The 59,945-nt window shown below is 33.7% G+C and overlaps 5 protein-coding genes, 1 non-coding gene and 1 pseudogene across 7 annotated transcripts; 3 read left to right on the top strand and 4 right to left on the bottom strand.

Annotated features, from left to right (window-relative positions):
* Positions 1–237: 237 nt before the first annotated feature.
* Positions 238–9,004, bottom strand: LOC128186801 (E3 ubiquitin-protein ligase MIB1-like). The gene is made up of 6 exons (XM_052856700.1): positions 8,892–9,004; positions 8,243–8,391; positions 7,611–8,074; positions 7,204–7,324; positions 6,359–6,439; positions 238–706 (listed from the first exon to the last, which is right to left on the bottom strand). The coding sequence occupies exons 3-6, from the start codon at positions 8,049–8,051 to the stop codon at positions 549–551; spliced, it is 801 nt and encodes a 266-aa protein (XP_052712660.1). The 5' UTR covers positions 8,052–8,074; positions 8,243–8,391; positions 8,892–9,004; the 3' UTR covers positions 238–548.
* Trnat-agu (transfer RNA threonine (anticodon AGU)) lies at positions 6,207–6,279 on the bottom strand. The gene has a single exon. It is a non-coding gene; the product is annotated as a tRNA-Thr (tRNA).
* Positions 9,005–15,598: 6,594 nt separating the features above from the next.
* On the bottom strand, positions 15,599–17,529 carry LOC128190658 (uncharacterized). The gene has a single exon (XM_052862774.1). It carries the CDS (start codon positions 17,384–17,386, stop codon positions 15,599–15,601), a length of 1,788 nt encoding a protein of 595 aa, XP_052718734.1. The 5' UTR covers positions 17,387–17,529.
* A 6,323-nt stretch (positions 17,530–23,852) lies between these two features.
* On the top strand, positions 23,853–31,828 carry LOC128190136 (uncharacterized). The gene is made up of 7 exons (XM_052862053.1): positions 23,853–23,971; positions 24,211–24,688; positions 28,245–28,254; positions 29,332–29,956; positions 30,208–30,358; positions 30,427–30,504; positions 30,797–31,828. Exons 2-7 carry the CDS (start codon positions 24,232–24,234, stop codon positions 30,955–30,957), a joined length of 1,482 nt encoding a protein of 493 aa, XP_052718013.1. The 5' UTR covers positions 23,853–23,971; positions 24,211–24,231; the 3' UTR covers positions 30,958–31,828.
* Positions 31,829–33,145: 1,317 nt separating this feature from the next.
* LOC128190028 (cytochrome P450 2B4-like) lies at positions 33,146–41,309 on the top strand. Its single transcript, XM_052861898.1, has 8 exons — positions 33,146–33,551; positions 34,081–34,315; positions 34,413–34,524; positions 35,137–35,299; positions 35,512–35,648; positions 35,884–35,980; positions 40,510–40,716; positions 40,829–41,309. Exons 1-8 carry the CDS (start codon positions 33,176–33,178, stop codon positions 41,008–41,010), a joined length of 1,509 nt encoding a protein of 502 aa, XP_052717858.1. The 5' UTR covers positions 33,146–33,175; the 3' UTR covers positions 41,011–41,309.
* Positions 41,310–43,077: 1,768 nt separating this feature from the next.
* LOC128190076 (cytochrome P450 2B4-like) lies at positions 43,078–47,511 on the top strand (annotated as a pseudogene).
* Positions 47,512–48,646: 1,135 nt separating this feature from the next.
* On the bottom strand, positions 48,647–57,630 carry LOC128188957 (carbonic anhydrase-like). Of its 2 annotated transcripts, none has more exons than XM_052860296.1 (7): positions 54,796–55,029; positions 53,452–53,481; positions 52,702–52,872; positions 50,877–51,025; positions 50,574–50,666; positions 50,227–50,290; positions 48,647–49,539 (listed from the first exon to the last, which is right to left on the bottom strand). In XM_052860296.1, the coding sequence occupies exons 1-7, from the start codon at positions 54,869–54,871 to the stop codon at positions 49,163–49,165; spliced, it is 960 nt and encodes a 319-aa protein (XP_052716256.1). In that variant the 5' UTR covers positions 54,872–55,029; the 3' UTR covers positions 48,647–49,162. The 2 variants fall into 2 exon arrangements, with proteins under 2 accessions (XP_052716256.1, XP_052716257.1); XM_052860297.1 differs by lacking the exon at positions 54,796–55,029 and adding an exon at positions 57,159–57,630 and having other exon boundaries at positions 48,648–49,539.
* Positions 57,631–59,945: the final 2,315 nt, after the last annotated feature.

Below are 59,945 nucleotides of genomic sequence, written 5' to 3'. Positions count from 1 at the left end.
CATTATTTCATCTAAGCTTTCCGAGTATATAAAAGGAACAAAAAATTTGCCCATGTACAGGTTTAGCCATAACTGACTTGTATATGAGATGTGTCTATGTTTTCTGACAAACATTACACTTTATATTTTTTTCATTGCATTGTTGGGATATGTCTGGACTCCAAACATCTAAAACAGAATGCACAAATGTGTAAGAATAATTTATTACCAACAATAGTATACATATAAAATAATGTAAAAATAAATATTGCATCACAATAGCTGTCTTTGGCCTGCTGTAACAATGAGAATGGTCCCTATCTGGAAAAAATAAATAAAGGACGATGGGCGGAATAAAGTGTTTAAAGCTCGTTTTTTTCCTACATACTGATTCTTAGAGCTCTGCACCAGCACGCTGCCCTTGGTATAAAGGTAAAATTAAGAGATGCAACTCACAATATTCAGTTCAAATTGTGGGCATGCCTCTCATAAAATGTAATCTATGCAACATTATCAAATTGAAACCAAATGTAAAGTCATGGTTTCTTTCCTGGTGCTGTTTCTATACGCTATGGAATGTATATTTTCTTCTTGGCTTTGATGTGGCAGTGACAATATGAGCACAAGTAACAACTCTCCCCACAGCTCTGGCAACAACAGATATGACAACAAGGTAGGAACAGAATGTTTGGGTCCTCAAGATGACACACCATACAGGGCTCCATCTCTACAAGAAAAACACTCAAATTTAGCATATCAAGAACAAGTGAAAAGCTGTCAATGTGACAGCAAACCGGGTTTTCTTTTATGTAAACTGTATCCATAATCCATGTCAACCCTTATCCAGTGAAATGGAGTACCCTACATGTATATGCAACATTTTGCCAAAAAATGACTAAGTTCAAAAGCTAGTATTTTTTTCATAAATTATCGGAAATCAAAATCCTAGCAATATGCACACCTCTGATATATGTACAATTGATCTGCAAAAGAACAACTTCCTATCTTGAGAACTGTAGGAGGAGTTATCCGTACAATGAGGGTACCCTATATGCAATATTTTGCCAAAAAATGACTAAGTTCAAAAGCTGGTATTTTTTCGATAAATTATCAGAAATCAAAATCCTAGCAATATGCACACCTCTGATATATGTACATTTGATCTGCAAAAGAACAACTTCCTATCTTGAGAACTGTAGGAGGAGTTATCCGTACAATGAGGGTACCCTATATGCAATATTTTGCCAAAAAATGACTAAGTTCAAAAGCTGGTATTTTTTCGATAAATTATCAGAAATCAAAATCCTAGCAATATGCACACCTCTGATATATGTACAATTAATCTGCAAAAGAACAACTTCCTATCTTGAAAACTGTAGGAGGAGTTATCCGTACAATGAGGGTACCCTATATGCAATATTTTGCCAAAAAATGACTAAGTTCAAAAGCTGGTATTTTTTCGATAAATTATCGGAAATCAAAATCCTAGCAATATGCACACCTCTGATATATGTACAATTGATCTGCAAAAGAACAACTTCCTATCTTGAAAACTGTAGGAGGAGTTATCCGTACAATGAGGGTACCCTTTTGGCAGCCGCCCGCCCGCCCGCCATTTTCACCATTTTAATAACCGGATTTTTCCGTTGGAAAACCCGGTTAAAAATGCAGTTATGAATTTACATACAATCATAATTCAAAATCGTCAAGCACGTCGCATTACCCGTTTTTAAGTACATGTAGTTACTATTGCAGAAATATATACTGTATACATGTCAAGGTTATTATCGCCATGTGTTATTTCGCCTTTCTACACTTGCAATTTAAACGATTTTGCCCTGTCTTGAATTTGCCCAGACACAGTTGTACTAAAACAGAAATAATTTATAAAATTTGAATCTGCTCAGTTTTAAATTTGCCCAGTGACAACGAGAGCAAAAGGGGCGAAATAAAACAGGGGCGAATATTTCCCTGTTTGCATAAAACTGCATCAGATGAATAGGTAATTTACTTCTATAACAAAGGTTATCTTCATTTGTTTTCAGCCCAAATGAACCACAAAGGAAGGAATTTCACTGTTCATATTAACATCTTTTTCAATGTGCAGGCACGTAGCATCGTTTTTGAAAGTGGGGGGGGGGGGGGCCAGACTCATCCAAAAAATCTTGACAAGCAAAACAAAAAAAAAGGAAAATTGGGAAATTTAATCTTTTCCAAAATCTTCAAAATCCTAATCCGTAAATTTCACTCTTTATTTCCTTATTTTCATATCAATTTTTTACATACTCCCAAAAAATTGGGGGACCAACTCCATGATAATTCAATTTTTTATATGTAAATTTTAAAAAAAGTGGGGGGGGGGGGGGGGCAGGCATCGTTTTTGAAAGTGGGGGGGGGGGGGGGCCAGACTCATCCAAAAAATCTTGACAAGCAAAACAAAAAAAAAGGAAAATTGCGTAATAAATCACAAAATTGCAACATATTATATTGAATGATACAATATGATGCTATTATGACATATGCTACATTATATGATTTTATATCATAAGATCTAATATAATATGATCCAATGTCTTTATCAATAATGTTATACAATACAAAATTATATTATACAATATTATATTATACAATATCATATCAATGATACAATATTACATAAAACAATATCATATGATACAATTTCATGTGATATAATAATATATTATATAATACAATATCATATTTACCAGTAAAGTATCATATGATACAATTTTATATATTATACAATATCATATCATATGATTCAACATGAAATATTACAACATTTTTATGAAACAATATCATGTGATACAATATATATTATAGAATATCATATGAAACAATATTGTATCATAATGTACAATACTAAACATAACAATATCATGATACAATATCATATCATAATATACAAAAAATTTGATACAATATTATAATGTATCATATAATTTTCTACAATATATGATGTCATATTGAATCATATAAAACAATAGTGTTTCATATCGTACAATACTGCATCATAGGAATCATGTGATATCATTTAGAACAAACACATATATCAAATAAGTTTGAATGAGATTTTTTTAGCATCCGTTATAGCTCTACATCTGAAGATACATCTCCAATTCATTTATACTATAGTAAAATCAACTATGCAAGATTGAAATAGTACTATTATCTATTAAATATGTACCTTGTTTCAAAAAACTAAATATCATTCAGCATCCAAAACCTATGGCTCAGATTCAGCATTCAAGCATGTCAGGTGCATCAGTATCATAAGATGTATCATTCATGTAAGTTTGGTGAAGTTAGGACCAGTAAAAACTAAGATATAATCAGCAGAGGGCACCTGCTCTATAAACAGGAGCATCAAAATCATAAAACCCACCATCCATGCAAGTTTGATGAAGTCAGGACCATTAGTAACTTAGAAATGGCTATCAAAGGGCACCTACACCAAAAACTTTAACCTGCTCAAAACACCATAACCTCCTCCATCATCTGAAATTCAGGGCCCAGATTGAGCATCCAAGTGTTTCAAGTCCATAAGTAGGTCCAGATGCATCATCCGTGCAAGTTTGGTGAAGATAAGACAAGTAATATCTTAGATACAGGACCTGCAAAAAAATTTTAACCAGGTCTGGATGCCAGTGCCAACAACGGGGGTATAGCATACTATAAATAGTAAGCTCCCCTAACTCCGTCTCGGTGAGCTAAAAATTAAATATGAGGAACATAGCTCACATGAGCAACATTAGCCATAACTCTTATCAAACTCTGATTACAGGCAACTTTATGAAGTCAATTACTTAAAATATCTAACAACTAGTAAATTCAAGAGGGAGACTTTTTCTGATATATACCTATGTTATTATTCCATCTCTTATTCAGGCCCTAGACTACTCTTCAGAACTATGATTTGTAAATAGTAAAAATGTTCACTCAAAACTACACTTCCTGAGGGTGCATTCTCAACAGTTGAAACTTTTCAGGCCAAATGAATTCATAGGAGAGGATTTTAAAAAGAAACCAATGTAAATTTTTATTTCAGAATTCATATTGTGACTTCTCCTTACCAGATCATGTTTTTTTTTTCTACAAACCAACACTACTTGGGGATGCTTTAAAATAAGTTTTAGCTTTTCTGGCCATTTTTTTTTCAGTTCAAATAATGCTAAGATTTCTCCGACATGTTTCTAATATATAAAGACTCTATCCTCAAGTTTAGTTCCAGGTTGACCATGATTCCAAAAGCCTAAATGTACACTACCTAAGAGATGCTTTAACATAATTTTTAACTTTTCTGACCAAACGAATTAATAGAAGTGAACAGGATATAAAAATATTCCTATACATTCAAGCATGAACTTATCCTACTAAAAGGGGATAATGAACAAACATGAAGCTTCACTAACTGAGGACTCTTCCACACAGTTTTCAGTTTTTCTGAACAAAAAAAAAGTCTGAAAAAAAGTTCCCCTAACAAGATATCTGTGAGCCAATGCTCACTAGTGATACCCCCGCTCTGATGTGAATATGCAAAATAAGCAAAGTCTACATTTAACAGAAAGCTGGCATCCGATTGGTACAGAAATATATCCCACAATATGGCATGCCTAAACAAATAGTGTGTTAAAATTTCAAGCATCTGCGATTAATAGCTGCTGAGAAATCTTTGAGGAAAATTTGTTTGAAAATTTTGGCTAAAATAAACAAAGTACTCATTTAACAGGAAGTTGACGTCCGATTGATACAAAAATATATCCCACAATATGGCATGCCAAAACAAATAGTGTGTTGAAATTTCAAGCATTTGCGATAAATAGTTGCTGAGAAATCTTTAAAGGAAATTTGTTTAAAAATTTTGGCTAAAAATAAACAAAGTACTCATTAAACAGGAAGTTGACGTCCGATAGGTACAAAAATACATCCCACAATATAGAATGCCAATACATCTACTGTGTAAAAATTTCAAGCATCTGCAATAAACAGTTGCTGAGAATTCTTTGACAAAAATTTGTTTGAAAATTTTGGCTAAAAATAAACAAAGTCGTCATTTAACAGGAAGTTGACGTCTGTTTAGTACAAAAATAGATCCCACGATATGGCATGCCTATACAAATACTTTGTAAAAATTTCAAACATCTGTGATAAACAGTTGCTGAGAATTCTTTGACGAAAATTTGTTTGGTTAAAAAATAAGCAAAGTCATCATTTAACAGGAAGTTGACGTCCGATTGGTACAAAAATATATCCCATGATATGGCATGCCTTAACAAACACTGTGTAAAAATTTCAGGCATCTGCGATAAATAGTTGCTGAAATAAATGCGACAGAAATTTTTGTTACGGACGGACAGACAGACACACAAGGGTAAAACAGTATACCCCCTCTCCTTCGGAGCGGGGGTATAAAAATTGCTTGATCTTACCAAAACAATACTTGACCTTGATATTCTTATAAATCGGGAATTTCATTTCAGTATGTGCAACCTCGCCAAAAAAAATAAAATAAACAGAAACTGCAAATAATTGGAATTTTTCTCTGTCCGAGGAGCATAACTCTGTCAAAAATTGCTTGATCGTAGCCAAAACAGACCTAGATATTTTTATAATAAATCTGTTTTAGTAATTGTACAAAGAAAATGAACAGAAACTTGGTGGACCAACCAACTGACAGACAGACAGCAGCAAAGCAATATGCCCTAACTTCTTTGCATGAGGTTGGAATAAATTTATTTTAAAAACAAGAGACAGATTTCTTCTACATATATTTAACTTGTCAGGACCCCCTCTACTTTCACAAGTTAACCCACTTGAGAGAACAAATACTGAAGAATCAATATCAGAATAGAAGTAAGCAGATATACTTGTAAGCTTTAGTTTACATTTGTATAGTATGTCTCACAAGTTCAGTATAGAAACTTAACAAGAATGTCAAATGTAACAGGTGGCGAAAAGTCATGTCTCAACCGGGACTCAAACCAAGGGTCTCTGGCGTACCGTGCCAGCACTCTAACTGCTGAGATATTGAGACCCGATATATTGACTGACAGTCACACACCTATTAACCCAGTGACATACTCCCCCTCGTCCTTGAATTTAGGAGTAGAATTCTACGAGTTAAGGAAATGTTGTGAAACATGTTCCTGGGGAGTGACCATAAGATTTGTACTTTGGGCGCCAAATGAAGGGGTGGTGAAAAGTCAAGTCTCAACTGCGACTTGAACCCAGGGCCTCTGACGTACTATGCCAGTGCTCTAACCACTGAGCTACTGAGACCCAATACTTTAACTGACAGTCACACACCTGTTAATCCGGTGACATAAGATTTTAAGTATAACCTTAAATAAAAACTTACTTGGAACATGCTGAATCTCAGTTTCTTTTTCATTCTGGAAAAGGTATTTCAGAATCTCTATGACAGCTATTTCATCTGCACCTGAAAATTCATTTGAAATACATTGAATCTCAGCACTTTTTTCATTAAGATGGTAAAGAGAAATCTAAAGGCCTAAGCACAGTGGCATCTTATCCTCTCTGCTCTCTATGAAATATATATAAATAATTTATATATATGCCAAAGAGAGCTGAGTGGATTAGATGCCCCAGTAACCTAAGGAGATGTTTCATATATATATATAATTCATGTTTGAAGGAAAAGATGACTTTTTGTGCTAATACCACATAGTTTTAAAGGGAAAATAGCATTTACTCCATGTTTACTTTTTCTCTGAAGTTCAAATTATGGTAACCATTATGCATTGTACAAAACATAAAAAAATGATACCGAACAGCTATCATGGGGGGGGGGGGGGGGGGGGGCGGGGGCGGGGGTGTCAGATAAAAATATCTGAGCGGGCAACATGTTTGCAACTTGGGTGATGAAGGATTAGTACATTGGCACAAGAATAGGGGTTATGGTCACAAATATGAGGATTATAACAAAAATTAACAGGTTATTGGTGGGATGCAAAAAGTTTTCAACAATAATACAGAGACAAATTCAAAACAAATGTGCTATTGGAGGAAAATCACAACTAAAGGAAAAGATGTGTTAATAATATTAATATATTCATTATCTTACCAATATGCCCTGCCTGCTGTTGCATGCTATAAAATTGTTATAAAATTGTAACATATAAAATTAAAAATGTTCGGTTTAGATTCTTGAAACAGATCTGTTTCTATGGTGCATATACTCACATCTACAGGACAGCAGTCTGGCAACAGCCACTTCTACATCGTTCCACTGGAATCCACATGCCAGTACTTCCTCTACCACTTCTTCATCAATCAAACTTGTCATATTCGTTCGACAGGTTGGCTATGTATGAATTAAATCACATGGATCAACATAAATTGTTTTTATCAATTACACCAAAAAAAGACAGTCAGTCAGTTGGATAATTATAGTGAATTGTGATTTTGTTTTTCATGAACATTCTTGAATAGCTCAAGAAACTGCTTTGTTTAAATTCTTTATTTAATAAGTAAGAAAAATAATGAAACATAAAAATATTTTACCCTACTATAAAAATGATTATTTACTCTTGGGGGAAATACATGTACATTGGTTAAACAGTACTAAAGCTTAAAACTGCATAAAATACCATTGCCATCGCCATATCTGCTCTATGTTGTGGAGAAGGACAGCATGAAAATGTGTCAAATCTTTCAGACATGCTGTCATCACGGATTGATTGGCTAAGGTGGAATGCCTGTACGAATGGGTTTGAGGCTCTGCTTGCTTGAGCTGAATTTTCCTCTAAGTTTACAGACTCAGAATTCTGTGGAACTTCTTCAATAATCAATCCTATCAGAGGCTGTGCCATCTCCTGGGGTGGTTCACTACATTCGATTGGCATCTTGTCAGTACATTCAACTAACACACTGTCAGTACATTCGATTGCCACACTGTCACTACATTCGATTGACACATTGTCACTACTTTCAACTGACACATTTATGGATTCAGCTGCTGCCACCCTTTGATTAGAGGAAGATCGTTCATCAAATGAACTAGGATTGTTTTGCATGTCTTCTGATGACATTATATTCTCAGTTGTTTTTCACCCTGTTTAATGTAATGAGGTATAACGGGGCTGTTTCTTTATGGGATACAATTACAAAAGTAAAAAACTGCTGCCCTGTGTCTTAATTGACCTCCTTTAGCCCCAGATAATATTCACAAATCACCAATTGTAAGCATTTGATGCATAGTATCTATTGAGCTTAAGCTTACTGAATCTGCTGAAGTTAAGGACTCAATAATACTTTGACAAATCCCTGCAGATAGGACTGGAAATCCTTGGACAGCAACTTGTTGAGAAACACTTATCAAAGAATGGTCTACACAGACTTTAAAATAGTGCTCTGGCCTTTATTCAGTATCTGTCAAAATAAAAAAAAATACAATTCTGTAGTTCATTGTTCATGCTCCTATATTTTGTTTTAACATAGATCTAAATTACTAAGGTGGCATAACTAGATCTGCCACCACTTGTAAGATAATTATGTCGACTTGTAAGATGAATATGTCCACCTGTCAGATACATGTACTCATGTCAACTTGTGAGATCTTTATGATGACTTGTCAGAAAATATGTCAACTGGATGCCACAAGGTTTAAGTGTTAAATTTTTAAACACATGCATGAATAAGTGACAAGTCGACGTATAGATCTGACAAGTCGACATAAAGATATGAAAAATGTTCGCTATTTGTTAATCGGACTTAATCCCGGATAACCCCGGGAAAACAACTTGTACATTTGCAATACTCACCCGGACAGGTAAACCAGGTAAAGAACAGGTCAAGGATAGTAAGAGAGGTATTTTCCCCCCAATTTTGATTTCAAAATCTAAAGACCACTGTGTGTAAACACTTCTTACCTAACCCATGCACATGTAGCAATGAAAACCGAGACATGTCACAGGCACTACAGATGCTGAATGAAAATGAATAGCCTCCCTATCTAGTGTAGCACCGCCATATTAAAACTGTTCATGAACCATTCGGATCATGCTCGTACTTTTCCGTAACTGTTATTAAAGCGCTGAGGGAAATGACCGAGTGGTAACGAATGTTTATAAGCAATGACGTAGCGCGGGCAAACCAAAAGGAAAAATAGGCGCGCTTGGTTTTACCAAAAGATGTACACCGTGTATACTTTTGTAGGTGTACACCGGGTATACACTTTGCTACACCGAGTCTGGGCATGTGTTGTTGGGTGTAGCACTGAAACCAATACGGCGGACGAATGTAAATTACATGTATGACGGAAACTTGAAAAATAATTTTAAGTAATATATAACGGATAAGAAGTCGCATATAAATTGTCTGTTGTATGAAAACCATTAAATATAAAATGTGTATTTATTTGTTTTTGCATTTATATTTTTTAATATCACAAAAAACCATCAACAACAAAAAAACTAGAATTGTCGCGGAACATTGAACACATTCTTTATTAAAACTACACCCCTTTCATATATATATTATTACTTATTAGGTTTGTTACTGACTGTTTAAAGAAATTTGTGGGGTCGGTAAAGTCCATAGAAGGCGAGGCGAAGCCGAGCCTTCTATGGACTTTACCGACCCCACAAACCTACCGACCCCACAAACCTAATAAGTGTTTTGTTTTGTCGAGGACCTAAAGTTTGATATGTAAACAAACGTTTGTGTAGAAAATCAGTTCAAATAACGTTACGTCCGCCATGTTGCCCTATAAATTTTGACAAATATATATATATATATATATATATATATATATATATATATATATATATATATATATATATATATATATATATATATATATATATATATATATTTGTTTTGCCTCGGACTAGAATGTCGCGACGTCATTGGATGAAACGCGTCACGTGGCTGCCTTACAAATTTCTTTAAAAGGCAAGCGTCAAAATTTATAGGGCAACATGGCGGACGTAACGTTATTTGAACTGATTTTCTACACAAACGTTTGTTTACATATCAAACTTTAGGTCCTCGACAAAACAAAACACTTATTAGGTTTGTTACTGACTGTTTAAAGAAATTTGCGGGGTCGGTAAAGTCCATAGAAGGCTCGGCTCCGCCTCTATGGACTTTACCGACCCCACAAATTTCTTTAAACAGTCAGTAACAAACCTAATAAGTAATAATATATATATATATATATATATATATATATATACAGTACAGGCAACGCGGATCCCGTATTGGCCCGCGTTACCGTCACGGTATTTTTATCGTTCCCGCGATACACCATCGCGGTTTTTGATCGCGGTATGGATTGCGACCGTGATGACACCGCGACGGTGTGATTTACCGTTATTCCTGCTGCTGCTTGTTGTTGTTACTTTACCTGTACTGTACATTACAGGCAATGCAGGTCGCGTAAATCCACGTCAAATATGCGACTTCAGATTTAAGCATTACAGCTGCATTGTAAATAAATTGTGGTCCATATTATTATAAAATTAATAAATTATATTTATGAAATAGAATTTCATGACATCGGAAACTACATTCGAATTACAACATAAAATGATTATTATGCTGTTTAATTTTGTGATGTGTAAATAAGAACACATATCTTTGTATTTGACGTGCTTATTTCAATTATTATTTCTATTAGTTGATAATCCTGTTTTTATAACAATCTTAAAATTAAATATTTTCATAAGATGAACTCGTATCAATGCAGAGCAATTTCATCTTCTCATTTTATTAGTTTACACGCATAGCGCCGTAAACTGTCAATACATGACTTGTGTATGTTTTAAATTGAGAAATGAACAAATTTTGGGAATCAACTAAGAGATCTATTTTTCCATTCAATAATAATTCAATCATTCATATATAAAGTTGGTGCTGCGTTAAAGCACATTGAATCATAACGTGTATCAGTATACGTTTCCTGTGTATACATATAAAGTTTAAGTCACGATCATTTTCTGTGTATACATGTAGTGATTAACAAACTCAGGGTAGAAAACGACATGCCCTTGAGGGTTTTCACACCTATTCACGACAAAAGAAAAAGTCTATATCGCGTACGGCTTCGTCTAATCGCACAACACCTTACAAGAGAGAGTGAGAGAATGAGAGAGAGAGAGAGAGAGAGAGAGAGAGAGAGAGAGAGAGAGAGAGACGTTTAGGCGTAATTTAACGTACACTTATGTGAAATATACTAATATCCAATACTAAATATTCATAAAATTAGTATTCATAAAAGAATATGGTACACTGTGATTGAATCCATCATGCAATTTCAGATTTGAGTCCACGTGCTGCACCTGTCAATCAAATCAACCCGCTAGCTCTACCACGTGTTTCCTCCATGATAAAGTTTCGTTCTATTAGTTTTATTTTTAATAAAGAAAAAAAAAGAAGTATGTTTAACAGTTAAGTTTTTTTTACAATGTTCGTGATGCATGATATACTGTGTTTGGAAAGTTTAATTCGTTGTGTTTTTTCTCTATCTCTCGTTTAATTTATAATGGAGGTTTTTTGCGGGAAGGAACATCTTCAACACGTTTAGCGGTTAAAGAACGCAGTAAAATAAATCAATTAATTGATATAACTATTAGTAAAATTGTTTGATATGCATGTAGAATTCTTCTTGGTCAATCGTTACACTGATTATCTACCTGCCTCATTCCTGTGTATTCTGTGCGTTCAAGCGTAGAGTGATTTCCTGTCAGTGCGACGGTTTCACACCTTTGTGTAAAACAATTGGGACTGAAGTCAAATAATGTTAACTTCGACAGTCTTAAAGCGGTTGGGGGGGGGGAGGATAAGGTTACGATAACGGGATACGGATTTACATATTTGTAGTAGCTTTATATTCAATAAGATTACATGTACATGCCCACATAAAATGATATCAATACATTTACTGAAATGTTTAAATGTTTTTTTATCGGCATGAAATGCAGAACTTTCAAAACATGTTCTTAATTTCTTTGAAATGTGTAAGAACATAAGAACAGTTTAACAACATTTCCTTCTCAAAATTTTTTATCTAGTTATTCTGTTTAGAGAGAGAGGGGGGGGGGGGGGGGGGGCTCGGTCGCGAGCGAACGCTAACTTCCGTCACGGCGGGTAGCTGGTACACCATCACGACACCATGACATGGGATACCCACAATATCTTTCGATTACATAATTTTATGCAACTCTGGGTATCTCTAAGGCTCCTTACTCTCTCAGTCAGACTGAGTCTTGAAGAACACACGGCTTCGCACTTAAAGATTGTCGTCGCAAACGTAACGCACTTGAAAGTGGGAATCCTTGCGCAGTGACAAACGATGAGCCATACATGTACCTAAAGAAACGCAACACAAATTCAATAAAACGTGAATTCACAAAAAATGTTCTTTACACGTAAAAGACCTTGTAAGAAATGAACGGAACATGCTAAAAATACTGGGTTGGTAATTTTATAGGAAGCCCTAATTTTTAAACATTTGCTCATCATTAGTTGACACGCATGGACTTCAAAACAAACAATACAAATGTAGGCGGACCAATTAATTGTTAAGAAAACACAATCACACTGCGTACACATTTATAATTTTATTGGCAATTAAAATCATTTCATGATAATTTTTAATTTAACGACCTTCTTAAAATATGATAATGGATTCGAAAATATTTTATTTGCAATTGCTGCACAAGTATTAAATTAAATACTTTTATAATTTATTTAATAGCTACGAAATAAGAAAAATAGTAAAAAAGACTCCAAGTATTTCGATTATAATCACTGTCAAAATCGGGTTAAATATCGTCATTAAATATAAAGAAACATTCAATTTATTTGTCATTCGGGGAGATAACTCCCGCTTGTATACGATACTTTTCCATCGATAATTTTACCGTGGCGGGGACAGGTAGATGATGAGTTTACCGTGATGGGAACGCGGTATACCTGTCTCACCTGGCCGATCACCTCGATGTGTTTATACCGTGACGGGGCGCGGGAAACACGGGATCCGCGTTGCCTGTACTGTATATATATATATATATATATATATATATATATATATATATATATATATATATATATATATATAAAGCACAGAGAAATTCACTTTTTGTTGGAGCTCCACCATCCGCCCCGACCGAGGCTTGAACTCACGACCTCTGGAACCCATTCTCCTAGCAGTGATATATATATATATATTCTTTTTAACTTCCCTACACCACGTACACTACACCACTGAAGTGCACTTGATAAATTATACTATTTGATGATAATAATAAAAATGAATATGTTTCTGTACAAATCATTGCTGTTTTTCCATTGCCATAGTAACGGTAAATATTAATCCTTCATATTTGTAAACAGTAGACCTAATTTCATGGTCTTTAAAAGTAATTCTATATAATCTTGTAAACAACATATAAAGAGGACACACACTTTTATAATGCTAACAGTTGCTGGTTTTGAATGTTAATAAAAATTCATTCTGGTAACTAAGAAAATGCTTTTCCTTAGATAGTCATACCACAAATTGATTAATTGTGGTTTAAATCTACATTTTGTATTTTCTTGTTATTGTTGAAGTAAATGAAATCTGTTGAAGTCTGTTCTCAAAAGAAATCATTTTATTTTACTTTTCATAATATGCTCAAAGCCATGTAACCTTCTCTTTTTAATATGAAAATATAGCTGAATATGGTGAAAAATGGGATTTTTCGTCAGGCCAGGTAAAAAAAAAAGGAAAGTTGTTTAACTGATTTTATTTTTTGAAACAAAAGTCTTAAATGTGTTTTTTCTTCCTATATGAACGGTTGTACCATATCAAGTTGTGCCACTGAAATATCGTAGCTTAAAAATTGGTTGTTTTATTGAATTTTCAGTTGTAAAAAATGTCAGGTTATTTTGGTTTCCATGACAGCCAAGTTTGGAAAATTATTTAAATTATTTTTTAATAAAATTTTATAATGAGTTCTGTTCATTTACCTTAAACCTATAAAAAATGGAATTTACAATTCCAACTATAAATAATTTGGCATTTAATATGGCATAGTTGACGGTTTTTCCAAGAGTCTGGAGACGTTACCATGGTAACAACAAAACGATACATAAAATTGTAAGGAACGCATTCAGATGTCTCACACTTGTGTTTATATTGAATTTATCAATAATGCTATAGGTAATCATAGGATTTTTTGATAAAAATTTTTTTGCACTTTCTAAAAATTTCTTGATGATTACAGACAGCCTCTCTTAATGACCTGTAAATTGATAGGTGATGACTTATGATGCGTGAAAGCTTACTGGTGATGAAATTTCGAGTAGCTCTTTTTAATTCCGTTGTCATAATCAAAAAGGAAAAGTAGAGGCTTAAATCGGTTTTTTTCCAGAGCACTGTGGTGCGTGTGTTTCTGAGGGTGGGGAGGGGTGGAAACTACTATTAAAAATAAATGTTAAGTGTAATATAAGTTTCCTAGCTGCAATAATGTAACCCTCTCCGATTTTTTTTATATCTGATGTTTACTGGATAGGGCTACAATTCCACAGATGCTTGAGGACAGGACCGTCCCCTTATTCCCTACCCCAGGCATCTAGACCCCAAGGACTTTAATAATTTTTTTCTGGGGGAGGGGGGTTCCTGCCCTTAAGCACCCGTGTACAATTCCATAGGATTTTTTAATTAATTTTTTAATGCGGCTGACTTCGGTCCGAAAACCGTATATATATATATATATATATATATATATATATATATATATATATATGTATATATATATATATATATATATATATATATATATGTATATATATATATATATATATATATATATATATATATATATATATATATAAAAACCCCAAATTCGGATAAAACACACTAGTAAGTTTAAAATTCATTTCTTTCAGCAGTCATGACAGTTCTCGCGTAATTTTATTGGATTGACGCTTGGAGTATTGATAGGCTTGATAACGTAAATGTCAATGTAAATAAGCGATCTTACCTCGTTCTATCACTAAATCATCATTTAAGGAAAGCGTATACGATGGAACATTCATATTTACCGCGTTAATTTTGTTTAAAATTGGGGAATTCCTATATTCTGTTCAAAATCCGCTCTTGAATTCTCATTGGTTCAATAAAACCGATCAAGGTAAGTAGACATGGCGGTCAAATTCAACTTGCGTTGTTAACATGCACAAAAATAACAGATATATGGACTATACTTGATATTTTTAAATTATCTTATGCCATACAGAACTAAAATGTTTGAGTTCACGTAAGAAATGTAATTGTTATTGTCATTTATATATACGATTTAAGCCGAAATTGTTGCGGGAGTGAATCACTCCCGCTTTAGCACCATTATGGAGTTCCAATGGAGCTGTAGCCCCCCCCCCCCTCAAAATAAAAAGAGAGAGAGAGTGTGTGTGAGAGAGAGAGAGAGAGAGAGAGAGAGAGAGGACTTGGTCTACATGTACATCATTGCAGGTTTATGTTTCCGTAATATTTCATGTGTAAAAACAGCTGCAATCATCAAGACAGCGTTCTTTAATACTTCAAGTTTGAATCTTACACACAACTACTGACTAATTTTATCATTGGATTCTAATTGTTTGCACAATAACAATACTTCTTCAGCTCAGAGTTTTGTATACAGTATGAACCATCACGATATTTATTGAGTCTGCTGATGTCACTCACTAAATCCAGGGCCATGTATTCCTCGTTGTGCCGGAATGTCCCTTCGAACACCCCTCCCCCTGGCCGTGTCCGAATAGTGACCTGGTAATCCACGACAGGGTTCACGGGGTCCCCGTAACGTATCTTCTGATTAAGAACCTCGTTTTCACTACTTTCAAACTTCAGCAAGCTGTCCAAGGGCTTTATTAGGTAGGAAGATTCGATATTATCCAAATTTAGAGTTGCACATTGATCACTTATGTTTATGAATTTAGCATTAATTATTCGTACAAACAAATTTGAAATCATGTTTACAATGGAACTGTTATTTTGTACAATGATCATTTCAGTGCACGTGCACCAGTGAGATGAGATCATGGCGCTTGGGCATGTCCTGTTTAAAGGTATTGTATTCATTAAACTGACTCCATAAGTGGATGATGGTTTGTAGTCATCAAAGTATAACAGATGATTCAGAAATTCGTAAATATCAAACGGGGTAGTAAGTCGGTTTGTGTTAGTCATCAAGTTGTGCAATTCTTTAATGCGACCCTTTGCAAAACGTGTGGGAATGATGACATTCAGTAATGGTAAGCGTTCCTCCAATTTTCCAATGTAAGTATTTCTTATTTCTCCGAATCGCATACCGTGGTCACTGAACAATACAACAACGGTATTTTCTAGAAGTCTGCTAGCACGAAGGTCGTCAAAAAACCTATAGATGGAGCCGTCTATGGTGCCTGCATCCTCTATATAATCGTGGGTCATCCTTGAGAGATACACCAAAGCAAAGTATGGATGCTTGGATATCATTCTGATCACACTATAAACGTAATCTAGTAATATATCCGTCTCCAATCTATCTAGAACACAAAAGTGATTTTCAAACCATATCTCGCTTGTTTCCTCCATGGCAACAGCCATGGGTCGGTTATAGAAATCAGTCGGGTTTTTCCTAAAACCCGCTTTTGCATTGTCAAACATGGCCGTCAAAGGTGAGTCCTCTACAAATAAAGTCTTGAAACCCCTGTCTCTGTAACCATTCCAAAGGAATCTAAACGGGTCGAAAGTTTGATGGCGAATTTTTTCATTCCATGGCAATTCTTCAGCAAATTTACCTGCTAGTAAAGGAACAAGATTAACAAATGTGTTGTCGGCGACTTTGTTATATCCTACAAACTCCAGTGCACCCAATTTTAACATAACCTGCTGTGTTTTTTTCATATACCGAATATAATTCATCCTTGACACAGAATCAACTCCAACTAATAACACGTTTGGTGTTCTTGTTTCTCGGGGAACCTCAACGTCAGATTTACTATAGAGAGGATTCATAACATAATGGAAATTTGTGTAAATGACATTGTTAGATGCATTGTAACACTGAGTACGTATAAATTCTTTGCTTACGTTCACCCACTCCCTGAATTTATCGCTTTCCACAGAGTAAGAATAGTCGTTGTGTTTTCCGTTTTCAGGGTGCTGTATTGACTGATATCTACAATATGCCACCATTTTCCCTTCCTTCAAGTATGATATGTTTACTGCTGTCCAATTTACAAATAGTTTACCGCCAAAAACGTAAGTCAGGGACATGTCACGCGGGCACGCCACCCTCATTGGCTGACGCACCCAGTGTTTGACGCTGATATCCAGTGGGTCCAGATTCGGGATCTTGCAGTATGGGGTATCGACTAAGAACGGCCCGGCCATCTTTGTTAAATTCATGACGTCTTCGCCGTAGCTGAAGTCACTGAGGTGATGAAAACTTCGAGGAAGAATAAATTCCTGCAGGTGGTGTGAAAGAACATAAAGTACATAAACAAAGCAAACAATGCAGCAAAACAACACGTGTTTTCTCGTGAAAAAACATTTCGATTTCATTCTTTTGTAAAGAAAAAAAAGCATAAGAAAGAGTTCAATAGAAATTTCCTTATAACGTTTTGCATTATTATTCCTTATACATTAGATTAGGCCCAAACAGAACAGAAATGGTGATAAAGTAACATGACGACTTTTAGTGCAAGTCTAGATAACAAAGCCACACAGGTCGCAATGTGTGCATGCATTTGTAGATAGATTAAAAGTATTTGCAACCTCTGAATATTTTCTCTTCTTATTCTAAAGAAATTAAAGTTTAGTCACAATACTACAGGGAATAAAGGAATAAATCATATATAACTGTAAAGTCATTACACTTCAATATACTGTTCACTCGATAAGAAATGTATATATAACCTTATTTCCATGCGATTGAGTGTTTATTTTGTATATTTCATGCATTAAGGAAAATTAATAATAAAAATCTAAAGTATTTTACTTATTCATCGCCATATCATTGTTTTGTGAAAAGAAAAGAATGTCTTAGAAATGTGTTTCCTTTTGATAGAATTTATATGAAATTGCTATGTTTTATGTTTGACGGCAATACTTAGACCTTTTTCTTTTGACAAACGGTTACAACGGAAAAAAGCACAATGTTAATTAACTGATTCATCAATAATTATATATATCAATCAGAAGAATTTATGCTGTTCCTGTCCTAACACACGTATATAAAGAATACAGATTTACCAAATAAATGTGCACTCTCTTTTGAATGCAGCATTTTTCCTGAAAAACGTTAAATTTGCACGAATATATATGCTATATTCATAGTATTACTATACGTGTGATGATATACCTTTTAAACATACAACTATACCTTGCAATTTCAGATACTATTTTTGTATGAATCTATATAATGTTATTTGACATATGTAGATTGTCCATTATTAATGGCGTTATAAATGTTAATATAACATAATGTAAACATCGGTAAAATACGAAGGGATTTTTTCACGTTATGTCTTATAGTTTATTTCTTTGGATGATTTGCAACAAATAAAAAAAATAAATAAAAAAAACATATATTAAGTCAAGGTCGAACGGTACGTATCACGAATTGTGCAATATATTTTACCTAAAGAAATTGTACGGAATACTTGTAATCAAAATATAAAATACAAACTTAATCTATTCAATGCAAAATGTTTTAGTCGCAATACAATAAGTTTTAGTCAGTTTTAGAGGGGGTGAATATAACATTTGAGTAAATATTGTTAAAGTTCTGGTTCTTGCTAGCGTAGATGTTGCACATAACTATATCTCTTAACAGATCCCCGGCTAAACACGGTAAGAAAGATGCGCAAATTAACTCTGTTGACTGGAGATTTGAGTGTTACCGACTGCAATCGTTTTCTAATGTAGAAGGCAACGAGTCAGTCAGCTTTGTTTGCTTGGCAAAAGATATGGGTTTATCAAACTGGTTTTTTTTAAGTTACTATAATTATTAATGTGAATGGGATAAATGACGAATGTTTACCTGACTACTGTGTTGAAAAATAACAAATTATTCCAACACAAACAGATAGGACGCAAAGTGTACTGGTGCCAAGTGGACATCCTTTATCACCGCATCCAGCAACAAATTACAAATAGGATCGCGAGAAACTTGTCTCCAATCTTAAACGGGCATGATCATGACTTTCGTGAAAAAATTTTTTATCTTTATTGTGAACAATGATCTAGTAATGCATTTCTAATGATCAATCAAAATTTGAGGACAGTCGCAGAGTTATAAGCAAGATACAAAGCGTACAATTCTATAATTCTTTGTTATTAAAACAAGGTTCGTGCTATGATTTTGTTTACATTGTTTTTATGTACCCGTAAAAGGTTTTTTTTAGATTTAGAAACAGATATTTTTATTTACAAATTTGTTTTGAAAATAAATAAACAAATCCTAACGTGTTTTACATTCATATTAGTACTGGGTCTTGATTTTTCTCGTCAACACTCAAAATTGAAACAAAACATGGCTTGAGCTTTGTTTACATACAATGTAATAAATAGACGTGAGCTCTGTATCTTGCTTGTAACACGAAGACTGACCCTCAAATGTTGGTTCAATGTTAGAAATGCTTTACCGCAGCATTGTACACATTAAAAACAAATTAAATTTAAAAAAACGTGGCCATTCCTATTTAACGGGTCGAAAAAGTTTGTTTGTAAATGTTTTCAATCAAAGCAACTCTTTTGAAAATCCAATTTGTATAGAAACAAGATTAAAAAATATGTTAGAGGTGACTCTGTTCTATTTTAAAAATGTCAATGCCATGGGAACTTCAACGTCTAAATTTGCAATTAAAAGTACATGATTTCTTTGAATTCATTTTTTCGAAGAAAAAAAACTAAGATTACAAGAATCACTTTCTTTGATATTTGATACTCCCCCCTAGATAGGACAAGGTCACGATCAACAGCACTGATATTAGGTAACACTCCATACAACATCACACAGAACATAATGTAAATAATTACATTCTTTAATTATTATGAGGTGATCAAATACGGTCGGGTTGATCAAATCAAATTAAGTCCGAAGGGCTTTATAATAAGTGATCACCCCCCCCCCCCCCAACACACACACACAAAATCGTATTTGATGATCTCATAATATTCAAGCAATAATTCCTTATTATTCATTTTCATATGAGATTAAGCAATTGTACGATTTAAATATTAGAATAGTTATTGGTGACGTGTATTGGACTATACATTACAGCAATTATTTTATAATGTTATCACAGAAGAACAACAACACTTGAACATGAACATATTCACAATTAACATTTAATTTTTGTCTTTTCAAAAATTTCACATCACATTTCGGTCATGTTGAGGAACTTTGTGTGTAAAACACATCTTGCTAGGGCCCTATATGTGGTGTAAAAGTCATAATACTGATCACATAGTCCGTCCGTAAATTATGAAACGGTTTTATATCGTTATCATAAATCTCTCACTGAAAACGTATATTTTTTATACAAGTTCCCACTTGTAATTTGTAAAAAAAATATTCGAATGAATCATTTTCGCAAACATGTTTAAAAATAGCTCTCTCTCTCTCTCTCTCTCTCTCTCTCTCTCTCTCTCTCTCTCTCTCTCTTTAAATCATTTTGGTCCTTTTGGTTTACCATAGGATATTATCAACAACGGTTCTTGTAAATTTGTTTGCATAAGCCGATCGTAGTTACAACATTTTATCAATTCTGAAAGTAAACGACTAAAAAAACTACATTCAGCAGAAACGATTCTGATTTTCAGAAAATTAAAAAAAAGAGTTAGCTTAAAAAACAGTTTGTTGCATCAGCCAATACGGTCTCTGATATGAATATGCCCCAAGTGATTTCGCCCCCATATGTTGTTAACGTGTCAAGTTATTTGAGTCATGTTATCATTACAACGTCTTTTGTATACATACAGTTTAATCATTTATAATTCAAGTTAAGATATAAAACTACAAACTTCCAAAATTAAGTACATGTATTATATATATATATATATATATATATATATATATATATATATATATATATATATATATATATATATATATATATATATATATATATATATATATATATATATAAATACTCATTTTAGGAGAAAAAAACCGTTGGTTTTGTAATGATTATTATAACTGTACAAGGAAATTACTCGTTAACTAAATTATTTTGTGTTCTAAATATTATTTACATCGAATATAACCTTTTTTTTGTCTTTCTTAACATAATTTTCATTTAAATTTCTTATTCATTGCATAATGTTTAACTTTATGTTCTTTGTTTACTAAAATTGGATAATGCTAGTTACTAACGGATGCAATGGCACCCAGGTTTTTTTTTCTTTTCGTAAAGGTGAGGCTATCGAGGGTCACCCGTTTCTACATTACCATGGCAACGATATTTATGCAATTATCAATGACAACTTATGCTATTTATTTGAATCTTCCCCTTTTGATTTTTACACAATATTTAACAGACAAAATATACAATTATGCTCTTTTTTGTAAACATAAATAATAGATTTGTATTCACCCGATGCAAAGTATCTGTTTAACTCTTCATAGATCAAAACAATTATATAAGTAAAGGTATTTCAGTTAAACCCTTTGTCTTATTCCTCACTATATAGCAATTAAATCTTTAAATCATTTTATTGTATTAATATTTATACACAAACTAATAATATTGTGAATTAACTTTTAATTTGTATATATATATATATATATATATATATATATATATATATATATATATATATATATATATATATTTTTTTTTAATTTATTTCTTTTTCAAGGAACAAACATACAGAAAAGACATTCAGTCACACACACATATGAACAAATACCTAAATGTATTATTTAGTGGTTACTTGCCTACAAAAAGAAAAAAATAGAAAGTTTAAGTTCAAAATATTGTATTTTACAAGTTTATATTGCAGCATATCATTCAATATTGTATTTTAGTTTTAAATGACAAAGGAAACCAATTAAGCATGGAATCTTATTTGACATAAGACAACAAAATATATATTGTTTCATATAAAGAATTATAAAATTAATGACTTTGTTATGAAACGACAATGGAAGTTGGCCAAGTATAATATTAGACATATTAAATCCGACTCTTTCAGAGGTCTTTCTGTAAATGTATAAACTAAGTTCACTCCACAGGGTATGTATTTTCTCACAAGAAATAAAAACATGTATAATAGTTTCAACATTACTTTTACAGAACCCACATCTGTCAGTAGTTTTGACATTAATTTTTTTTAAGGTAGAAGCCAACTGGAAGAATTTTGTGTAAATTTCTAAATTGAAGCCATTGTACAGAAGAATCTTTGGTAGCATTAAAACAAATCTTAAAAATGTCACATACAGTAAGATCTTCAACATTATAATCCGTTAGATCTGTTTTCCATTTGGTTACAGCAATTGGAACAACTACATTTTCATTCAAAACATTATAAATAATTTTTGTACACTTTTCATGGGGTATAATTGTTTGGAATAAAAATGGTATACATGGATTAGGATTTCTTTGAACAGAAGTCCTGTCAATATTATACATTTTGAAAAACTTAAAAATTGCTGTTTTAACACTATTATATTGCATTGTACATATAACCTTGAGACTGTATTTACATTTAAATTCCTCAATATCTAAAAAATTACAATTTTCATCATACAAATCTTGTATAACCTTTACACCGGTCTTGTACCAGGCTTTAATAAAAACATATTTATTTGCTATGTGTATATTCGAGTTATACCACACCGGAGTATTTAAAAAATTATATTTTACCTTTGGGTGATTCTTATAGGTAGTAATAAAACATAACCATGAATTTAACACATCTTTCCAAAAATCATTGTTTAACTTGTGTAAGCATTCAATTACAAAACTATCACCAAAATCAAACAATTTCTGTAAAAAAAACATTTCCATAAATGAAAAAATAAAAAATCCATCCAATGTTTGTGTGCTTTTGTAAGCCTTTTAATCCAAGAACACTTAAGAGATGTAATAAAATTGTTAATGTCAACCATTTTCAACCCTCCTGACGAATAGTCCTGAGTAATGACTGACCTCTTAACTTTATCAATCTTAGATTTCCACAAAAATTCAAAAATAGTTTTGTTAAGGTATGAAATTGTTTCTTTCTTTGGATTTGATAGTGATATGAATAAATGATTTAGTTTTGGAATGAGCAAACTTTTAATAACAGTAATTCTACCAATGGGAGTAAGAACTCGTCGTTTCCATTGCTGGACCATAGCTATAATTTTTGGAATTAGTAAATTATAATTCATATCGACAATATTATGAAGATCTACCGAGAACTGAATTCCTAAAGCGTTAAATGTTGTTGACCCCCAATCCAATTTCCATCTTGTGTGATGTTAACCTGATCTGAAATTTTTTTGATCCAATCCAAATAATCTTTGTCTTAGATGTATTTATTTTAAGTCCAGAAAAACTAGAAAAAAAATCTATGGTTTCTAGAGATGCAAAAAGAGATTTGGGTGAACCATCAAGGGCTAGTGAAGTGTCATCTGCATATCTTTTAATTTGTATTTAACAAAATGAGGCAAATGTTTACAAATATGGTGATAAAATAGTGAAGAACTTACTTATTTATGGGTTTTTTAATTTGGAAAAATTGAATCTCCGAAATGGACCTTTATGTAAAGAAAGATAGACTTCATTTACCTGTATTAGTCATTGCAACCACATACTTTAAAATGGGCCGAATCGACTCAGGACGGGATAAGCTGTGACCTACACTTAGTAAACTGGTTCTCTGTCCCAACAGTAGAGACAGAGAAAGCCTGGCGATCTGCCATAGAAAAATATTGTGTACACTGGTATTCTGTGATAATTGGCCTGAACAGAGAATATGTAATAGGTAATGTAATTATTTCAGTGCTTAGAATTTGTAAATATTTTATTTACAAATTTATTTCACTACATGAATTTCTTATTAATACCCTACTACATGTTCGCCATTTTGTTTTCTGTTGTTGTTAAATCGAAAATGAATTTCACAAAGTATGTATCCTTTAGATAGAAAATACTGGTAAAAACGGTATGTAAGCAAGGTTGGCACATAACAAACTTACCACTAAGCAATATATTACTTTACAGATCCTAAACTGAACACGAATTATGGGAGATGGGCAAATTAACACTGATTATTTGAGATATGAGTGGTACCGACTCCAATCATTTTCTAATGTGGAAGCCAACCAATCGGTAAGCTTATTACGCTTGGCAAGGGATGGATTTTATCATACTGGTCAAACAAACATTGTGAAATGTTGCTTTTGTGGATTTGAATGGCCTGATTGGTCTGATGGAAAAATACCTGATCACTGTGTTGAACGAAATCAGAATATCCCCATACATGCAGATAGGAGTATATTGGTGCCAAGTGGACAGTGTTTATCAGGGCCCACACCAACTCATTTCCATTACATAATACGGCCTCAAAACGTCGTCCATGAACGAAGTCTTCGTGCAACAGATTACTACAGGCAGAATCTTTCAGAAAGGTTAAATACAGATAGTAATGGGCATAATGAAAACCCATCTTCATGTGAAAGTTTACGTAAAAAGTCTAGTAGTTGTAATGTCCATTAGAAACAGTTTATCTTAATTCTTCAGCCAGCTAGCCATTAGCGCTTGCTGTGTGTTTATGTGAGACCAACAATTGTTTACATTATAAATGTTAGAATGCATGGGAAAGCATTAATCTGTGTGAAAGTTTAGTTAGAATAAATGTAGCATCCGAACCCACCACAAGTGTTATCTTTCTACTAAGCAATTTTACAATGGCGACGAGGATTTTTATTCAACTTTGAAGGAAAACACAATGGCAGAATCTGGATTACCGGTTTTTCCTAAATTTCCTGTCCATGCTGAGGGAGCAATAGGTACCCGATGGAGGAAATGGGTACAGAGACTGGAAAACTTATTCGTTGGAATGAAAATCACAGATAACAAGAGGAAACGTGCGCTACTCCTTCATTACGCTGGCGAGGAAGTCTATGACATTTTCGACACTTTTGCCGATACAGGGAATGACGAGAATTATGACCAAGCCAAAGATGCGTTGAAAAATTACTTTGAACCAAAAGTAAACAAGGAATACGAGCGGTACGTTTTCCGACAAACGAAACAATCGGAAGGGGAAACGGTGGACACATACCACACCCGATTGAGACAACTCGTTACAAAATGTGAATTTGCAGACAATGATAGTGAGATCAAGTCTCAGATCATACAGAGCTGCACATCATCAAAATTAAGAAGAAAAGCACTTAGTGAGGAGATGACACTCAACAAGCTATTAGAAACGGCAAGAACATTAGAACTGGCGGAGAAGCAGGCATCGGGAATCGAAAATAACAATTCCAGTGTAAACAAAATACACCAAAAGGAATCAGGACAAAGAACTCATCATTGGAAACCAAGGCGAAATCCAGAGCCGAGAACAAAAGGTACATATAGACAGAGTTCTAAATGTTATAACTGTGGCGGCCATTACCCCCACAAGACAAAGTGTCCAGCATTCAAACAAATCTGTAGTAACTGTGGACGAGAAAATCATTTCGCTGCTTATTGTAAATCAAAACCCCAGTTTAAGAAAAAACATGTTAAACAAATCCAGGACTGTGATGAAGATGATGGATACGTATTCAGCGTCAGGAACAACTCTACAACAAAACAACCAAAGTTTAATATTACGCTTAATGGGCAACGCTTTCACATGTTGATTGACACAGGCTCCAGTGTTAATATTTTGGACGAGGTCACATTTTCCAAACTGCATCCAAAACCTAAACTGAGCAAATCAAGTACAAGAATTTTCGCATATGGTTGTAAAAACGACATAAAAACGTTTGGATATTTCACTGCGACCATTGAAACAAAGTCCAAAATAGCTGTTGGAAAATTCTATGTAGTCGAAGGAAATTGTGGTACACTCCTAGGATACCAAAGTGCCGTAGATCTTGGTATCATACCAGTGATCAATCGTTTGTCAACAGATGTGAATGAAATATGTGAAGAGTTTGCTGACTTGTTTCAAGGAATTGGAAAAATAAAAGATGTAAAAGTGAAAATTCACGTCGATAAAAGCATCAAACCTACTGTTCAGCCTCACCGACGGATACCTTTCCATTTACGAAAGAAAGTAGAAGCAGAGTTAAGAAGGCTTGAGGATCTTGACATCATCGAGAAAGTAGAAGGCCCTACACCTTGGGTTTCACCAATTGTCGTTGCACCCAAACCGAAAAAACCAGATGAAATTAGGATGTGCGTGGATATGCGTTTACCTAATAAGGCAATTCAAAGAACAAGACATATCACACCTACAGTTGATGACATAATTCATGATTTAAATGGAGCCAAAATCTTCTCAAAATTGGATATGAATGCAGGGTATCACCAAATTGAATTGGAAGAGCAATCAAGATACATAACGACGTTCACAACTCACGTAGGATTGCGCCGATATAAACGTCTCAACTTTGGCATTTCATCAGCTGCTGAAATTTTTCAAGAGACTGTTAGTGAATCACTCCAAGGCTTACAAGGGGTAAAGAATATGAGTGACGACATCATAGTGTATGGGGAAACACAAGAACAACATGATACGCGTTTAAGAAAAGTCATGGAACGGCTACGGGAGCGCAACATAACACTAAACCGACCAAAATGTGAGTTTAACAAACAAAAGCTATCTTTTTTTGGCTATGTATTTTCCGCAGATGGCATTTCAGCTGATCCTGCTAAAATACAAGCTATCAAGTCAGCGAAAAGTCCAACAAACACAAGTGAAGTGAAAAGTTTTCTTGGAATGACAAATTATGTATCTAGATTTATTCAAGATTACTCAACAATTACGCAACCGATAAGGATTCTCACACAGAAGAATATGGCGTGGAAGTGGGAAACGAAACAACAGTTGGCGTTTGAAAAGCTAAAGAATTCACTTACAAGTGATACTGTTATGTCATACTATGACCAGAACAAATCAACGGAAGTAGTTGTTGATGCAAGCCCAGTTGGACTTGGAGCTATCCTTTCCCAGGAAGGAAAAATTGTTGCGTATGCAAGCAGATCATTGACCCAAGTAGAACAACGTTATTCACAAACAGAAAGAGAAGCTTTAGCCATCGTTTGGAGCTGCGAACATTTTCACTTGTACATATACGGATCCAGGTTTACATTGGTTACTGACCATAAACCGCTAGAAAGTATATTCAACAATCCGAAATCAAAACCGCCTGCAAGGATTGAAAGATGGCGTTTGCGTTTGCAAGCATATGATTTTCATGTCAAATATAAGAAAGGAGTTGACAACCCAGCCGACTATATGTCCAGACACCCGGATATACGAACCGATGAGAATGGATCAAAAGAAGAAAAAATAGGGGAAGAATTTGTCAACTTTGTTGCACAACATGCTGTCCCAAAAACTGTTACTTTATTGGAAGTAGCGGAAAGCACAGCAAATGATGCAAATCTACAAATGGTTATTCAAAATCTGAGGACTGGAAAATGGAAAACTAAATCTGACAATATGTCAATGCAGTCGTTTTACAAACTAAGGAACGAGCTGTGTATTGGAAAACATGAAGAGATGGAAATTCTTTTAAGAGGATCAAGACTAGTGATTCCTTCATCACTACAGAGGAAAATAGTCGACATAGCACATGAAGGACATCAAGGCATTGTTAAAACGAAACAATTGCTAAGGGAAAAAATTTGGTTCCCTGGAATCGACTCAATGGTAGAAAACCTATGCAAATCTTGCATCCCATGTCTATCATCTGTTCCTGCCAACAAGATAGAACCGTTGAGGATGTCAAAGCTACCAAACAAACCGTGGTTGGAAGTAAGCGTAGATTTTTGCGGTCCTTTCCCATCCGGAGAATACTTACTAGTGGTAATTGACGACTATTCGAGATATCCGGAGATAGAAATTGTATATTCAACTTCAGCAAGATCAACAATGACGAAATTGGATAAGATTTTTTCTACACATGGAATTCCGAATATTGTCAAGACAGACAACGGACCTCCATTTCGAAGCCATGAATTTAACGAATTTACGAAATATATGGGATTTACGCACCGTAAAATTACACCATTATGGCCAAGAGCTAATGGAGAAGTTGAACGGTTTATGCGGACCATAGGAAAAGTTGTCAAAACATCGCATGCAGAGAGCCGCAATTGGAAACAAGATATTTTCCAATTTCTGAGAAATTACCGAGCAACGCCCCATTCTACAACAAAAGTTCCACCGGCGGAAGCTTTATTTGGAAGAAATATAAAAGTTCGTCTTCCGGAAAACCCTAAAACAACGAAATTCAGAAAAACGGAAATGCGGAGACGGGATGAAAATCAGAAACAAAAGATGAAACATTATGCAGACAAGAAAAACAATGCGAAGCATTCGTCTTTAAGAAAGGGAGACAGAGTTATTGTTCAACAAAAGAAACGCAATAAACTATCTACTCCGTACGAAATTGAGCCATTGGAAGTCATAGGGAAAAAGGGATCCATGATAACAGCATCAAATGAAAACAAAACCGTTACAAGAAACTACAGTGCATTCAAAGAAATAAAACCAGCAGAAGTTATTATTGACCAGTCTGATAAATGCGACAACGGAGATGTAAACAACCCAGAAACCAACACAGAAACAACGAAGTCTCCAGATGCGATACCAATGACTCCGCGCTATAATTTAAGGCAGAAAACAAATCGTCCAAAATATCTAGATGATTATGTTTCTAAGTAAAACATAACAAGTCGTGTTGAGAGGCATAATAATCCTCTGGCTTGTTCCGTGTAGTTCTGTTTTATAATCAATCTTGTATTAATTAGTTATGTATAAATGTTGTGAGTGACTGATAACATCTTATAAACAAAAGGAACGTTTCTATATAATTTGGACAATGTTAATATCAGTGATAATTTCATAAGTGACTTTCATAAACAAACAATAAATGAACACAATTAAAATTCAAAGGAAAGGAGGGATGTAATGTCCATTAGAAACAGTTTATCTTAATTCTTCAGCCAGCTAGCCATTAGCGCTTGCTGTGTGTTTATGTGAGACCAACAATTGTTTACATTATAAATGTTAGAATGCATGGGAAAGCATTAATCTGTGTGAAAGTTTAGTTAGAATAAATGTAGCATCCGAACCCACCACAAGTGTTATCTTTCTACTAAGCAATTTTACAGTAGTAATGGAAGTAGACAAACACAGCGTCAAAATGAAGAACAAAATAATAGTAATCTTGAAACTGCTGTAGAAATTCAAGGTTGCGCTGATTCTACACAATCCACCAATTATGCAAGAAGAAAATTTACAGAATCCAAAATATCACATGACATAGAAAAGAATGGAAGATTAAAGTCTTGTACAACTCGAACATCAACAACGCCAGTTGGACCACAATGCTCAACCCGAAACAGAAACACATCTGTGAACCACACGGTTGTGTCAACTGAAGATAGTTCTGAAAGATCTCAAATGAGCTCTAAACCATGCAAAGATTCTGTTAATGGAGCTTTGCGCCTGTCTGGCATAAAACCACATTTACACGTAAGTCCTGTAAAGCCTCAACTCAGTAAAGGAGTAAAGAAATGCACAGGAGTCCCGCGGGTATATAAGGACCGGCTTGCAACGTTCCAGGGAGTGTCCATTCCTCAGCCATCAGACATCCTAGCGGCGAATGGGTTTTATTATATAAGGAGCTCTGTAGCAGTGAAATGCGCGCATTGTGAAGAGGTGTGGAATGTAAAAGACAGCAGACAGAGTTCCAATACTGTTCACAAGCCAGACTGCAAGTTCCATCTGACCCAAGAGGTTTGCTTTTTTAATGTTTAAAAAAAATACAAACCTGTTAACTTAAAAATATTACTTATAACAGTGTATTCCACAATTCTAGAATGTAAAAAAAAACTATAAGGAGTCCATGGAATGGCGATTATATTTATGTTCAACCATGTAACGATAGGATATATGTTAATATTTATAGTATGTTTAATTTTTATAAAGGCCTGGAGAGGAATGTCTAATTTACAAAATGTACTTTGATTCCAAAAATACAATTTTAGGAATCCGAAAGTAGTGAAACATCATCTCAGCCCAACAGTATGTCTGACACTGATGTATCAAGTCTCCCCGCTGTACAGGAAGTCAACCAGTTTGGATTCCACACACCAGACATCGTCAATGCCTACCGGGAAATATCATCGGATAGCCTAGGTGAGTGAGATATTGTAATTTTGTCTCACAAGTATTGTACATACATGTTTGTTTCTTTTTGTTTGCAGATTTTCGATGCATAACCCAAACACATATTATGAGCTACTTCTATGAAGACGACAAGGATGAAGAAAGCACTGAAGAAGGTTTATATTTTAAATTTATAAAAAGTAATAGTAAGAATGATGAATGAAATATACCAGCTAATATAAATGACTTTGACACAGAATATTGTCATTCCATGAAAGGAAGAATTTATTTACATATATGTTTGTTTACATCATGAAAAATTCCAGTTTAGAACATTTAAAAAGAATAATATTAAAATTAATCATGAATGTAAAATGATTACCTGGCAATAGAATGCCATTTTATCTCTTTCCTATTCTGTAATCAAAGAGAATGTTCAACATTTAAATAACTCTTATTTTTTTTAAGATGGCATCGGTTGTGCGTGCTGTAAGTGCTTACGGGATGTGATTTCCGAGCTGTATCTCCCCTGTCTTCATGGCTGTTGTTGTGACTGTAAGTCACGTGTCCTTCGTCATTGCCCAAAATGTGACGCCATCATCAAGTCAAAACTTGATATCTATACATAAGATGTTGTGAACAATGCCAGTGTGAACTGTTAATTTCAAACAATGGATATTTTGTCTTTTTTACCTTATGTTTTGGTTTTATTGTTGGTCAGAGAAGAAACCAATGTGTGATAAAGAACTTCTGCATCTGACAATGAGAACAATAATTCAAACCAATTTGTTATTCCAATTTTCATATCTTTGATAGAAAAAAAATTTGGATGTGAATATTGAATGATGTTTATAGATTGTGGAAAATTATGTAATATTACCATTAATATAGATTGTAGGCAAATGATAAATAAAATGTTACTGTTTAAATAGACTGTAGAAAAATTATATGTATGAAATAATAGTTTTTAGTAGTTTGTAGACGAACGATATGTATCAGAGAAAACTTTTTTAATAATGTTTGCTTTTTGATGTAAATTAACATAATATTATGCATTTTCACAATATTTTCTATTTACATTTAGCGTGATTTTCACGAAACACTTTTAATTATCTTATTGTTTGTTCGCTTTTTTCTTAGTTTCGAAGCATTAAACTGTGTGAAAGATATTAATTGTACTTTTTGTTTTTTATATTATAAAACTAAACATGTTTTTATTCGAGTATATTGATTTAAATTTTTTTTAATATGATTCTACCCTGATAAAGTGAAACAGCAAGAATACTTCATTTATTTCATTTACAGATATGAAATGGCATTTTTTTTCATTTGTTAGAACCAATAGTTGTATTATGATTCCCTACCTCATATACAAAAGAATGAGAGTTGTCGAACTTTGACGATTTAGATGCATTCACATTAGAAAAGGTCTTTTTTTCTTTGCTCAAGGGCTTGATTAATTATATATCATTTTATAAAAGTTTCTGTATGATCTAATGTTGAAGTATGTATATCAAGACAATAAACAAAATCATTAAATATTGTAAGTAAGATTTTTTAAAACATAAAAAATATTATGTTAAAAAGGAGTGTAAAAGGAGTGTAATCAAAAAGCAATTCATAAAGAGCATTTTAATTCCACATACATGATATACCTTTATATAACTAGTGTCTGCTGTATCTCTTGCAACAATAAATATCTTCCAAACAATTGAAATATTTCAATATCCATTTGCAAATTAAGAACAATAAAATATTATAATACTTTGGAAAAAAGTATTGACCTTTACGTCATCACCATTAAATAGGCAGAATCGTTTTGTATGTCATTAAGCTGTTTACAGATTTTTAAACAAAGTAATCATTTACAGCTAAAACTTGTTATTAAAGTATGGTAATTGTCCCTAAATCTCATCCATTATAAATATTATAGTATCTGACAGGTACGGATATTTAAGAGGATTCAATGGGCCATATTTAGACTGTATTGATATCCTTAACAAGGGATTTGTAATAAAAATAAGAACATACCTAATTTAAAAGGTAAAACATATTAATCAGTTTACTGAATTATAGTTCATAGTTACATAATGTAAACACTTTTAGAATGATTTAATGGTTAATTCGTTGGCCATTCAGCCTCTTTAAAAAGTATACGTGAACCTTCTGTCAGGTAGACTTATTTATTTAAGAGTCGTGACTTGTATGTATTTGTATGTCGCCTTCTTATTAAATTATTATAACGGCTAACTAGAAAGCGATGTCGACATTTGAGATTTGCTTGCAGATTTGTTTTCAGATCTTAGAAAACCAAATGTTACAAAGGTTGCAGCAATATAAAGTGGCATCGTCTGCTGACTAGACGGCATGATGACCTGAAAACTCGATGATTAAAATTATCTTACAATTCGACTCACCGATTAGTATGACGAATTGCAAGAAAGTCATGTTATTACGTTGACAATATAGTAATTACTTGATCACAAAAGCATGACTATGTACACGTTAATGTATGATAAGTCGACAGATAATCTGAAAATGAAACATAAGGTTGACAATGCATCGTAATACTATTGTCTAAAGAGTCTTATATGATAAGTGTTAGCAGAAGTATATCACCATTACTTCATGTAGAAAAGATAACCCCTGTTATTTTTAACCTTTTATGCGTTAACTAGGTACCCCTTTTATCATTACAAGGTTGCGTAACATGCATGGTGGGTCAAAAAATATAGGGTGCATCTACCTCGCTTACGTTTACATAGGAGGAGTAGGGCATTATATCATAAAACACATACAGATCAGAAAGGAGCGAGATTTATTCAGAAGGTTTTGAAATTTTTGAAAATGCTGTTTTCACTTTGGACTACGGGAGCTTCACTTGCCAAACATATAGACCTTACTACTTTTCTGGTCATAACGTTGTTGTTTCTAATCGCCCTCTGTGTAATTTCCACCCCACGTACCGACATACCCGGTCCCCTGGCTCTGCCATTTGTTGGAAACTTGATATTTTTTCTTCGCATGGGCACAAGACACCACGAAGAGTATTTGCGTTTAAATAAAACGTATGGCGACATATTTCGACTGTTTTTTGGGAATCGTATGTTCATCACAATATGCGGATATGATACTATTTGTGACGCTTTTGTGAGACAGGGTTCTGTATTGAGCGACCGCCCAGAGGGGTTATTTCACCCTGGACCCGGGTATGAAGAGGCAGGTAATGTTATCTGTAATAAATTTATCATATTCAAGTGCAATGTTGTATTGCACAATTTCAATAAAGGCAGTTGATGTTTCTTAATTCTTTAAGCTTATTGTGAAAAAAAAATGTTGTTGATGATGGTGTATGTAATGTTGTTCCATTTGAAATATTTACATTTGCAAATATGTGTCCTTAAATAAACCTATGGGATAGCAACAACGTTCAATTCTGTATAAACTTGTTCGTGATGTCACAATGATCACAACACGCGCTCATGGCTTGTAGCTTGGACTATTGTAAACATAAAATCTCGGTAATTTTAACAGCTCGGAAAGATTTGTCTTTTCCAAACGTAAATTTAAGTAATAAACAGCAATATTAAAAAGTTAACCGGGATATGAAGTTGGATGGTAAATGAAGGCTTTATAGGATTTGATCACATGACCAACCAACTTCATATCCAAGTGAACTTTTTAAATTGCTGTTTATGTCTTAATTGAAAGATACAACCCAACGTAATGTTTACTAAAATATTTTAATGTAGCCCCTGGAGTACTTTTCACAAGTGGTGAAGCGTGGAAAAGAAACCGTCGGTTTGCGATGCAAACAATGAGAGATATTGGTATGGGCAAAAAGATAATGGAAGAGGTCATTGCAGATGAAGCGAGTGTTCTGTGTGCCGATATCGCCCTTTCCAACGGTAAACCGATCGACAACATACGGGACCTTTTGGGCATGTCCGCCAGTAACATCGTGCACTATGTTTTGTTCGGATATAGGTGATATCTAATTGTTGGAAATTTGTGGATTTCGTGGAAAATTATTTAACATTAACAGCAGCAAAGTTTTCAAAATTTTAATCTTTCTTTACAACAGATGTAATCATGATGACGAGCGGTTTTTGAACACTATTAAGGCTTCTGAAACGATCTTCAAAGCACCTAACCTAGGCTTTCATCTATTGCCAAAATTTGTACAAAACTTTATCGTATGTGGAATTTGCATTTTAGTCTGATACTGTAAACGTACTACATTAGGCTGTGTATTCTATTTAGCGCTTTTCGCGAAATGCGGCTTCTGCTAAATTGAGAATATCGCTAAATGCCATGCATATATGTATAAGAATAGTCACATTCAGTAATACGCTAATTCAAATCTACGCCAACTTGTTAAAAAAAACTAATTTCCGCCAAATATCGTACACGCCAAATATGATACGTTTACAGTAATTAATCAGCCTCTAGCCTCTAAATATTTCTAAATCTGAAAGGAATCCTTAGTATTTTTCCTTACAGACAGTCTTCTTTATCTAACAGTTAATTTTGGGATTTTAAAAAAAATCTTGAGAATTAGTTCAGCATATGTAATTTTCTCATTTATATAAAATTTCCTAATCTTGATTGGTTTTTTTAATAATGGACAATTTGTAATTCGCTTTTGGCTTTTATCAATTTATATAAAATGTTGCAAAATTAAAGATTACTACAGATTTTATATTTTTACAAACGGAAACACGCTATATATTTTAATAAGGTTCTACAATTCTGCAGTATATATCTTTAAGTAAAATGAAAAATGTGGTCTTCTTTTCTTTTTCCAGGGAACTGGCGAGGAAGATAGACTAAGGGCTCAGGGCGATGCATCCAGTTATTTAAAGTATCAGATTGAAGAGCATGAGAAAACGTTCAACAGAAACAACATCAGAGATCTGGTTGACCAGTTCCTGACAACTATCCCTCCTGAGGAGGATTCAAACCAAAAGTGTAGGAAAATGAAAGACTTATGCAGGATTGAAATAAAAGATGTATTTTCGAGAAAATGCCTTTAACTGTAGGATTGATTATATGATTATTGTGTAAAATCTTAATTTTTAGGAAAATGATAGGGACTTTTGTTAAAAATATTTGCCAGAGATTCATTAGACTGTCAGGACTCCAAATCGGAAAAATCTAGTACTCGTCTTTCTCGTTTCTAGTATTACGTATGTATCTTATGGTGCTGGAGCTGTTTATAGCCGGAACCGACACGACCGCCACTCAATTGGAATGGACGATCCTGTACATGATGGGCTACCCGAAAGTACAAGAAAGATGTTATGAAGAAATAGAGAAAGTAAGTTTTTTTTATCGCCATATCATTCATTTGTTTAACGTTGCCCTTCTATATGCCTTTCTACAAGAGTCTTACCAACAATGTCCTTCTGAATCAACTCTCTCTCTCTCTCTCTCTCTCTCTCTCTCTCTCTCTCTCTCTCTCTCTCTCTCTCTCTCTCTCTCTCTGTCTCTCTCTCTCTCTCATTGCATCATTTTCGTATTCTTGTACTTCATATGGTACCTTTTTATTTAAGGTTGTAGGACTAAACAGAAGCATCTACTACTCCGACAGGAATACTTTACCATTTGTGGAGGCAACACTCCTGGAAGTGCAAAGAGTTTCCAATATCAGTAAGGATATTTATCTATCAAGTTCTCATTCTTTAATTATGAGGGTCTCTAAAGATAGATAGATTCATGTTGTAACGAATGTTAGAACATTCTACACTTATGATGGTTCCGTAAGATAGATTTTATGTTGAAACAAATGTTAGAATACTCTACACTTATGATGGTTCCTAAAGATAGATTTTATGTTGTTGCGAATGTTGTAACCAATTCAACAAGACTGCGTCAAAACAAGTTAGGCAGGACGCTGTTTGACACAATTTCCAAAGTTCAAATTCTTGTTAAAACGGTTCTTTTTTTATTTTTTTAGAGATAGAAATGAGCGTCCCGCAATTTATTTCATTTATTCCCAAACATGTTCAAACTAGCCATTATAATTTTTTTTTATCAATACCTTTTTTCTATTTTTTTTATTTGTATTACATGTAAATCTATTTCTATTGAATATATTTTATCAATCTTTTATTTATAAGAGCAAACAAAATATACAAAAACTTCAATAATTAGCGTACAGACATATTGTATAGTTCCTTAATTTTTATATCAATTCTGCATATAAATATATATGCTTTCATTGAGTGGACGTTTAAAAGTCTCTAACTGGTTGTCTTAAAAACATGTATATTAATACATGTTTAAATATATCAATATATACATAAAAATAATATGTTTCTTTAGGTAGATAATTCCTTATTGTTTATGTAATATGTATGCAGAGATACATGTACGTCGATAATCTATAGTGATGCATAATTAGGACTCACAATATTTGCGTCTAATACATGTGCACACATAAAAAACATTTGTGTATAAAAATAGGAAAAACTGGTAAAATATAAGTTATCTTAGTAAAAGATGGAGATATATAAAGTAAATGCACATGTAATATTGTGGCTAGTCCGAGGGACAAACACATATACATATAGTCAATCACATGGTCCCCGGGTGTAGCACATAAACATGTAGGCAGACCCTTAGTGTCTAGGGTATACAACAGTAATCACAATATATTTATTAATGTTTTAAGTTTTGATGAATATGGTCAAAATGGTTCTATTAACGTGAACTATACTTTTCTAATCACATTTTGTCTGTTGTCCGTCTGTCCGTAAATTTTCCAGAACCAATGACCAATTTCAACCAAACTTGACACACGGCACCCTTAGGCAAAGAGGTTTCAAAGTTGGAAAAAATTAAGGACCGCACTCTTTTTCAAAGGGAAATAATTGAAAATTATTAAGAATTTTATATAAATCTTCTTCTCAAAAAGCATTTGGCCAGGAAAGCTGAAAATATAGAGTAAATCATTAATTAAAAATGTTTTTTCTCAGAAACCAATTAGCCAGGAAAGCTGAAACTTGTGTGGAATCATCCCCAACTAGTTTAGACTCAAGTTATCAAAACCATGATCCCTGAAAGTAGGGTAGGGCCATAATGTTTGGGTCCGAATTTTTACAAAGGAATAGATAAAGTAAATCATTAAAAATCTTCTCAGCAAGTAAAGCTGAAACTTGTGTGGAAGCATCATCATGTAGTGTAGACTCAAACTTGTGATAATCATGATCCCTGAGGGTACGGTGGGGCCACAATAGAGGGGTCGAGCTTTTACATAGGTAAATATTTAAAAATCTTAAGCTGAAACCTGTGTAGAAGCATCGAGAGGTAGTGTAGACTCAAAATTGTGAAAATCATGACCCTTGGATTAGGGTTGGGTCACAATGGGTGTCGCATTTTTACATAGGAAGACATAGAGAAAATCTTTTAAAAACTTCTCAAAAACCGATAGGCCAGAATAGCTTAAACTTGAGCATCATCAAGTAGGTTATATTCAAGTCTGTTCAAATCATGATCCTCTTGGGTAGGACGGGGTCCCAACGAGGGGGGGGGGGGCAAAAAATTAATTGGAATATATAGACAAAAATCTTTAAAAATATTCCTCTAAAAACCATTTGCCTAGAAAAAGTTGTAACTTTAGTGAAAGCAACTTCAGATAATGTAGATTGAAATGCGTTTAAAGCAAAATCTTGCGGGCTGGGATGGGGCCACATTGGGAATCCAATTTAACATAGGAAACCATTTGACATATTGTTGATTCTTTAAAATTGTTTTGACAGCATCTTGAGTCTTTAATATTGTTTTGACTTTGGCCCTGGACGATTCTTTTGCCTCACAAGGGGTCAGAGTTTGAATTAGGTTTATATCCCATAAATAAACAATTGTATTAGATCTTTTTGAGAACTGCAATGCTCAACATGTGATATGACTATAAAATTATCCTGTCAGAAACAGGACTTGATTAAGAACAAGGGACGTCAACTTCATTCGGATACTTTAGTCGATTAATCAGGGCTTTAATCGAGCAATAATCGAGTACTCCTTGATTTTGAAATTGCGTGGGGTTTTTTTTTTCAAAGAAAACAATGCTACTGTGACGACTGCCACATGCACAAAATCTTAAGGTTAAAAAATAATATGTACTCAAACTTGATAAAAATTAAATTGAAAACTTTTATCTCAATATCCGAGCCCAATATCATATCAATAGAACTGCGTTAAAAAATGAAATTGTTTCTTCTTTACTTTCAGTTTATAACGAGTCATCGACTAGGAATTTTTTTTTATAATTTATTTCTTTTTCAAAGAAACAGACATGCAAAACAGACATTCAATCATACACATACACACACTTACACACTTATGAATAAACACTGAAATTTATTATTTTGTGGTTAACGTTACTTGCTTACATGGAAAAAAATTTAGTATAGAAAAAAAATATTCATGATACAGTGTAATAAAAATAAATCAGATATCAGCAGCCAAGATATCTTTCCAACTATCTCATAAGTTTTCAAAATATTGTAGTTTACCAGTTTGTATTGCAGCATATCTTTCAATATTGTATTTTAGTTTTAAGTGACAAAGGAAACCAATCAAACATGGAGTCTTATTTGACATAAGATAACAAAAAATATATTGTTTCATATACAGAATTATAAAATTAATTACTTTGTTATGAAATGACAATGAAAGTTGGCCAAGTATAATATTAGACATATTAAATCCAATTCTTTCAGAGGTCTTTCTATAAATGTATCAACTAAGTTCACTCCACAGGGTATGTATTTTCTCACAGGAAATAAAAACATGTATTATTGTTTCCACATTGTTTTACAAAACCCACATGTGTCGGTATTTTTAATATTGATTTTTTAAAGGTAGTATCCAACTGGAAGAATGTTGTGTATAATTCTAAATTGAAGCCATTGTACAGAAGAATCTTTGGTAGTTTAAAAACAAATCTGAAAAATATCATATACAGTAAGATCTTCAACATTATAATCTGTTAGATCTGTTTTCCATCTGGTTACAGCAATTGGAACAACCACATTTTCATTCAAAACATTGTAAATAATTTTTGTACACTTTTCATGGAGTATGATTGTTTGGAAAATAAAATGGTATACATGGATTAGGATTTCTTTGAACAGAAATCCTGTCAATGTTAGACATTTTAAAAAACTTAAAAATTGCTGATTTAACACTGTTGTATTGCATTATACATATATTCTTGAGATTGTATTTACATTTAAATTCTTCATAACTTAAAAAATTACAATTTTCATCATAAAAATCTTGTATGACCTTTACACCATTCTTGTACCAGGTTTTTATGAAAACATATTTGTTTGCTATGAGTATTTTTGAATTGTACCACACCGGAGAATTTAAAAGATTATTTTTTGCCCTTGGGTGATCAATATTGGTAATAATAAAACATAACCATGAATTTAACACATCTTTCCAAAAATCATTGTTTACCTTGTGTAAACATTCAATTACAAAACTATCACCAAAATCAAACAAATTCTGTAAAAACTCATTTCCATAAATGGTAAATAAAAAATCCATCCAAGGTTTGTGTGATTTTGTCCATGAACACTTGAGAGATATTATAAAACTGTTAATATCAACCATTTTCAAACCTCCTGATGAATAGTCCTGTGTAATGACTGACCTCTTAACTTTATCAATCTTAGATTTCCACAGAAATTAAAAAAAAAATATTAAGGTTTCTTTGGATTTGGTAGTGAAATGAATAAATGATTTAGTTTCGGTATGAGCAAACTTTTAATAACAGTAATTCTACCAATGGGAGTAAGAATTCGTCGTTTCCATTGCTCTACCAGAGCTATTATTTTTTGGAATTTGTAAATTATAATTCTACGAGGAATTCGACTAGGAAATTTTAGTCGATGATCGTCGTAACCGAGCGATAGTGGAGTACTCGAATACCCGTTGACATCACTATAATATAAACATAAGAATACCCGGGAGGAAGGACGGATTTTTTAAACAGGATCTATATGTATTATACAACATTGTTCACATATTTTGTATTGACTCCATTAAGCTGATTTTATCATGCATAATGTTGCTCAGGTGAGCGATCTGGGCCATGGGCCTCTTGTTAGAGAAAACCAATTAAATATAAGCCATGATTGATTTCTTTTTGTTATTGTTTCCAAAAGCAATGTCCTTACCCCATGTATCGGCAGAGGATATATCAATTGCTGGCTATCGGATTCCAAAAAATACCATGGTAACAGCATTTTTTGCATCCGTCCATTTGGATCCAAAACTTTACCCAAACCCTGAAAAATTCCAACCTGAGAGATTTCTGGGTGAAAACTCCGGAAATGTGAATAAAAAGGAAATGATTATTCCTTTCTCAATAGGTAAGGTAAAACATAGACAAACAATGTATAATATTATTTAATTACTTTTCCGTGTTTACTTGTGTGTCTGTTTAATAAATATTGTATGTATTAACATAATTGTTTCTTCTAGGTCCACGAATTTGTCCCGGAGAAACATTAGCAAAAGCTGAAATGTTTATATTATTTGCAAATTTGATTCAAAAATTCAAATTCTGCAAGGCGTCTCCTGATGACGAATTGTCCTTTGACGGAGTGACGGGTCAGATCAGATACGCACGTCCGTACAGGGTCAGGGCGGAACCCAGAAACTGACCGTCGATGGAGGGGCTTCTTTCACATACATGATGTATTCGGTTTAACATTTAGGCGCATTATTGTACATAGTACATAGGAATATCAAGTACCGAGGCTCGTTCAAACTTTCTCACAGCGAATTTTAATGAGTAGCATGCTTGTTGGGTTTTCCTGTAGCATTTTAATGTCAACGCAACATAAATCAAAGTACTGAAGAACTGACGGGAGTTGATTTTGTCGATGTTTATTTATTTTAAAATCAATGATATATATGTTATTTTGCATGACAAGTACATGTAGTTTTTAATTTGAATTACGCACATTTTTATGATATAAATTTTTTGACTTGTTCGACAAGAATGTCGAGAAACCCCCATACGAATCATGTTCAATAATATTTAAAGATAAAATAAATTCAATCAAACTATGTATCAGTAATACAAATATTTCTCGAAAATTGTATGGATCCAAGCAATATTGAACTCTAGTCTCGTTCAACCAAACGCTCGGCTGACACCATAATTCTCCGACAAGAATTTACGAAGACAGCCGAGCGTCGAGTTCAACGAGACTATATTGAACTCTAGATCTGGCGTAGGAATACATACGACTACAAAACATATTTAAATTGTTCGTACAATTTAAAATCTGACGATTTTCAATGTATTTATAAATAAGTTTCCTTGAAAAACAATGCTTCAATGTATTTATAAATAAGTTTCCATGAAAAACAATGCTTTAGTATACATTACATCGAATTTATCAATTATTTTCAAGAACTAAGTATTCAAGTTGTCAGCAGCAATGACTTGTGCTGAGGTCCAAACACTGTTTCATTTTCGGTTTGTCTGAGTAACTGCATAAGAGAGTTGATTAAAAGCAACTCCCAAAAAGATGTTCAGTGAACATTTTGGGTGTCCAGTGAAGTAATCTGATATAATGCCAATGTTTAATATGAAATACATTACAAAATATTATCGGTCGATCTGCAAATACAAGGGGTTAACCAAAGGTAGTGTTACGAAATGCACGGGATCGATAGAACCGTTAAACATGATCTTGAACTTTGAGCAGTATGTGACAAATCCTTATTTAATGAAGTTGTAGAGGTCTATTCAAGGTTAACTGTCGAGTTTCTGTTCTGTTTACTTGAAAATAAAAAAGATCACTAACGAAATAAAAACAATATCTAATCTCAAAATGACTTTTTGTGAATTGAATTACCTTAAATTCAAATACAAATAACAATATGATTATATTTTTTTCTTTTTTATTTGTTACATGCCGTACCTCCACCAGAATTTACAAAGTATTCCAAAATACAATAGAATACTCAAAACAATATCTCTTTGTTTATTGTCTTCATCATTTGAAATAAACTGTAATTTTAAAAAAAAATGTATCCCCTTCAAAGTGTGAGTTGAATTCAGTGTAAGATGTTTAATACAAACACATGGCGGGTTTATGCGTGGATTGAAATAATCCAGGAGTATGGTCTGCCTTGAAATCCAAAGGAGAAACTATATAATAATTTGCATTCATAAAGTGTGTCCAACACACAGCTATCATTTAATATGAGCGATTGACATTCCAATACCCACAGGAGAAAGAAAATAATTGCGAAAAATTCCTCCATATCAATTTTGCCTTATGAAGCTCTTACAAAGGTGTCATTGCGCCGGTCTAATATTCCCTATATCAGGTATGTAACTTTTTCAGTGTTTATCAAATGCTTTACACTTAAGGATCATTCATTTTGCGTATATAAGTGCATTTCATATACATGTATAAATGAGGTCAGGGACAGGCACAGGTACATGTATGCTCTATTATTAAAATTAGTTCAATTATTTCTTAAAATAACAGGCAGATTTTTCTTACTAAAATAAATTTTACTCATGGAAATTGAAAGAAAACTCAAAGAGTTCCCTGAGGAAAAAATAAAAGGGTACATCGGCCACCTACATTTAGTAAACTGATTCTCTGTCTTTATGTGCCATTGAATAATATTTAGTACATCTACCTCACGTTGTAGGAAGGCGTATAATTGGCACTATATAACACAAAAATCAGAAGGAGCAGGATTTATTCAGAGGGTTTTGAAATTTTTGAAAATGCTGTTTTCACTTTGGACTACGGGAGCTTCACTTGCCAAACATATCGACCTTACTACTTTTCTGGTCATAACGTTGTTGTTTCTAATCGCCCTCTGTGTAATTTCCACCCCACGTAGCGACATACCCGGTCCCCTGGCTCTGCCGTTTGTTGGAAACTTTATGTTTTTTCTTTGCGTGGGCACAAAACAACATGAAGAGTATTTGCGTTTATATAAAACGTATGGCGACATTTTTCGACTGTTTTTTGGGAATCGTATGTTCATCACAATATGCGGATATGATACTATTTGTGACGCTTTTGTGAGACAGGGATCTGTATTGAGCGACCGCACAAAGGGGTTATTTCACCCTGGACCCGGGTATGAAAAGTCAGGTATTGACATCTGTATCACATTAGCAATTGATTAAAATGCAACATGTACATTTTTTAACTGTTTAACTAAGCGTGTTGTGAAAAAAAAAATTGTTGTTGTAATGTTTAATAAATATTTTTTATGAAGCACCTGGAGTACTTTTCACAAGTGGTGAAGCGTGGAAAAGGAACCGTCGGTTTGCGATGCAAACAATGAGAGATATCGGTATGGGCAAGAAGAGAATGGATGAGGTCATTGCAGATGAAGCGAGCGTTCTGTGTGCCGATATCGCCCTTTCCAACGGTAAACCGATCGACAACATCCGGGACCTTTTGGGCATGTCCGCCAGTAACATCGTGCACTATGTTTTGTTCGGATATAGGTGATACCTAATTGTTGGAAATTTGTTGATTTCGTGAAGAATTATTTCAACATTAACAGCAAAATTCATCTTCAAAAAATAATCTTCAAAATTTTAATCTTTCTTTACAACAGATGTAATCATGATAACGAGCGGTTTTTGACTATTATTAAGGCTGCTGAAACGATCTTCAAATCACCTAACCTACGCTATCGTCTATTGCCGAAATTTGTACAAAACTTTCTCGTTAGTGAAATTTGTATTCTACTCTAATTATTGATCGAGGAAACCTATAATATTTGAGGACTATAAATATTACTAATCCTGAGAGGAATCCCTAGTATTTTTCCGTAGAGGTGGTCTTCTTTATCGAAAAATTAATTTTTGGGATATTAGAAAAATCTTGAAAATTATTCCAGCATATTAAATTTTCTTAATTCCATGAAATATTCTTTTGATACTGGTATTACAAAACTTTATATATTCATTTAATACGTAATTAACTTATTATTTCCATGTCCTGATTGTCTATTTCAAGTAATAGAATATTTGTAGTTTGCGCTTTGGCTTTTATCCATTTCTTATATACTATAGTAAATCGTTGTAAAATTAAAGATTTCTGCAGATTTTATATTTTTACACGCTTAATTTTGTAAAAAGGTATCACAATTCAGCAGTATATAATTTTTAGTAAAATTAAAATTATAATCTTCATTCCTTTTCCAGGGAACTAGTCAGGAGGAGAGACTCAGGGCGATGTATCCAATTATCTTAAGTATCAGATTGAAGAGCATGAGAAAACTTTCGACAGAAACAACATCAGAGATCTGGTTGACCGGTTCCTGACAACTATCCCTCCTGAGGAAGATTCAAACCAAAAGTGTAGGAAAATGAAAGACTTATGCAGGATTGAAATAAAAGATATGTTTTCAACAAAATACCTTTAACTATAATGGTCATTTGGATATACGGTTGTAATGTAACGTTCTAATCATGAATGAAAATAAATAAGCCTAATTGTTGAAAATATTTGCAAGAGATTCATTAAATTGTCAGGACTCCAAATCGGAATAAAGAGAACTCGTCTTTTTCGTTTCTAGTATTACGAATGTATCTTATGGTGCTGGAGCTGTTTTTAGCCGGAACCGACACGACCGCCACTCAATTGGAATGGACGATCCTGTACATGATGGGCTACCCCAAAGTACAAGAAAGGTGTTATGAAGAAATAGAGAAAGTACGCTTTTTTTATCGCCATATCAATCATTTTCTTAACTTTGCCCTTCTATATGCCCTTCTACAAGTCTCTTACCAATGTCCTGAATCAATTCTCTCTTTCTTTCTCTCTCTCTCTCTCTCTCTCATTGCATCATTTTCATATTCTTGTACTTTATATATGGTACAATTTTATTCAAAGTTGTAGGACTAAACAGAGGCGTCTACTACTCCGACAGGAACACTTTACCATTTGTGGAGGCAACACTCCTGGAAGTGCAAAGACTTTCCAGTATTTGTAAGGATATTTATCTTTTAAGTTCTCATTCTTTAATTATGATGGTCTCTAAAGATAGATTTTATGTGGTAACGAATGGTAGAACCACTTTAACAAGACGAAGGACTTTCGGTAGGACGTTACTATCTATTTCTTGCATCAAAACAAGTATGACGCTGCTTCAAGCGAAGTATGCACAGAATGCGTAGTCTTAGCTGAAAAGCCTGATAAATCTTGTTTATTTAAATGAGCATTAGCTGAGTGGCCTTCGATAAAATAGACAGGCCTACATCACATTGCTGTTTGACACAACTACCCAAAGTCCAAGTTCTTGCTAAAATGGATTTATTAACGTAAAGTCTGGTTTTAGCTCACCTGAGCTGAAAGCTCAATTTAGCTTTTCTAATCACTTTTTGTCTGTCGTCCGTCTTTCCGTCTGTCCGTAAATTTTCACATTTTCAACATCTTCTCCAGAACCATTGGGCGAATTTCAAACAAACTTAGTACACAGCTCTTATGCTAAGAGGATTCAAAATTGTAAAAATTAAGGAATGTCCCTTTTTTCAAGGGGACATGATTGAAAATAATTATCGAGAAAATTTTAAAATCTTCTTCTCAAAAAGCATTTTGTCTGGAAAGCTGAAAATATAGAGTAAATCATTAATATTCTTTCTTATTTACATTCAGTTTAGTATAACGAGTAATCAACTTAGAAATGTTAGTCGATGGTCGTCGTGACCGAGCGATAGTCGAATACCCGTTGAAATCCTTATTATAAACATAAGAATACACAGGGGGAAATGGATTTTTATTTATACACGATCTACATGTATTATACAACATTGTCCAGATATTTTGTATTAGGACTCCTTTGGGCTGATTTTATATTGCCTAGTGTTGCTTAATTAACGATGGTGGTCATGGGCCTCTTGTTTGATTTTATTCGTTATTGTTTCCAAAAGCAATGTCTGTACCCCATGTATCGGCAGAGGATATATCAATTGCTGGCTATCGGATTCCAAAAAATACAATGGTAACAGCATTTTTTGCATCCGTCCATTTGGATCCAAAACGTTACCCAAACCCTGAAGAATTCCAACTTGAGAGATTTTTTGGTGAAAACTCCGGAAATGTGAATAAAAAGGAAATGATTATTCCTTTCTCAGTAGGTAGGGTAAAACATAGACAAACAATGTATAATATATAATTACTTTTTCGTGTTTACTTGTGTGTCCGTTAAATAAATATTGTATGTATTGTCATGATTGTTTCATTTAGGTCCCAGAATTTGTCTTGGAGAAACATTAGCGAAAACTGCATTGTTCATAATTTTTGCAAATTTGATTCAAAAATTCAAATTCTGCAAGGCGTCTCCTGATGACGAATTGTCCTTTGACGGAGTGACGGGTCAGATCAGACGCCCACGTCCGTACAGGGTCAGGGTGGAACCCAGAAACTGACCGCGGATGGAGGGGCTTCTTTCATATACACTATATATTATGTTTTAATTTTATAACTATCTCACAGCGAAGACTAATGAGTAGCATGTTTGGGGGTTTTTGTGTAACTTTTATTGTCAACGAAACATCAATAAAAAAGGATATCGAATGAAGTAATTTGATTAAAGTCCAATGTTTAATATGATATACACATTGGTCGAGTTGCAAATACAAAAGGAGTTATCCAAAAGTAGTGTCACGAAATGCACGGGACTGATAAAACTGTGTAAACAAGACTTTGGACTTTGTGCAGAGTGTGACTCTGACTTAATGAAGTTGTGGTGGTCGACTCAAGGTTAACTGTGAAGTCACTGGCTAATAAATATAAATACATAGAACGCAATGACACTTGTCCAACTTTATACAAGGTGTATATTCCGTTAAAACAGCCTCATTAACACAAAAGAGCAACTTTCGGCAAACTATTCTATGGTTTTGACAGTCTTTGAATATAAATGAGCATCTTTTAGCGAATTACAAGAAAGGATGACAGTATTTGAAGGATTATTTTCATAACCAAACTTGATACATCCCATCGAAAGTCCAAGCTCTTTTTATATGATTCCAACCGATGAGTTATGGAAAATGATGAATCAAAATATACACATAAATTTGTAATATTTTTATAAGTTGAATAAATCGTTTTTACCGTTTTCTTCAATTGCAATTTTAGATTTGATTATTATCTTACCCTCTATTTCCTACAAAAATTGATTATACTGATGTACATTTACTGTAATTTAGTAATTGGTTCTTACTTTTTATGATTTATTATTTAATTTATTTAAAAAAAAGATGTAAATATCAACAATAAAATATTTTCTTTGACGATTCATACAGATAATGAAGGTAACAATTAGTGCAGAAAAAAATTACATGTATATTTTCTGCAATGTCGCCATCTTCATAACCCGCATGAATCACCAAAGAAAGCATTTTATTGTGTAATATAAATAAGCAGATCAATTGAATACATATTCAGTACAGTAATCAGTAATATGAAGGTACTTATATTATTCATAACTATACATGTATAACAAAATCAATTTCGTATAAGTTTGTATTAAGAATAGAGTTAAACTCATAGAAGAATATATGTAGCTATCTTTTTACAGCGGCATCTTTTTATTGGTTGGATTATTACTCAAATAACTTTAATTGTCTAATGATAAATACAGTCTATATCCCATGCCTCTTCATTTTTATTTATGATATCAAATGACAATTGTTGCGAGTGCATTAATTAAAGTCTTTTGAATGCTGTTAATAAAATTGTTATATGCTATAAAATTTGTTTGAAACGAAGGCATTATTCTTGTCTGTCACGGAGAAAACATACTCAACATTCACAGCATACAGCATTCGGTAATCTGTGTACTTTTTATATATTCTTCTATTTTACGGTGAATCTTGAAGATGAAGTATTATGACTATATTATAAAACACCTCCCTTGAGTCGGTGACGTAGCGCAGACATGGGAAAATTAAAAAAAGTAATTTTGTGTCCAAATCTTATTAACACATTATACAACCGAATTTTTAAAAAGTTATCGTTATAACTGATGCGAAAAGCATGGTCACTACATAGTTATTTTGAGTCCGATTCAAAAATTTTACATTAACTTACTATCAATATAAAATTACTAAAGATATATGGAGAATGGAAAGACCATATATAGCAGCACCGTAACGTTGGTGAAAAAAATCCTAACTTACCACTCTCTAAACCGTTTGGCCATTGGTTCTGTCTGAGCCCAATCTTATTCAATCTTTCAAGATGCACAAACCCCACGAAAAAAATCAACAAAGCATTTGGGATGTTTTACGATAAATTTTATCATCTATTACATATTCTCAAGCTAGGTACTTACATACATGTACATGCAGATATTATCATTAACAGTATATGTGTTCAGTATTTATGAATTGCATTCTAAACGTTGCAAAAGGCGTTTATGTTATTTCTAAAAGCCATGCGAAAGTTAAATACAATTAGCCTTTTGTTTATATTAAGAATTTATCTGTAACTTTGTTCATTTTCAATGATCTTGTTTTAATTTAGAAACTCGCGTTCCCTATGAGAACACATCGTGATTTTTTTTTCAAAATAATTTACTATCGTGTTGCAACTGATGATAAAAAAGTGATATAGTTAAACTCTTAGTAAAAAAACAATTAAAGATGTGCTCTTTTGAAAAAGCTTTTCGATATATAAAGGGCAAGATTTCTTTGAATAATAATCAGCATTAAAAGCAAAAACCCGATTTGCAATATAGATATATAAAAACAAATAAACATATACATAAATCCGTCCTTAAGACCCTCTACAACAGTAAGTTCCTTTTGTTCTACCACGTGAAGACAGAGAGTAAAAATATTATTGCAAGAATACATATACTAGATGGAACTAATGTTCCCGATGCTGAAATAGGTTTATAGATGGCGCTAGTGTCACTGGCGTAGACAAAGCGGTGATTGAGATGCTGCGTTGGCCGGAAGTCGTTAGAAATGTCTCTGTCTGTCTCGTTGGCGTAGTTCCGGTGCACGTTGTGACGGAACTTCATGAGTTGATCCTCGGAGATTTTGATGGTCTCTTTGAAGATGGTCCATATGACGCTCTCGGAGCACGGGGGCGTCGTCAGACTACCGTGATAGCGGTAATAAACCTTAAGATCATCCGGAAACAGTCCAGACAACGGAAAAGTTGTTAAATTCACGTGGTCAGCTATTAATGTAGAGAACACATGACGTCATCATTTAATTCATCATCAGTAGTATTATGGGGGAGATCTTGTACACATATAGGCCGAAATGTTAACATTTCTTTAACTGAATTTTTTTTTTACCAAACACTGGCCTAAACTGTTGTCAAAAGATACAGACGCAAAAAAAGTATGAGGTTTTACGATTTGTGTGGTACGCAAATTACTTACGTGTACACGTACATAACAATGCATTTTGCAATCATTTAGAAATGTACAGTCGCAGATTTAAATTAAACACCTAAAAGTTTGAAACAAATCTGAAAGAATGTCAAAAGTGTCTGATATACATCCATTGCTCTGTTCTTGTATGCATAATTTGCAAAACAACATATAAAATCTCATTTGTTTGTTTGTTCTTTTCTTTAACAGCAGTTCTTGTCAGTTTTTGGCATTAACGAGTCAGTTCAAGAAATGTTTACATTTTTGTCCTTAACTGCACAAGATGATCCTTCATCCCCCTTAAACTTTCATTAAGGTTTATCAAACTATGTTTCTGCAGATATAAATTTAAATATGTGAAGAAAAACTCTTCCAAAATTTTATCAAAATGTATTCAGAATTTGTTTAGCTAATAAGCACCTTGTTCAACAAAGTTATTTAAATGTATAGTATTGTTTGCTTATTTATGAGTAGACATAGGCACGTACCCTTGTGAGCAATTTGGTAGAAATGGTGAATGATTTCATCGAAGTGGTGGTTGACAGTACCAACCTGGAAATTTTGGAAAGGTGAAGATAATTTTGAATTATCAACTGAAGAAATTTAAACATGCTGCATATGGGTTTGTTTTCAGCTAATCTCTAGCTATGTCGTGAGGTTGATCTGAGAACTTCAGAAATCAATAACATGCTTGTTGCATATACATCAACAATTAAAATTTAGTTTTAGCATGTGATACAAGGCATAATTTTACAAATTCTTGTGTAACTCTTAAATGGAATTTATATTATTACAATAATAATACAATCTGCAATGAACCGCACGCATGTGTTACCTCAAACAGGAACGCCAGGACGTGCAGGCCGTTCGTCTCGTTGACCGCGTCCTCAAACGTATCGTATTTTGAATTGTAATGTACCACGTGCATCTAATGGACATAATACTTTTATTGTAAACGTGTTTGAATATTGATGCCAGTCTCAATATGTCTCATTTAACAGACTTTGTTGTACCTTTAAGGGTGCTCTTTTATCCGTTTTGTTTAATATGATATTTTTAGAATCACTTGAAGGTCACATTTAATGGAAGAGGAAATGTTTATTTTGAAGCTATTTGCGGGGTCATACACAAGACGTACCTCCATAGGGAAGTGGTTATCGTTGATGTCGTGCTCGGAGCCACGCCTATCCTCTGACCCCCAGTGGAAGTGGAATTGTTTGGCCCGGTAGATGTCGCTCACTCCCCCGCCAGAAATCGTCATCAACTTTCCGGTCAAGTCAATTTGTACTGTAAAAAGAATAACACAGCGAAATTATTGGATGCATGATTGTTTGTTGTTAGCTGCCGACTGTATATTTGAACTATATACTTGTGGGTCAGAGGTTATTTTGTGTTCAAATGATCATAACTTCGATCTCAAAATATACAGAAAGTAAAATGGTATAGAGTAAGACTGCAAGAATATCGTATATATTTTATAACCGAAGATTTATAACAATACTGTTATTGCAGCTTCATTACAAGTAACATGTATTGGTAGGCGCTGGCACGATAAAGAATAAACCCCATGTCCAATGTCATCTGAACCAGATAAACTCACTATACTCTGTCCCAAGATATCCTGGATTCACATTTCGCTTAATTGCTTGATATTTATAAATACCTCAGGGTTCAAACTATGTTCATTCAAAAGTATGAGAAATTTCCATGATTTCTTAGTCGAAACGCCCCTTTTAGCTTATCAGGTTTCATTACAGTGCTACAAAATGTGATATCTACGGGGATTTTGTATTACAGCAAGCCCGGATGATAACGTTGAAAAATTGCGCGATGAATTCCGAGTGTATTCCGAATCGAGAAAAGATTTAAACATTCCCCATTATAAATCTCCGTAAGGAATCTGTTTTCAATCCTGTGAATTTTTCTGAGTGAAAGATGATAATGTGTCAATGAAATTATCTTGGAAATTATCCTATTAAACTATTTCAGTTGCACTTCTTTCACAGGTATGTGTATTTTTTTTATTAAAAATCGCCTAAATGTGCTACATAAATATCTTGGGACAGACTATACTCACTATTTATGACATGTAGCTAAATTATGAGTAAAACTGTTTCAACGGGACGCAAAGTCAAGTTGACAATATTTCTCCATACAAGTCAAGATGGGGGGGATCTTTATCGTGCTATCACATACATTTGCATCCGTAAAACAACCAGCAGCTACCGAGTTTCAATCAAAGGAACTTACGATGTTCGACTAAATAATACAAAATGCTTAACTTCATCGAGGGAGATTACTATAGTCTGTCCCAAGATATTTATGCAGCACATTTGGACGATTTTAAAAAAAATACACATACCTGTGAAAGAAGTGCACTTTTGATACTTGAAAGGGATAATTTCCAAGATAATTTCATTGACACATCATCAACTGTCACTTGCCTTAGGGAGATTTATAATGGGGAATGTTTACATCTTTACTCCATTCGGAATACATCGCGCAATTTTTCAACGTTATCATCCGGGCTTGCTGCAATACAAAATCTCCGTAGACATCACATTTTTTAGCATCGTGTTGAAACCTGATATGCTAACAGGGGCGTTTCGACTGAGAAATCTTGGAATTTTTTTATACTTTTGAATGAACATCGTTTTCCCTGCGGTATTTATAAATATCAAGCAATTAAGCAAAATGTGAATCAAAGATATCTTGGGACAGACTTTAGTTATAGTTAAAATTGTGTTTGAATTTAACAAGTGATTGTGCGTCAAGAGCCATTCCGTCTGCCCCGTTTCACGCGTCACGCGTCTGTCCCGTTTCACGCCCTCACCTGTGTGTCCCGTTTCACGCCCTCACCTGTGTGTCCCGTTTCACCCCCTCACCTGTGTGTCCCGTTTCACCCCCTCACCTGTGTGTCCCGTTTCACCCCCTCACCTGTGTGTCCCGTTTCACCCCCTCACCTGTGTGGCCGTTGTTCTTCATGCTCATACTGATGTTGTTGACGTTATCGTAGCCACTGAAGGTGAAGGCCGTCAGATTTTTGTCAAGGACGGCTGAAGCTGTATCCACGGAGATTGGTGATTGGCTGGATCCGCCACACTGTGGGTAGTGCAGGCTCCAAGTGGACGGACCTAAAACAGGAACAGGGATAGGGTAAAGGCATATCTTGTGGAACCCTATACGAACAGGCAATTTCATAGGGATATTTTTTACATATTTGTATTAAAAACAATTTTTCATTGCTGTTATAATTATTTTTCGCTAATTATGATTAACATGTAAATGTGGGGTTTTTTTTTGTAATCCAGAGGGTGCCTGTGTAAAGTAAAGGAAGTTCTTTAATTTTGATTTAAAAGGATCTCATCTATAATGATTTATAAAAGATAATCATTTTTATAATAAAAACACATTTTCTACATAGAAAGTTAAAATAGAAATTTTTAATATTTGAAGGAAGGTAACTTGTGCTTTGGATGCATAAAAAATGTATTGTGTCTAAATTTAAGATGAACAATCCTACCGAACTAGTGCAATAAGATAACTATCTAGGTCATTAATAATGTACATACACCAGTAGCAAGCTGCGGGATTCTGAGAATTCGTGTCATTATGGCAGAACACAACATTTATAAAACATCCCTCTGAGAATTCATGTCATTATGGCAGTACACAACATTTATAACATCCCTCTGTTTTACGGCAATACTCACCAATACCAGGCTCATATCCCCATTCATTCCCTACAAAATAAAGAAGACAGTCTTATTTTAATGAAAATCCGTGCTCTATTTAGGATTAATCCATTTGCGCGAAGAACCTCCATTAACCACATAATCAATTGTTAAAATGAGACAGCTCAATTTACAGAAGTGCATATTACGGTTTTTGTTACAGCATTTCAATAAACGAGGTGGGCTATCATCTTAACAGTAATGATGCTAATAAATGCTACTAGAACGTTCAAATGACTACGTTTGATATAAAAATTGTCTTATATCATTTAAAACAGAGTTATATATTATATAATACATTGACAAAACTGTCGCACATCTATGATTATTAATTAAATATACCCTTGACAATATGTTTAGATCAAAAGAAATAATTTCAGATCTCTCTCTCTCTCTCTCTCTCTCTCTCTCTCTCTCTCTCTCTCTCTCTCTCTCTCTCTCTCTCTCTCTCTCTCTCTCTCTCTCTGGCATTTTTGTAACAAAATAGAATTAATTCATCGTTTATGTATATTGTTGACAATTGCTATGAGTAAAAAGTTCGTTGAACTCGGCACACTCGGTATTTTAACTTTTGATGATGTTCAGATAAATGCCGCTCAGTTAACGCCAAACGGCCCAGCATTCTACCAAGAAAAAAAATTATACAAGGATAGAACAATTGCAGGCTAATATCGTCTATTTGTAGAAAAATCAACCAAATGGGGAAATTGGAAATTCGCCGTTAAAATAAAAATTACAAATATTTGAAATTCGTCACTGAAGGCAAAGGTCATCGAGGGTAGGAATTTGTGGCCAGAAGCGACGACTGAACAATGTAGAGATAATTCGTTCCTGTAATGATATAATGAGACATTAGATGTGTATATTTTTTTTATTTTTTTTATTTTTAACGCCATATTGGAGACATCTCAATAACCTATAAAGTCGCAAGATGGCCGTGACGTAACAACACGGTAGATTATGATACTGATACAACATCTCTAGTATTGATGACGTAATGGCTGTGTCATACAATGCTTGCTTCTAAAGAGCGACATGGTTGTTTTCAACACGTTCACACTTCTGACTATTTGTTACGCATTTTAACATAACTGAATTATTTATTGCACTCTTTTTGGTCATTAACTGAATTTTCACGAATAACAAAGAGAGTTCCTGTTTTGTTGACTTGAAAAACGATCACTAACAGAATAAAAACAATTTCCAATCTCAATAAAGCGGTGATAAATGATTTTTTAAATCGAAATATTATTTCATTAATCGCCCCATTACATTATGGTAATATCTTTACATTTTCATTTTTTAATACATTACATGCCGTACCTCCGCCAGAATTAACATAGTATTCCAAATAACAGAAGAATACTCCAAACAATATCCCCTGTTTAATTGTCCTCATTATTTTAAATGAAGTGTATTTTCATAAAAAGATGCTTCCTTTTTAAAGCGTAGCACAGATGAATTCACTTGAAGGTGTTCAATACAGACACTTGGTGGGTTTATGCGTGGATTGCAATAACTCAGGATTATGGTCTGCCTTGGAATCCAAAGGACGGACTATATAATGATAATTTGCATTCATTAAGTGTGTCCAACCCACAGCTATCATTTAATATGAGCAATTGTCATTCCAATACCCCCAGGAGAAAGAAAATAAATACGAAAAATTCCTCCATATCAATCTTGCCTTATGAAGCTCTTACAAAGATGGCATTGCGCCGGTCTAATATTCCCAATATCAGACATTGTAAATTTTTCTATTTCAGTGTTTATTAAATGCTTTGCACACATGGACCATTCGTTTTATTTCGCGCATTTAAGTGCATTTCATATACATGTATATGAAATGCCGTATAGGTACGGACAGGCACAGGTACATGTATGATCTATTATGGACAAAAAAAGCAACAGTCCACTTACTTTTACTAAATAAAAAAACAGCAATTATTTATTCAACAGACAGATTTTTCTTACTAAATATAAATGTTATTCATGGAACTGGGGAAAAAAGAGTTCCCTGAAGAGAGTGATACATCGGCTAGTTTACAAATAGATGTACGTACGGGTTTTTTATTATTGCTCTATTACATTTTTAATTTTTAAAAATGTCTAGATACAGAGTAAAAAATAATTTACTTTTAATAATGCAGGTCCGACCTTTTTCTGATTGGTTTAATTTTATAGGAGATTAATTCATTGAAAATGTTGTTTATATTTGATTTCGCAAAATTCCAGTTTTCTAATTTTTTAATTTCGTTATCCTTTGTTTTTAACAATACATAGGTTTATCCTAAAATATCAGCTAAGTGATTTAGATATGAATTCTAGATTCTATTTTCCAAAACAAATGCTTTACGAAATTTACTTTTACCATATATTGATGATTGGTCGTGTGATTTGAGTTTCAGATACATTAGTTTCTGCAATTACCTTTGGATAAAAAATTCTAGCAAATGCAGACAGTTAAAGGATATCATTACGTGTCAGTCAGTAAACATGCACGGCATTACGAGGTCAAAGACAACAATGTCGCTTTATTTTGGTTCGATCTAGTGGCCTGTCCTTCACCTGACACACAGCGGGGCGGGGGAAGGGGGGGGGGAGGGGGTGAGGTTAAGGGGCTAGACTGTGTTGTACTGCAAAGATAGCGGAGATTGCATCCTATTTCATATGACAAACAAGTTTGAGTGCTGTATAAAAAATTAGAACAAGGAAGACACTGATTTCAATCCTTGCGAACACTGGGACGTGCGCAGGTGCGATGTCTTAATGTTGGTTTGATATCTTAGCAATACTGCAATGTTAATTTACAACAAAACGTGAGAGCTGTATCTGATGCATGCTGATTGGTTCACAGGTAATATCAGCCAAACAGGAGCCAAGGACCTTATGTATGTCACATCTCTTAATGTATTGATGTTCAAATAGTAAAAAAGCATGATCGATGCACTTTCCCAAGAGCCATATCACGAAAATGATAATCTGCCGGCTGGGAGGATGGTTAAACTCTCCGATAAAAGATAACGAATGGAACCAAATCTATGTTTTGACAAACATTTTTTTTTAGCAATCATTATTATTTTTATTTAAAAAATGTATATAGACAGCGCACATAACAATTCCCTGCGGCATCGTTTTGGTAACCATCATAAGCGATACGTTTAGTGTTTACTGAGCTTTAGTGCATCGTTATGATGATAAAAAAAAATTGAAAGATAAAAATTATATCAATATTCAGATATGCTTTACTTGTCTGTGCTTTTCATTAGTCATATCTTTTTTTTCATCCCGCAAAACCTGCTCAGTTGATAATATCTAATTTTTGTTGCCTTGATCGCCAACATAAATCAATCAACAACACATACATTAGTTTACTAATATATTGCTCTTGTGTTGACCTTTTCTCGTGTTTTTTTTTGTATACATTTAAGCATACGGTTTTTGTCTTCCCCCCTCCCCCTTCCCCTCTTAAAAATTGCCAACATATTACTTTGGGAGATATATCGCCCTACTTACAATTAAATCAACTCTTGTCTTTCTTTCATTCTTTTTTTTATTGGACCAAAAAGGAAAAAAAAAATTGCTGTAAAATTTCATACAATTTAAAAAATGGTATAAAAAACCATACAGATGTCTATACATTTGATATTTATGACAAAGCGTTAGTTACTGCATGTTAAACTTACCGCTACCAGACTCAGCAATGGCGATCCAGGCAGCAAACACAGATAGACAGACGGACACAGACCCACACATGGTAATAGTTCTCCTCTTGGTGGGGACTGCCTGTTACGTATCCCTATATATATATCAGTCACCATAGAAACCTACAAACACTGACAATTCGTTCCCCGAGCCTCCAACCTGCTATTGTATCCGTGTAAATTTATAACACTTCTCCAGCAACAGATATTGACGTTCTTGCAACAACGGATGCCAACAACAACTTTATTGCGTCATGAAGCGTTTTAATGCAAGGCTGCGTCAATTTTTTCACAGTGAGCAAACCCTACCTTTTTTTGATTTTGATCACAGATAGGAAATGAAATTCACCTATGCCCTAGGTAATGAATTCTTCTTCGGCCACAAACTTTGTCTTGCGGCAGACTTTGCAGTAGTCCCAAGTTCTGTTATCGGAAGGGGATCAGATCTGCACCGAGTGGTTTTTTTTTATCTTGCATAAACCGAGCAGTTCCGGCTGGGGTTATCATCCAAGCAAGACAGACTTCAACATGTAGAGTACGACTTAAACAGTTATTTATCATTTAGAAAAAAAAATTCTGCTTATACGATGACACTTTTATTAAATGTTTACTTTTCATTCACAATTCAGTGGGTTCCGGACCGGGACGTTTTTCTCTAGAGAGTGATTTGATTTACCATTTTGTAGGATTGGAATCAATACGCATTTTCGCATATATTCTTTTATGTGTTTATTTTTACGGTTTGTCTTTATTCTTGTCCATACGCTGACCATATAAATTTTGCTACAAAGTACGAAGGTTGAATTATTTATTTAATTAGACCCTTGATTTATGATTTGGTTCGTTCGTATATTATATTATCCATTATATATGATTTTCTGGTGTTTTCCTTTTTTTGTGGGTAAGACGGGGGGGGGGGGGGGGGGTTCATATCAGATAAAAATCGCCATAGATGTGTTTTCAGTTACGTTAAACCGGATGTTATAGAGAAGAGTGCTTGTGCATGTACCAGAGTGCAGAGTAACTTACTTTGATTTCAAAGACAGCCTGTCCTTAACTCAATTCCCTTTCTTTACACGCCTTGCAAACCTTTAATAGAACATTTTTGTTTGACTTTTTTTATATCATTTTTATTTGTTATTTAGTTCATCTTAAGAATCTTTTTTATGTTTGTTGTACTGCATGTATATAAGCGCCTACAAAAAGATCCTATCATAAAAGGTCGGAGTGCACAAGAAACTTGGTAAGGATGAATAATTCAGATGACGTTTTGTTGAATTTGCCAAAGAAAATAAGATAGAAGAGACATTTTGGGCTCAATTTTGTATACAATTTTCATTCCCGACAGCAATTCTTTTTTTTCTGTCATGGAAATTAAACTGTGTTAAATTTTAATTGTGACCTGTAGCAACTATTATCACATACAGGATATTTGTGATGTATATGACACACTTCTGAGATTAAAGTTCATGCAAGGCGTTGGATGCATTGATGATATTGTTGATAAAAGTTGGAATTTTACGTAAAATCAAGAACATTTTAATTAAAATTTTAAAGATAAGGAACAAACATATTTTCAAATGCAAGATCTCTTTTATAAAAAGATGTAAAAATAAATAAACAAAAGCTTTTGATTCAAGTATTAGGACAGAAACTTGTTGGATAATTTTTTCTGCGATATTTAATGCCTGCCTCCTTAACTTGCTTCAATAATTCCAATTAAACATCATCATACAGGCGGCAGATTCTCTTCAATACACATGTATAGTACTGCATTTGCACCATGCGCACTTTTGTGGTTTCGCTTTTATTGGAGCTACACACGATAAGTTGAAGATTGGTAAAGGCATTTTTATTGGATCTATTTGAACTGAAGAATTTCAAATATACGTATATGAATATTTGACCCAGAGTCAATTTCAAACGTTAAATTAACAGGACTTGAGCGAGCTGTTATCAGAACCTGCACTCTGATCAAAGAAACCGCGCAGACATGTCCTGGATATTTCGATAAATGTCAGAGTAAATTGGGTCAAGAGACGCTCTATATCAAGCTGTCCTATTATGTAATACTCTAGATTAATTTAATTAAAAATATGATGACATTAACACCAAGCATGATAATGAATTCCACTTTTGTTTTTGTCTGAAATTAGAATGTTGTGTAGATTTTTATTGCCTACAGGTGTGGACTAACTCCACTGTAGACTACCTATTCAAGTTGTAAACGTAGATCTATATGTAAGGTGTGCGCGCAGATTGTGTAAGAAAGACGCTATCATTTAACATGTACTGGCTGACATCTTTTTCAAAATTTACTGATTTACAAATGATTAAATCTTTGATTTTACTTCAGATATACCTGTATCATTAAAACAGCTGCCATTTGAAAACATAGTCATTATTAGATTGGAGATAAAACATGTACAGAATCATGTCGAAAGAATGGGCTTATACTTGTATTGAATTGGTGTCGAATTGTGAAGCACATAAACTGTTCATATTATATGTTTATTGTTTCAGATGGAGGTAAATCAACCCAAGTCTGGATATCATAACAACATTATATACAATGTAATTTGAATTAAACGAGATTCACGATTCAAAATTAAAATAAATAAGATATGTCCACCAAATGTCTTATAAATCTTGCCTAAAGTCAAAGCATTTCAAACTTCAGAAGTTTACCAGCATTAAATTAGTCTTCTTGGGTTGTAAATATGTAGGAAGTTTCAGTTTAGAATGTGACTGATTGGCTAGGAATTGAAA

Source organism: Crassostrea angulata, chromosome 6 (genome assembly GCF_025612915.1).
Source record: "Crassostrea angulata isolate pt1a10 chromosome 6, ASM2561291v2, whole genome shotgun sequence".
Lineage (NCBI taxonomy): Eukaryota > Metazoa > Mollusca > Bivalvia > Ostreida > Ostreidae > Magallana > Magallana angulata.
This window is presented reverse-complemented; position numbering and strand designations above follow the sequence as displayed.

What these genes read in the sequence shown, in the direction of transcription:
- LOC128186801 (XM_052856700.1), bottom strand. Translation starts at nt 8,051, where the DNA reads ATGTCATCAGAAGACATGCAAAACAATCCTAGTTCATTTGATGAACGA. An exon ending in CAGATATGGCGATGGCAATG is followed by an intron (nt 7,325 to 7,610) that starts GTATTTTATGCA and finishes ATTCATACATAG; the next exon opens with CCAACCTGTCGAACGAATAT. An exon ending in TGAGATTCAGCATGTTCCAA is followed by an intron (nt 707 to 6,358) that starts GTAAGTTTTTAT and finishes TTTTTCTTGTAG; the next exon opens with AGATGGAGCCCTGTATGGTG.
- LOC128190658 (XM_052862774.1), bottom strand. Translation starts at nt 17,386, where the DNA reads ATGGCCGGGCCGTTCTTAGTCGATACCCCATACTGCAAGATCCCGAAT.
- LOC128188957 (XM_052860296.1), bottom strand. Translation starts at nt 54,871, where the DNA reads ATGAGGACAATTAAACAGGGGATATTGTTTGGAGTATTCTTCTGTTAT. An exon ending in GGGATATGAGCCTGGTATTG is followed by an intron (nt 52,873 to 53,451) that starts GTGAGTATTGCC and finishes TTCCTGTTTTAG; the next exon opens with GTCCGTCCACTTGGAGCCTG. An exon ending in CTACCAAATTGCTCACAAGG is followed by an intron (nt 49,540 to 50,226) that starts GTACGTGCCTAT and finishes CTACATTAATAG; the next exon opens with CTGACCACGTGAATTTAACA.
- LOC128190136 (XM_052862053.1), top strand. Translation starts at nt 24,232, where the DNA reads ATGGGAGATGGGCAAATTAACACTGATTATTTGAGATATGAGTGGTAC. An exon ending in AGTTCCATCTGACCCAAGAG is followed by an intron (nt 29,957 to 30,207) that starts GTTTGCTTTTTT and finishes ATACAATTTTAG; the next exon opens with GAATCCGAAAGTAGTGAAAC. An exon ending in TGAAGAAAGCACTGAAGAAG is followed by an intron (nt 30,505 to 30,796) that starts GTTTATATTTTA and finishes ATTTTTTTTAAG; the next exon opens with ATGGCATCGGTTGTGCGTGC.
- LOC128190028 (XM_052861898.1), top strand. Translation starts at nt 33,176, where the DNA reads ATGCTGTTTTCACTTTGGACTACGGGAGCTTCACTTGCCAAACATATA. An exon ending in TATGTTTTGTTCGGATATAG is followed by an intron (nt 34,316 to 34,412) that starts GTGATATCTAAT and finishes TCTTTACAACAG; the next exon opens with ATGTAATCATGATGACGAGC. An exon ending in AATTTGTACAAAACTTTATC is followed by an intron (nt 34,525 to 35,136) that starts GTATGTGGAATT and finishes TTCTTTTTCCAG; the next exon opens with GGAACTGGCGAGGAAGATAG.